Source organism: Equus quagga, chromosome 12, assembly GCF_021613505.1.
Source record: "Equus quagga isolate Etosha38 chromosome 12, UCLA_HA_Equagga_1.0, whole genome shotgun sequence".
NCBI lineage: Eukaryota > Metazoa > Chordata > Mammalia > Perissodactyla > Equidae > Equus > Equus quagga.
In genome coordinates this window covers 85,050,682-85,112,059 of record NC_060278.1, presented here as the reverse complement: position 1 = coordinate 85,112,059, position 61,378 = coordinate 85,050,682, and the positions used below count along the sequence as shown (strand labels likewise).

Here is a 61,378-nt window from a genome sequence, read left to right as displayed (position 1 = left end):
CGTGGCTGACAAAGCCCAGCATTTTCTACTCCATGCAGCCATCTCCCATCGCTCCCCCTCACTCCCCCACACTCGCCTCTCTGCTGCTCCTTAAACAAACTTTGCACTTTCTAACTTCAGGGTTTTGGCACTTGCTTTTCTCTCTCTGGAGTTTGCTTCTTGCAGATATTCTCATCGCTGGCTCCCTGAGTTTCCAGGCCTCAGTCAAATGCTTCTTGAGAGGCCTTCCCTGCCTGGCCTGTCTGTAGAGTCACCACGGACCCCTTCCCGTCTCTTCTTCCCTCCTCTCGTGATTTTCTCCATGTCACTTGTAACTCTGAGGTGATCTTGTTTTCTTACCTTCCTTCCCCTCCAACATGTGTCAGGAGAATAGGGACATATCTGTCTGCTGCTTTGTCCCACGTGCACCTCAAAAGTGACTTGTGTGAGCGAATGACTACCAGCTATGTCAGAGTGTTGTGCTGGGCCCTGACAGTGTGGATCCTGCCCAGAGGATTTCAGTTGGGCAGAGAAGGGTGGGGGCAACGAAGGGTGACCATATAACTTGTCATCCAGCTGGAACACATCTGGGCGTGAAAGGGACACTACTAATAATTAAACCAGGACAAGAGGCCTAACTGAGATATAACAGTCACCCCAAAGAGACAGCACCCACCGAAGTCCAGCTTGGCATACAGCTCATCCACACTGGGTGACGTGGGATCAGAGGATGGAGACTTCTCTGAAATGGACCCTGGACCTGGGCTTTGAAGCCTGGGCCGTGGTCTAGAAAGGGGCTGGAGAAGGGAATTCCTGACAGAGCAAACAGCACGATCAAAGGCGCTGGGATAGAAAATGCATGATGTGTTCAGGGCACAGCATGTGCCCTAGGTGTGATTGCTGGGCAGAAGGAAGGCTGTTGGGGGCTCAGGCCGTTTTCTGGAGATAGGAACTCTGAATGCAAAGTTGAAGCATTATCTCGTGGATAATGGGGAGGGGTATCAGATGTGCTTCAGAGGTGGGAGAGCTCACAGGGCAGCTGGAGGCAAGGGGTGGGGAGTGTCTGCAACTCTGGCTCTCTAATATTTTCAGTTTGAATCTTATCCATCTGTCCAGGCTGCAGCTCTTCCAGGAAGCCCTCCATGATTGCCCCAGCCCACAACAATCTTTGCCATCTCCCAAGTACAGCTGAGAACCCGAATTTTGGACACCAGTGCCTAGCTGGACTGCACCCTCTGAGTTGCTCTTTCATGCTAAACACTTGTCCCTGACGCTCCCAGGGGGGTTCCTGGCGATCCAGGAAGCTGGCACCCCATGTGGTTTGCCTGCCCTGCACCTGGTGATTGGCAGGTGCACTTTGGCTCCTGCAGCCCAAATGTGGGTCCAGCTGCATCCTACACGTCCTTAGGCCCTAGACAATGGTGCTTACAACCCAGCGCTTACCTGATCTTTCTGCTGCATGATCAGTGGCGTGCTTCCTTCATACTGTGACTGACTTCACAACTGTGTGTCCCAGCCGCCCTTCTGGGACGTGAGTCTCGTCCTCAGAACCCAGTCCTGCTGGCTCACTCGTTTGGTCCTGAGTCTCTCATTTGTTTATCCACACATCTTAGCACCTGCTCTGCACTGCGCACTGGGGGCACAAGGTGACTCCATTCAGATCTCTGCCCTCAGTGGGCTTAAGAGTCCAGTGATGTGGCTGAAAACAGTGATAACCACCGACATTTAGTGAGCACCTACTGTGTGCCAGGGGCTTGTACAGATACAGCAGCCAGAGTGGCTCTCTAGACTTGAGTTGGGCCGGGTCTTTCCTGCGCTCCAGACCCTCCAACGGCTCTGAGTGCATGCCGGAGGAAGAGCCAGGGGCTCCTCACAGCCTGCAAGACCCTCAGGACCTGATCTCGCCACCTCTCCAACCTCATCTCCCACGCCTCTCCTCCTCCAGATCACTTTGCAGCAACACCAGCTCCTGCTAGCCTTCAAACCTGGCTCACGACCCGGCCTGGGACCTGCTCCATACCTGCATGGCTGGCTCCTCGGCTCATTAAAGTTTCTCAGCTCACCTGTCACGATTTCACCTCTTCTGGGAGGCCTTCCCTGACCACCCTTTCTAAAAACACCGGGTCGCTCTCCCTCCCCCTTCTCTGATTTGGATTTTGTTATACTACTTACAACCACCTGACGTTATCTTGTATATTCACTTATCCATCTGCCCTTTTCTCTACGCTCGTGGGGACTTTGTTTTAGTCACTCCTGAATACCGCTCACCTGGAATAGCACCCGCACAGCTGGGGGCTCAGAAACTTGGTGAAATGACTGATTGCTTCACACCTTCGAGGTTAAGAAGGGTCTTCCAGGTGGCGAGAGGAAGACTCTCTCTAGGGATAGGAACTCTGTATGGCCCCAAACAGCCCTTTCCAGCAGCTTCTGGAATGGAGGCGATGTCTCTGGGCCCATTCTGTCTCTCCCACAGAAAGACGGCCGCCTGGCTTACACGTGCTCGGAGGGTGGAGGGAGGAGGGCAGGGTGAGGAGGGGCTTCCTGCTCTCGTGGGAGAGCAAACGAGAGCCTCTGAGCCCAGGGTTTTGCTCACCTCTGCTCTCAGGGGTCTGCCCTGTTCACTTGGCCTGGGAAGGAACTTTGAGCAAGTTCTTTTCAATCAGAAAAATCTGTCCAGAAACTATAGCAAATAGCTGTTACCTGTAACCACCCTGATTACGGCTTGGGGGACTTGGATATTTTCTTTCAAGGACATGATTTCAGCACAAAAAGTCAAGGAAGTCTCTGGTATCTGCTTGTCTTTGCTCAGCAGCAGAACTAAAGGTTGACTTGGGTTGGCGGACTTTGAAGCCCCCACCCCCTAGGCCCCACCATCAGAGCTGACTCAGGACCTCAAGGGGACAGCACAGATGTGGAGCAGGCGTCAGCTGGAAGGCTCCTGATTCCTCACTGTGTGGCCTGGGGCAGTCTTTTCACAGCTCTTAGCCCCAGTTTCTCATCTAAAGGAGAACTGGGAATCCCTTAGCAGAAGGAAAAAGTCCCTTCAAGGTGCCTGTCCCTCCACATAACACCTCCAGCCCTCCCGGTGGCTAGCTTGGCGATAATGCTTTTGGCTGCATCTAACAGAAACTCTAACTTTAATTGACTTAGAGATGTTTTTCCTTCTGTGAATATCCAGAAGTGAGATGGGCTTTGGGGCTGTTTGATTCAGCGGCTCAATGATGTCTTCAAGGACTTGGGCCTTCTTCTGTGATCTGTCACTCTTCCTGTTGGTTCCATCTTCAGATTGGTGCCAAGATGGTGGCAGTAGCTCCAGGAGTCACTTTGGCAACTCCAGAGAAGGTGAGTTGTGTCTTCCCAGGCCTCCCTTAAAATGGAGGAAAGCTTTCCTAGGAGGCACTCTAGACTTTCCAGGGCCTGCCTCTCATTGGCTAGAACTGGGTAACATGTCCACTCTTGAATCAGTCATTAGCGAGGAGGATCACAGTACCATGACTTGCTTGGACCAAGCATTAGTAGTGAAATGGATGTCTGCCCACAATGTCCAAGGAGATAGCTAAGACCATCATCCCTAGGAGCTCAGTCCTAATTCGGCCCTTCTGTGTGACCTCCCAGATGGCACTTCCACCCCACGATGGCCCTCAGGGTTAGAGGGTGCTGACTTCTGGGCTAGCACAAGTCCAACTGCAAGGTTTCTGGACCTAGAGAGTTCCTTAAGTCCAGCCAAGTCACTGCCAACTAAGCTTCCCAGGAGTCAGGCCCTTTAGACTCACCTTGGAGGGTGAGGGAATGATTGAGCGCCTACTGTGTGAGTGACCCTTTCACGTGCAGAACTCACACAGTCTTTCATAGAGACCCTGCGATCTTACAGGTAGAAAAGGTGGCAGTAGAGACTTCTGCTTTTAGCCAAGATGGAATAACAGAATCAGATTATCCTCCCACCTGAAACAAGCAGAAAAACCAGACAAAATACATGAAACGGTGGTTTTCAAGGCTCTGGACATTGACCAGTAAAGGACAGGGATCTCAGACGGGAAACAAGCCAGGTAAGCGCTGTGATAGCCCAGCTCACTACCTCGAGAGTTTTCAGGCTGCAGCACAGGGAGGGGGACTGAAGTCCCTGAGTTGAGGAGATGGTGCTGAGAGTCTGGGGAGAACAAGGTGATACGAGTTCATAGAAGAGAAGACCAGAGTGAGCTGCGCAAAGAAAGCCCTGGAGATCTGCAGAGGGTGCCCTTGGGTATTCGTCAGAATATGAATCAGCACAATGTGTGAGGAAACAGCAGAGGCCAGGTCAGAGCACAGGGAGGGTTGAAGGGGACAGTGCCTGGCGCTCACCTGAGTGGGGAACAGTGTCTATTCCCACCAGCCACGGCACTGGGGAGATGATCATAGGGAATTGGGGAGAATATGCAGAAAGGTCTTGCCTCAATTGTGGCCAATAATTAGGCCTAGAATGAGCACTGCTCTAGAATTGCCTAAAAAATCTTATGAGCAAGACCTGAAATGATTAAGCTATTTCCAAGTAATTTAACTGTCCCAGAACAAAGCTCAAAAAGATTTACAGGATTACAAAAATATCCAGCACATGGGGCCAGCCGGGTGGCGCAGTGGTTAAGTGCGCAAGTTCTGCGTCAGCGGCCCCGGGTTCGCCGGTTTGGATCCCGGGTGTGGACATGGCATTGCTTAGCAAGCCATGCTGTGGGTAGGCGTCCCACATATAAAGTAGAGGAAGATGGGCACGGATGTTAGCTCAGGGCCAGTCTTCCTCAGCAAAAAGAGGAGGATTGGCAGCAGTTAGCTCAGGGCTAATCTCCCTCAAAAAAATAAAATAATAATAATAAAAAAATGTGAACCTATATACTGAGGACTACAAAATATGGCTGAGAGAAACTAAAGAACTAAGTAAATGGAGAAATAGCACTTGTACATGAGTCAGAAGACTCAACATTGTTATGATGTCAATTCTTCCCAAATGATCTACATAGATTTAACAGAATCCCAAATGACAGTCCAGCAAGTGTTTTTGTAGAAATTGACAAGATGATTTTAAAATTCATATGGAAATCAAATGGCCTAGAAACTCTGAAAAAGAACAAAATTGGAGAGCTAACAACACCTGATTCTAAGAATTATTATAAAGGTACAGCGATGAAAAGTGTAATATTAGCATAAAAGTAGATCAATGGAACAGAGTGGGAATTCCAGAAATAAATCCACAAATATATGTACAACTGGATTTTGTCAAAGGCACAAAGGCAAAGGAGAAAAGATAACCTTTTCAACAAAGAGTGAAAAAATGAACTTGGGGGGCCGGCTCCGTGGCCGAGTGGTTAAGTTTGCGCGCTCTGCTGCAGCAGCCCAGGGTTTCGTTGGTTCGGATCCTGGGGGCGGACATGGCACCGCTCATCAGGCCACATTGAGGCAGCGTCCCACACCCCACAACTAGAAGGACCTGCAACTAAGATATACAGCTGTGCACAGGGGGGGTTTGGGGAAATAAAGCAGGAAAAAAAAAAAGAACTTGGATCCATACTTTGCACCATATACTAAAATTAGCTCAAAATGGATCATAGACCTAAAGGTAACCCTAAAACTGTGACACTTCTAAAAGAAAACAGAGGAGGACACCACCGTGAACTTAAGTCAGGGAAAGACGCCTCAGATATGACACCCAAACCAAAATCCATAAAAGAACAAACTGATAAATTGGACTTCTTCAAAATTAAAAATTTCTGCTCACTTAAGAGAATGGAAACACAAGCCACAGACTCGGAGAAAATCTGTGCAAAGCAGAATATGTAAAGAACTCTCAAAACTTAATAAAAAACCTCCAAGGAACTCAATAAAAAAAGGGCAAAAGATTTGAACAGACATTTCAGCAAAGAAGATATATGGATGACAAATAAGCACATGAAAAGTTGCTCAACAATAATTTGTCACTAGAAATATGTAAATTAAAATCACAATGAGAGGCCGGCCCGGTGGCACAGCACTTAAGTTCACACTTTCCACTGCAGCAGCCCAGGGTTCGCCGGTTCAGATCTCAGCTGCAGACATGGCACCACTTGGCAAGCCATGTTGTGGCAGGCGTCCCACATACAAAGTAGAGGAAGAGGGGCACAGATGTTAGCTCAGGGCCTGTCTTCCTCAGCAAAAAAAAGGAGGATTGGTAGCAGAGATGTTAGCTCAGGTCTAATGTTCCTCAAAAAAAGAAATCACGAGATGCTATTATGCACCTGTTAGAATGGCTAAAATTAAAAAGATTAAGCATAGCAAGTGTTAGGATGTGGAGTGACTGGGAACTCTCATATAATGCTGATGGGAATATAAAATGATAACAACCACCTTGGAGAAGAGCTTGGCAGTTTAGCTTATACACCTACCACACGACCCAGCCATTTCACTGCTTCACTTATTCACAGCAATTTTATTTGTAATAGCCAAAACCAGAAACAACCCAAATGTCCATCAGTAGATGAGTAGATAAACCAATTTTGGTATAGCCATATAATGTAATGCTACTCAGAACTAAAAGGGAATGAACTGATATACAGAACAATATGGATGAATCTTAAAATTACAATGAATGAAAAAGACAAAAAACAGACTGACTCTATTTATATATAAAGCCCGAGGAAATGCAAACTCATCTATAGTGACAGAAAGTAGATCAGTGGTTTCCTAGGGATGTGAGAGGCTAGAGGCGGGATTACAAAGGACATGAGGACACTTGGGTTGATGGACATGTTCACTATCTGGATTGTGGTTATGGTTTCATGGTGTACATATATGTCAAAATCTCAAATTGTGTTTGTCAATTATAGATTTTATACACACACACACACTATACGTAAATACATGTACATAACATTCTTTAAAAAAAGGCAGCTATAGCAGTGGTTGGAAGAACAGGTTTTGGAGTCTGGCTGCCTCAGTTGACTACTACCCCAGCACCACTGGCATGGGACCCCCAGCAGGCTACTTCAACCACCTGGGGCCTCAGTTCCCTCCTCTGCGAAAGGGGACTAATATCAGGACATGCCTCAGAGGATGATATTGAAGATTAAATGGACTACAACACAGAAGTGTCTGGAACATGGCATGCATTCCATGGATGGTGATCAGCACCCTGCTCAGCAGAGGAAACAGGCTTGGAATTGGAGGGGGTGGGGTATATAGGCAACTGTTGTTTTTGTTTGCTTTGCATCCCTTACCGTGGGAAATTGCTCTTTCCTCATCACTCATTCCGAATGATCCTTGTGGGGCTGGAATTCACAGTATCCAATACCCTTGGAGTATGCAGCCCGTATTAGTACTCTGTCCCCCTGGATCTAGTGACTGGTCCAAGATGTGCAAACAGCAACCAAGCTGGGCACATCAGAGACTTTTCCTGGGATTCATCTACGCGGAATATACTGAACTAGGGAGGGAGGTGTCTTTTTCCTCTGGGTTTCCAAAATGGCTAATGTAAGCCTGGAACGATCTGTGCCGTGCCCTCCCCACTGCCCCCATAGGGAAGGAGACTGTTGATAATGGGACAGAGTGGGCAAGAGAAGCACAGTGGAGAACGGGAGAATCCTAAGGCTGTCCTTTGAGTCCCTGCAACCATCTAGACCTGAAGCCAAACCACTCCTTTTCTTGACGACTTACGCAACAATCAATTCCCCTTGGGGCTTAAGCCAATTTGACCTTTGTTTCTACTGCTCACAATTGAAGGAGTTCCATGACAGACAGGTCAAGTGAGTTGGCAGTAAAATATAAGAGCTGGGAATCTAAAACCAGGCCTCACCGCTCCCAAAGCTCACACTTGATCGCCGTTTCCTACTTGTGGGACCGGGGGCAAATGCCCATGATTCAGCATGGAGGGGCCGAGCAGACGGCAGAGGCTGCGACCTGCAGCAGGCAGGGGAACAGCAGTGGCCTGAGCCCTAGAAAGCCTGACGTGAGACTGAGCTTGGAGGGAAACCACTCAGCTCAACCATTTAGGGAAGCTGTCTCACCTCAGACCCCTAACATTTGCAAGAGCTTCAAGAGACATGACAACAGGACAACGGCATATTTATTTACAACTGGACCAAAAAAAGGCATACAGGCATTTTTTAATTAAAAATAATAATGATGATGATTAAAAAAGTCAGAAAAATCGATGATGTTTGAACCTTTTATGAGGAGTCCATTTCCCTACTCCCCCCAAAAAAGAGAATCTCTTAGGGAAAAAATCCAAGATTTGAATGAACGAAAGACTCCATCATCGTACTCTACTGCTTGGGTTCCCTTTTCTCCAACCTGATTCTTGGTGGACCCCGCCTGGTGCTGCAGAGTCACTGTGAGGCAAGGTTGAGAAGTTCACTGGTTTAACTGGCAGAGCTGGTAGGGGCTGCTGGGAGAGTCTGGGGGGTGAAGGGGGTGGGGTGTGTTCCTAGCTTAACCAGCATCCTGAGCTTTGTCTTGTGGTGGGAGTTCCAAAGGCGCTGCAGCAAGGGTGAGTGGCTGTTACTTAAACCCTGACCCCAGGGTGGGTTTGGTCTCTTGCAACTTAAGAGCAAACGTTTGTGACATGCACCAGTAGGCAAGGGGTTGGGAAGAGCGGGCGTTGATGGCGGAGCCAGGCCTGCCACATTAGCTCCCTCTTTCTAACTTGGGCTCCTTACCTACTCCTGGGAATTGGGGAAAGAATTGCGGAACTTACCTTCCATCCTCCTTCTCAGAAGCAGTTTTCTGGGTGTCCCCAAAAGGAGGTAAGAACTCAGATGGGAGGTGGAGATGGAGGGGATGGGTCTGGCTAAAAGAGCTGTGTATGGGCACTGAGGCTGGCGGATGTCAGGGAAAGAATGACTCTTGCCAGCCACCTAAAGGAGGGGATCTGAGGTCTCCAGGCCTTGCTCTGCCCTGGAAGTGGGGGAGGAGAGGGCCCGCCACGAGCAGCAACCCACCGAGGAAAGGGTTGGGGAGCAATCCTGAGGGGTGAGGACCCTCAGCGCACAGACACTTGGCTTGGCGCTGGAAATACTTGGCCCAGATCCAGGGTTTCTTGGCACGAAAACAGTTCACTGCTAGTCTCTTCTCTGGTCCAGCAAACTCCTACTGCTCTGAGCAGGCGTGATTCCTGCTGTCCTGGGGCACTTGGCCCCCAGTACTTCCAGGGGCTTTCCTTGTAGCAACCAAGACTTGGGCTCGCTCCCAGTGACAGGATGACTTGGAGGCAGCCCTGGGAGGAGGCTGGGGAGGAAAGAGGGGAGGCAAGGGGCTGGTAGAGGCTGGTTGGCACTGAGGATGCATGTCCGGGCTGGAGCTGTGCTTTGTTGTGGCATCAATGGCGAGGATGGGCGGTGAGAGGCTTGGAAACCTCACTGAAGCCCCAGAAGGCCCGGTGTTTCCTCTTCCAGTTAGTCGTGGGGTGGCCAACAGCCCTGAGGAACTGAGGTGGAGACAGTGACCAAAACCCAGTGTCTTGGTGGATTTATCCATCCTGGATCCATTTCTTAAAAAAACTAAGGAAAAAACCCCAAACCAAAATAAACCTGAATAAACAGGTCCGAGAGTTCCTGCTGGAGGGAACTTTTTTAGCACTGAAGAAAAAGCAACCCACAAAAAATCTCATCCCCCACAGAACTGGAATAAGATGATGAAGAAAAATGCAAGATGTATCTACAGGCCCTCCCACCCCTCACACAGCCCCAGGATCCAGGAACACTGTGCCAGGAGTTACATTCCAAATGAGCAGGAGTATTTTATTTTACGTGCCTGCAGTTCCCCACGCAGAGTGGCTTCCTGTCTGTGGACGGAGTGGGCCTGGCCATGGTCCACTCCCATCAGTCTATCTTTACAGCAGCGTAGATCTTGCGGACAAACATGTAGGCTGCATAGAAGCCGATGGTGCCCGTAAGGAGCCAGAAGGACAGGACCATGAGGGCCGTGTAGCCAAAGTAGAGGAGAGAGGGAATGAACTCGACGATGTCCAGCTGGGGCACGAGCAAGGGAGAGAAGAGAGGGGTAGATGCTTAGCGCCAGCCTGCCATGGCCAACTGAGTCCCCCCACCCCGCAAACTGATCTTGTGGTGAAGCTGAGCCTGGCAAGGGGAAGGGCTTGCTCCACGTGGGGCTCAGAGCCACGGTGAGTCTTCATTGGTACCAGGGCCTGCACATCATCTTGGATGCTCACAACCACCTATGGTAGGTTATTAACCCATTTTAGGGGAGTGAAACAACACCCAGCCAGGAAGTAAAAGGAGCTGGGATTTGAACCTGGGGCTAGGGGGCTGGGAGTCCAAGGCCCAACTCCACTGAGCCAGGCCACTTCTCGTGGGGGTAGGGGTCTTCCTGGGGAAGGGCCTGGAGGTTCACTGGGAGACAGGTGTGACATCAGGGGCCAGAGCCAGAATGCCACAGGGAGGAACAGTCACAACTATGTCACTTCTTCACCTTCCCCAGTCCCCAGAAGAGCAAAGGGATACTCCTGGATGGCTGGAGGAGCAGTCAGGGAGTCGGGGAGAGGAGAGAGGCATCTAGAGCTCCCAGCTTAAGAACCAGAGCGCCACCACAAGCCTGCCTCAGCCTACAGTCCTCTGCCCTCAAGAACACTTCTGCCACCTTTGTTAACATCTTTCGGGGAGTTCTATCTTGGAGCATTCTGGACTCCTTTGTAGAGTCAGAGGCCTGGGCAGGGATTCTAGGATCTGTGCCATGGTGCTATTTGCCAGGGCAAGTGGAGCTAATCTGGAAGCGTGGCATCAAGACCTGCCCAGCACACCAGGGCCCGAGTTGGGGCTGTTCTAGGGCTCATGGGCTGATGCGGTCACCAAATTCCAGAAGCCCAGAAGAACAATAAAGGTTAGTGTTTGAGACTCTCTCCCTAAGGCCAAATATCCTCAAACTGGGGATGAAGGCCACATTTTCACGCTTAAACCCCCATCTTGCCTTATAAGCTTTCTCATGGCTTATAGGTGAGATGGGGTGATGGTGACGGGGGGGGGGGGGGGAAGGGGACAGAGTAGGGGTAAATCCTCCTGTGGTAAAACCAGGAAAGGGACGAGGCAAAAAGGCAGCACTGGGAAGACCCATAGAGTTTAGACAGGCCGAGGCTGCCACTTTACAGACAAGGCTCTGCGGCCAGAAGAGATCTTTAGGGCAGAGAAGGAAGACTGGGGCAGAGGGAGGAAGGACAGGAGGCTGTGGCGTGCCCCCGGGGGCAGTGTTGGAGGCTACGATAGCTTGGCTTTGTTTGCCCAACACTGCTTTCTGTCTTCCTTCTTCCAGGTGTCTTGGGGCACCCACTCCCTACTCCGTGGTCCTGTTGGGGCTGTCAGTCCTAGTGCAAAACCTAAGCTAGTCAATCAGAATACACCATCCTACTGGTCCTGAGGAACGGTGAGCGACGGCATGTAACCCTGGCCATGGAGTGTCTTCCCTGGGAGTGATAATATGACGGCAGAGGAAAGACATTCTTTTAGCTCTAGGACCTTGAAGCTGAGAAAAGGAGGACACTAGGGCTGCCACTGGCCATCTTTCTACTTTGTGGAAAGATCCTGCCTGCAGACTGAAGCCAAGAAAACACACACAGAGCTGAGGCGTGGACAGAGATGCTGACGTCATTTGAGGTGCTGGCTCTGACGGTGCCTGAAGCTACAACTCCAACTTCTTAAACTTTTTAGTTATATTAGCCAATACATTCTCCTTTTGCTTTAGCCAGTTGGAACTGGGTTCTGGTCATTTTCCACTCACAAGAATTCTGATTAGGATGGGCTGTGGAGGAGGGAAATTAGATTTTTTCTTGATGATTCCAGGAATAAGACTACAGTCTGAAGATGAGAGCTGGGGGAGGCAGATCTCAGTCTGAATCAAGGAAGACCTTGATAGTAACAGAGCCATCCAAAGAGAATGGAAGTGTCTTCTGTCACTGCGCGTGCTAAAGCAGGCGTCAGCAAAGCTTTTCTCAAAGGGCCAGCTATAAACTGTTCAGGTTTTACAGGCTAATATGGCCTCCGTTCAAAACAATTAAACTCTGCCATTGTAGTGTGAAAGCAGCCATAGAAAATATGTACATGAACAGGCATGGCTATGTTCTAACAAAACCCTATTTACAGAAACAGGCTCGCTGGCCCTGGGCTACAGTTGGCTGACCCGTGAGCTAGATGATCACTTGTCACTGTTGGAGAAAGGGGGGCACAGTTAGCACACTGGAAGCAGGGGTGGAGCACCGCACCAAATGATCCTTACAGTCCTTTCCAACCTGACATATTTGGGAAAGGGCATTCCAAGCTTCAACCAACCGACACAGGACTCCAGTTTGGAGACCCAAAGTACAGCGAGTGAGACCCAGTCTTCAGTGCTAGCCTCAGAGGTGGGAGGTCCAGAGAGAGACCCCACACTCCTCTCAATGGCCCATCCGGTTTATGTGTCATGCATGAATCTACCAAAACTGCTATGAGGACCTGGCTGTATTCTTGGTAATGCCATTCTGTGGGGACAATGAGCTCTGTGAGTGTACTTGAGTTCCTCAATTTGGATGATAAAGTCTATTGCAGCATTTTCTGCTTTTATCTTTATCAACTCTCCTCATCTACTTTCTTTATTCTTTCATTTTATTGTTTGTTTTTTCCAGCTTTTTGAGGTGAATACTGTATTATCAGTCTCTCTTACTTCCTATTAAAAGCACTGTCAGGTGACATATTTCCTTTAAGTTCTGCTTTGACTGTGTCTCTCAGGTTTTGCATACAATATTCTCAGTGTCATTTATCCTGAAGCTTTTCGCTTCCAAACATATAGAGCAGAGATTCTCTCTTTCCTAAAAAGATGCATGTTCTAGAGCAGAAACAGTTCTAGAATTGCTTTGGTCTTCCCCATTCCTGTTGGGAAAGCAAGATTCAGACACATGGGCTTCCCCCCAGCACCCTCCTCTCCACCGTCCTGCCCCAAAAGGGCTAGGGGGCCCCTGCATGCAGGGTGGTACCTTGTTAACAAAGTAAAAGATGGCATAAACCAGGACGTAGAATGCAGATCCCCCCGAGACCAGGAAGTTCCTCCACCACCAGCGGTAATCCTGAGGAGGAGACAAAGAAGAGTCATTGCCATCTCCAGGCAGAACCTCTTCCTGCCAAGCTTTGCCGTTGCCTGAGGAACTGAAGATTCTGGGTGAACACAGTAACATTTGGGGTGGTGGGAATGTTTTATATCTTGACTGTGATGGTGGTTACACAACTGTATGCATTTCTAAAAACTCAAAGAACTGTAAACTAAAAAGGGTGAACTTCACTGTTTAAAATTATACCCCAATCTAAAAACATCAACAATAAAAGAACAGTACTAACAACTACTAACGTTTCTTGAGCAAATGCATACCATGTGCCAGCCAGCATTCTAAGTGCTACAAATGAATCAGCTCAATCTCATCCTCGTAGCAGCCCTCTGAGTTAGGTCCCAGTGCTATCCCTGTCACACGAGGAAGAGAGGAAGGCAGCGAGGTAAGCAACTGCCCAAGATCCAGAGCTACTGAGGGAGGAGCCAGGGTTTTAGCCCAGGCCATTTGTCCCAGAGCACTTGTTCTGCTCACTCTCCTAAGAGTTAGTCCCCAGAGGGAGGGCAGGTCACTCAATCTGCATCAGCTGTTGGGGAAACCACTACTCGAGTAGACTTAGTATTGACAAATCTACTGTCCCTTTCATCAAATCGAGGTGACTTCTCCACACAATTATGCTGTAAGGTAGGGATCATTAACTCCAGTCTAAAGTTGAATAAATGGAGGCTAGGAGAGGCGAAGTGACATACTTGCCCAAGACCTCACGGCCAGAAGAGGGGGGACCACATCGGAAATGCAGACAGCCTCACTGACCCGTTCAATGCTCCCCCCACCCACAACTCCTGGGCCCATTTCCCTCACCTCTGCACACAGCTGGAAGTACACCATGACGATGCTGATTTGTGAACAGGATACCACCAGGATGATGAAGACGAGGAACAGGAAGCCAAAGAGGTAATAGAACTGATTTTCCCAGATGGCCTGTGGACACACCACAGCTGGCCTTCAGCTAGCCTGCCTCCACTCAGTGGCCCCTTCCCCTGCCACACCCTGCCACCAGGGCAGGAATGGAGATAGCATCATGACACCATTGGGGTCTGTGGGCCTGGCATGTGGCTCTGACTGGTCCCTTATCCCTGGAGCAGAGGGTGAGCCAGGCTGTTCTTAGGGAGGGGCTGAGGTATGGCTGACCCTGTGATGGGGGGGCCCCAGCCTGAACTCAGCAGCTTGTGGAAAATAATGAACGGCTCTGAAGAGCCCTCCTGCCAATTTTACCCTGGCACCCCTGGGACAGGAGTAACCATCACAAAAACAGTTACAATTTAACAAACAGTTTCTGAACCTCAAGCACTGCACCTTTTATAGACATGAGTGCAATCCAGCCTCACAATAACCCTGAGAATTATGGATCATTCCCCCTGCTTTCCTGAGACTTCTGAGTAACTAGACAGGTAAAGATGTGCCCGAAATCAAAGCAGATGCCACAATGATAATGGTGGTGACTGACCGCAGTAATACCGAAGTGGCTTCTATTTACTGGACCCTTGCCACACACCAGACCCCGGACACATGGCATATCTCATGTAACCATCCAAGATGTCCTGAGGGGCGAGACTGGTATCTCATTTCAAGGTGAAGCATGGGAGCTCCAAGAGGTTACACGGCCCACCTGAAACTTCACAGGCTTAGGAGGCAGAGCACCTAAGAGGAGGGGGAGGGGTCAGACTAACGTGGGAGAAGGCTGGCTGTGTGAGGGGCGGGGGAGCAGGCGGCGGCACTCACACTGAAGATGAAGAACAGCTCGATGAACATGGCGCCGAAGGGCAGGATCCCAGCCATGAGAATGCTGCGGCAGGAGGGAGGGGAACGATGTGAGGAGACCTAGGTCATTGGAAGCCCCAGGCTCCGCCCCAAGCCAGAGCGAACGCGAGTGCTTACACAGCTGTGCTGGCTCCTTCTTTGGGTATGCTTTTGTACCATTACGGCCTCTAGAGAGGCAGGCAGGGTGGGCACCCTTCTCCCCATTTTATAGATGGGGAAACTCAGGTAGAGAGGTGGGGTGACTTGCATGAGGTCTGAGTGGTGGTCTTAACTTGTCTTACCGCATCTTTCCACTCTTCCCCTCCCCTGTCCTGGTTCCTAGGTCAACACCTAGTCTGGCTACAACTTGGTCCTCTGCATCTTACAGCATAGCTAAGCTCTCATGAAGTCTACTGGAGTCAGCCGGAGCTGGAGAACACCAGTCACAGCACCCCCGGTGGGAGGGCATCTCTTCCACATCCTCCTAAGGAGATGGCTCAGGGCACTGTTGGCCTCGCCCACTCCAGAACTCCCCGGCCTTGCCCGTGCTGGAGACTCACCCCACAAATCGGTTCATGTACCACCGCTGTTCAGGGATCTGCCGGGGAATCTGGTTGGTGCGCACAGGGTTGTCATATGGCTGCTTGCGGAAGCCGAAGTAGTAGCCCAGGTAGACGAGGGGCAGGGAGATCCCAAACCACATGCACAGCAGGGCCACCATGGTGGGGAAGGGCACCTGTGGACACAGCGCCATGAGGCTCCTCAAGGCCTGGTGCCCAGGCTGGGGGCTGGGTAGGAAAGAGGGGGGCCTTCTGGGATCCAGGGAAGGAGGGGCACAGCAGGGCCACCACGGTGGGGAAGGTCCTGCACACACATCCTCCACAGGGCTCCTGGCCAGAACACCTTGGGGCTGACCCAGTCCTGGGGAAGAACCGAGGGCAGATGGAGGGCCATTTGAGCTATGAAGTGAAGAAGGAACCACAGCACCCCAGACGAGCCTGTCATCCCGGGAGGAAGAGGGAAAGAAGGCGGAGGAGGAGACTGAGAACAGGAAGGGCAGATGAAAAGGCCAGAACCAAGGAAAATGATGCATGGTATGTTAAGTGAAGAAAGAAGAGAAAAGACAAAACTGCACAGATAGTGTGTCCCCAATTTTGTTAAAATAAAACATCACCATATACTACTAAGTGAAACATGCAGGTTATAAAACCATATGTATAGGATTCCATTTTAATAACACCACCCCAATATTTATATGTATACGTGCCTAGAGAGGCCCATGCCAACAAGTGAACAGCACTCCCTCGGATGGGGTATGGAGGAGGAGAACTGACTTTTCGGTTTCTTCTTTATCCTTTTCTGTACAGCATTAGGTTTTACAAGAATCATGCAAAATGGAAGAAATGATTTAATATATGTAAAGCTTAGAATAGTACTTATTCCAAAGTAAGCACCATATAAATGTTTGCTACTATAATTTTATAACTTTTAAATTATACATCATTCCATTTTAAACCTATCTTAAAAAAGTAAAAAAGACTGTAAAAACATAGAGTAAAGATCTACATAGTATTTATGTCTGGGTGACTGGATTATGGGTTATTTCTGATTTCTTTCTTAACTTCTCTGGACTTTCCACAAGTTCTACAATGAGTGTTTACAATGAGCAGTTGGCGATGGAAGGAAAAATGTTGAAAGAGAGAAGGAACACAGGTATAAAAAAGAGGAAGTCAGAGGAAGAGCACGGCTGTCTGTCCTGACGGCGGCTTCCTGGACTGCCGCAAAGAACCCAGGCCTCCAGCCACACTTGAAGCCTCGCCCAAGGACCTTTAGTGGGCACCTGCAGGTGGAGGGGAGGCAGCTCCAGGCAGGCCCTGCCTCTGCTGTAGCGCTGCTAACTGATCAAGACCCCATCTCCCAACCCCAACTGAGGTCACAAGCCTACTCGATGAGTCCTGGGCAGCTGCTAGCAATGACTGAGGCTGGCAGGATCCCTGCTCTGAGGATAGGGCAACCCGCAGGGGCTGGTGCTGGCGGGCTGGGACACTAGCAGGGGAGCCTTGTTTGGGGATATTGACCTAACAAATCCACACCAGGCAGCCTTCCCTTGGTGGAGACAAAGGGAAATTCCCCAGCTGGCCCCTGGACTATGGAAACCTCCCTATGGGGAAGTGAGCTTTGGCCAGCTGTCTGAAGGAGCTCATGGGAAGGCCAGGGTCAGGGCAGACGGATGGGCAGGGCTGAGGAAACCCCAGCTGGCCCTCAGCCCCCAGGGCTGGAAACAGAACTCTGGGGACTCAGAAAAGGGAAGGGAACAGCAGGAAGTGACCTGCAGGAGTGAGACTGAGCACAGCTGGCCCTCCCTTGCTGGGGAGGGGCTGGAAGCGTGGGGGAGGGCACTTACCGCTCCTGATGAGTGCTTTCCCCAGATGAAGCAATTCAATATGAAGCAGATGCCAAACACCACGCCAGGGTACAGCGTCGCCGTCTGGAAGCGAGAGACCAGGTTGGGAAGCTGTATCTAGGCAGCTCCCATCTGTCCCAGGGGGGCTCCCAGATCAGAGGTCTTCAACCCCTCCTTGTCCTTCAGGACTCAGCTCAAGGACCATCTCTTCCAGAGCTTTCCCAGCCCCCAGACTGGGCAAGCCTCCTGCTGTTCTCTGTCCTTTTATACCCCTGAACTGCCCCTTCCTTGCCCTCGGCTCAGTTTGTTAATTACGTATTGTTGTTACCTGGTCAATGTCTGCCCACCCCCCCAGACTGTAAGCTCCTAGGGAGGAGTGCGCCTTCTGTTCACTGATGTACTTCAAACACTTAGAACACAGTAGCTGCTCAATAAACATTTGCTGACTAGGAATGAATGAATAAAACTTGTATAAAACATAGATGTCTGGGCCTCGACCCAAACTGCTCAGAGTGGTGGTTAAGCTTTAATTGGCTCTCAGAAGTGCCTTCTTAGCGCAGTAGGCAGCACGTCAGTCTCATAATTGGCTCTCAGGGGCAGCAGGTACTGGCCTCTATATGCATCATCTCACATAGTCCTCTCTACAGGCCTAGAGGAGAAGGACTACCATTATCCCCTTTTAAAGAAGAGGACACTGAGGCCCAGCAATGTTAAACACACCCCCAACTCACAGAGTCAGTGAAGGGTGGAGCGGAGGTTAAACCCAGGCAGACTGAGTCCAGAGCTCAGGCTCCTGACTCCCTGCGGTGTATTCTATCCAATCAGAATCTTTTGGGCTGGGGCCCAGACGCGTGGAACCAAAGCCACAGACCTACAGTGGAGTCTCCTTCACCACGTGGCTGCCTGAGACCCCCTGCAATCTGGCACTCAACCTCTGCTGTCAGTTTCACCTTTGGCCCGTAGCCTCCCACATCCAATAACTGGCCACCATTCTGCACATCCCCGTCCCTGGGCCTTTACATGGGTACAGTAATCCCATCTCAGGTGTCCGCCTCCTGAGTGCTAACACTGTACCAAGGCCTTCCATGCAGGCTCTTGCTTGCTCTGTGAGGGGGCTCAGGGCTCCGGGCTCCCTGGGAGGCAGGGTTCACTCCTAGGAGTCCTCTGGTTTCTACAGTCTTTTCTGTTGCCAAGAACTATCCTCAACACCAGGAGGAGAGAGAAGGGCAGGAGCTGTCCTCAGTGAAGAGAAACAGGGGCACCAAAGTCTGAAAAACAGGCCAACGGTGATGTGGGCCCTGGCCCCTCCTGCCCTGACAGGCAGTTCCGCCTTTCTTCTGTTGGGCAGGGCCTGCGGATCAGGTTTTGACCTCAAACTTTGATACCTGGGCCTGGTGCCTAAATCCTGTTATTCTGAATCCCCTATTTCTTCTCTTGCTTGAGCCATCGGCCAACAGAGGCTAAAATCACCTAAATTCAATGCTCTCATTTTACGGACGCGGCATTCAGGCCCTCAGAGGTCCCACTGCCGTGTGGGTAAGAGCCCAATGCTCCTGGCCCTCGGGCGGGTGCTCTTCCTGCTCCATCGTGCTGCCACTCAGCCTCCGGGCTAAAATTCCCCCCAGGGCCTGCTCATGGTGCTCCTGAGGAGCCCAAGAAACAGCTTCTCAGCTCCCTGCCAACAGAGGGAGGAGGTATGAAGAGACTTACACAGAAGGCTCCTTTCTTCCACCGATGGCCTTTCAGAGTGCGGTATAGACGGCCGGCAGAAAATCCACCAAACACCCTGTGGGGAAACGGCAGGGATCCACAGTAAGGAGACCTGTTAGGTGGAGTGTGGGCAGCTTGTGCCAACCCCCGGGAGCCCACTCAGACACACCTACCCCATGAACATGAAGAGGAAGCAGGCCGTGGTCATGAGGGCTCCCCGGCTGGAGGGTGACAGCATCCCAAGCATGGCCACAACTGTGGAGGGAGGGAGAGAGGGAAGGAAAGAAAGAGTCAGGGGGGCTGATGGCCAGGCTGCCAGCCCATGTCGGCTGACAGGGCCCAAGGCAGAAGAGGCTCCCTTCTCCCTTGGCCCTCTAAACAGCATGCTCCCTCCCTCTCTACAGGACACCAGGTCTTAGCTGGGGTTCCGAGGGGTGTAGCAGCCACTGGACCTTGGCTGGCTGCATCCTAACTGCAGCTTCCAGCCCACAGAGTGCTTGCAACCAGCCAGGCACCAAGCTGAGAGCATTATGAATGCCAGCTCACTGAATCTGCCTTATCAACCCTGTGAGGAGGAGGTTAGTTTTCCCATTTCTCAGATGAGGAAACTGAGGCTCACAGAGCTTAAGTGACTTGTCCAAGGTCACAAAGCTTGGAGGCATGAAGCAAAGATACAAATTTAGGCAGATGAGTTTCTAGGAGATTAGGTCCTCAAAGTTCACATCATAAGAAAAAAAAATTGTAACTAAACTTACTGTGGTACGCATTTTGCAATATATACATATACCAAATCATCAAATTGTATACAAACTAAGACAAAGTGTTAAATGTCAGTAAAAAAAAATGGTTAAAATGGTAAAAAAAAATTTTATTTTGGCAGATTGACTTCAGAACTGTCTGTAACTACTACATATGAGATTTGGGGGGTTGTTTTCTTAGAAAAAGACCCGATTCCACTCTTAACCCTGGTACTGACTTGGGTGGATCATTTAAGGCCTAACTGTGAAAGGAGGCCGATCTCAGAGCACTGATGAGCGGCTTCACTGTGGACGTGGTGGGTGACCAACAGTGCTGGCAAGTTCCAAGGAGGACCGAATCACTAGGGCCTGGGGCTGAGAGGACTCAGCCCTCCCGCTGGGATGGACAGCTGTTTCGCCCAGAGATGCTGACACGCTCCCCCTTCTCTGGGGGAGGGAAGCCCACCCTTTTCTCAGATTCAGGCCTGTGCTGCTCTGGCGACAGGCCCCCACACCCAGCCCCACGAGGCCCACTCACAGATGACGATGAGGATCATACAGAAGAGCTGAATGCCTGAGCCCAGCAGGGAGCTGAGGATCATGGGGTACTGGGGGGGTCTGAAGACATCACCGTGCACAAGCTTCCACCCAGACTCTTCCATGGTGTCTTCCTGCAGCAAAGAGCCAGAGAGTGAGGCTGCTTCTTAGGCTCTGGAGGAGGCAGCTTCTGCAAGGACCACCCCCAAGGACCCATGCCCCCTAATTAGGGCTGAGGGTTCCTCAGGTATCACCCAGCCCACTCTGACATGGGAGTGTAAGTGACAGGAGAAAGTGCTTCCCAGAGAACTGTCACACGGGGAAAGGAGGAGGGTACAAACATGAGACTTAAAAGGGAAATCTCCTCCCTGAATTCCACAGACATCATGCCTAGAATAACATAACCATCAACACATTGAAAAGTTACCTTGACAGTTGTTGGGTGGTCAGATTTAGAAGTTTTTTTTTTTTTTTTTTTTTTTACTGATTATGAAAGTAATATGTGCTCTTGTGTCACAAAAAGAAAGCCAAAAAACTTTCTGGTACATGGCATGATACTCAAATGAACAAAAAGTAATAAATGTTTATCATGGAAAATGTTTTAAAAATCCTAAAAGACTGAACAACAAAAGACATCAAACTCATAAACACTCAAAGATTAAAACAAAACCCAGAAAGATACAGAAAATAAAAAAGTGACTTATACTCCCCTCACTTAACAATGCCACTATTTTGATATATTTCCTTTAATCTTTTTGTATGTATATGCACATATGTACATATAATTTTTAAACAATGGAATCGGGATCAGACTGTACTTACTGCGTACTTTCTTATTTTCAGTTGATGTTTGATTGTGAGCATTTCCTCATGCCAATAAATACTCTTTGCAATTACTATTTTAATGTCTGTCCAATTTTTTATTGTACAGCTATACCATAAAATAACTAATCCATTATTATCAGATATCACATTATCTTCAGTTTATCTAAATAATAAATAAAACTGCAATAAATGTTTCTAGACCAAGTCTTTTGTTTTTGATGCTTCCTCAGGAAAATTCTAGAAGAATTACCTGGTCAAAGCAAGTTAACTATTTTACAGTTCATGATATATACAGCCAATTAATCACTTTTCAGAAAACTATCAATTTTCGCTTGCATGCATGGCATGGAAAGGCACTTATCTCACATTAACCTCGCCAATAATTAGTACTATATGAAAAAATAAAAATCTGTGCTAATTTGAAGGTCCAAAATTGTCTTCTCATGATTGTTTGAATCTGCATTTGGGGGGTTATCCTTGAGGTAAAAACAGTCTTTCACATGTTTACTAGCCATATATAGTTCTCTGTCTATACATTTTTTGTTCATTATCACATTAGAGATTTTAGTTTGTTTTTTTAAAGAGATTTTATACCAATTCTTATGACTGTATCATATTTTTTCAAGTTTGTTGCAAATATTGTTTTGTCATTTCACTTTCCTGTTTTGTTTATGTATTTGGACAGGCAGAACAGTTTCTAAATTTTTAATGTCAAATTCATCAAATTTTCTGTGATTTTTCCCATCACTTTTATGCTTAGAAATTAGAAAGCCTGTCCCCATCATTTTGGGTCGGTAAATATTCTTTTCCATTTCAGTATTGAGGTTTACTCTATGAAAGATCACCCCCTGGGCCCCCCCACACACCCGGGTCTGGCAGGCCTGGAGCCTGCTGCTAGACTGCTCTCGCTCTCCAAGTCCATCCCTCCCCAGCCAAGACCTCGTACAATGTCATCCTCCTTGTTATAGTTGGCAATGTCCTTCCGGAGAGTCCGAATGATAATCATACTCAGGATGCCTGAAACAGACAGGGGTGCAGAGGAGGAAGAGTCATCAGCACTGCCAACCAAGTCTTCCGTGTTGCATGCCTGCCTGGGCTTGGGGTTTCACTGTGTGATGGCTGGCATGCATGGCTTTCTCCAGTGGGAAGTGGCTATGCAGCCACGTCAGGTCCTCTCAAGGGCATAGCTCCACCCTATCTACTCAGGGAGGGGCGCATGGAGGGTCACTCCCCTGGTTGGGGGAGAGCTGCTGGGATGGGTGCTTTTTATTCCAGGGAGAACAGCATCCCAGCTGCTCCATGGCCTGGTCCTACCAGCATCTCGAGCCTCACCTCCTCCCAGGCTCACCTCTCACTCCAGCTCTGGTTATTTCCTGCTTTTGTTATCAGTTCACAGTCTCATCTCTCTCTCGTCTCCAGGCCTATACCCAGACTATTCCCTTTGCTGGAATGCCCCAATCTGCCCTGACTCCTACACACGTTTCAAGACTCACCCCAGGCATCTTCGCCTCTCAACATCCCAAAGAGTTCAGAGGACCCCCACTTGTATTTCCACAGCACCCTTTCCCTCTCCAGGCAGCAAAGTGTAGAGCTTAAGACAATGAGTTGTATGACTTGAGCTAACTTAACATTTTCAGGCTTGGCTCATGGGACTTCAAGGATCAAGATGTTTATAAAGTGCTTACTAGCACAGCAGCTGGCCCCTTGGTAAATGTTTAATAAACAGTAGCTAGCATTATCTTTATTTCTCACATGGTATTGAAGCGATCGCTGTCATGCCACCTCTGCCCACTACCCTCCCACCTGCTCACCACCCTGTCACCATCCGGCTTCCTCACCAAGCGTGTCCTGCTGCAGGGCCATGGCCCTTGCTGGGTCAGTCTTCCCTTGGGTCTCTCTCCTCATTTAGAGAGGTCTTTTCTAAAGCAGGCCTCGCTCTTCCCTCAACAGCTGTGTATTTGGTCACCCCGTGTATGTGCTTCATAGCGCTTATCACTACCTGGAACTCAACTACTTCTCTGCTTTTCTGTTTCTCTCCCACCACCAGAATAGACTCTGTGAGGGCAGAGACTGGGTTGGATTTATGCAACACTGTATCCCCAGCATCTGGCATAGTGCCAGCACAGAATGAACAAGAACAAAATCTGGTTGAATGAATGTGTGCATGAAGAGATGTATCCATCTGCCCTTAGGGAGCTGTCCAGAGCAGAGGCTGAGTCTTGTTCACCTTTGTATACCTGATACCTAGCACTGAGCCCTGATGTCTGTTTTTGACCCACGCTTGGCCCCAAGAACACCCTAGAAGTCCCCCTCAGGTGACGTGATGCCTCAGCCTCTCATCCCTCACTGCCTTGTCCTCTCCACCCTCCAACCCACAGATCTCTCACCTGACAGGAAGAAGACAACGACGACAGAGTTAATGATAGAAAACCAGTGGATCTGCACATCACTCATAGTCAGGTAAGTGTCCCAGCGAGAGGCCCATTTGATGTCACTTTCCTGGCGGAGGGGCAGGAAGTACTTAGAGTCAGGCCTCCTGCTAGACAACTCCTGCCCAGACCAGACCCCTCCTCCCCTGCTGTGGGCCCCCGGCCCTTCTCACCTCCCAGTGTACAGAGTAGGTGAAGTACAGCTGATTCTCCTTGGTGGGGTCAATTTCCTGGGGCGAGGAGTTGGTACCCTCAGGTAGGGTGCATGAACTCTTCTCATCGGCTTTGAGGTCTGTGAGAGACAGAGACTCAGTCTGTTCCTGTGGGAGCCAGTGCTATTACCCAAGGGCTGTTCTTGGGGGTGCCTTCAGAGACTGCCTGAGGGGGCAGCAAGCTGCTTGGACCCAGAGTCTGAGTGGAGGCTGGGACAACAGCTGGCAACAATAGTTTTAAAATTATGCTGCCCAGAGCCCTGACCGCCCAAAGGGTCTTAGGGGTTGCAGAGAGGCAGATGTGGAGTGGGGGGCTGTCTGAATCCTTCACTTAGTCAATCAATCTTCCTTCACTCAATCCAAACATTCATGTACTGATTCAATCAGTCTCATTTAACACGAAAAACAACACTGACTCATTCTATGATATGTTTACTCATTCACCGAGTCCCCAGAGTCCTGGCACTTTACTAATTCAATCATTCACTTACTCATTTGTTCATCCTGTTATCTGTCTGTTCATTCAACCAACAAGTATCTTATAAACACCTGCTATGTGCCAGGTACTGAGCCAGAGAGAAAATGGTGAGAAAAGGAGACAGAGTCTCTAACTTCAAAGAGCCAGTGCAGGAGCAGATGATGTCAAAATAGTCACACATAATAAACCTACAGCTGTGCTCATGACACTCACAGGAGAGGCAGTATGCTGCTCTGAAAGTACAGGATCTATGAGACTTCTGCGGGTGATTTTGTTTGAAAACTATGTTCCACAGCTTAAAAAAAAACCCCAGAAACCCACCACCACTGTGGACAAAAGGCCAGGTTTGTTAAGTGGAAGCACATCCTGTGGTGAGCAGGGGCTGAGAGGTGAGGCAAAGCTGGACCAGGTCCTAGCAGGCCCCAAGGACTGGTGCTGGGCTCTCAAATTCCCACACCACTGCCGGACCCTGGGCCAATCTTAGCCTATGTCAATCCTTCACACAGAGAAAGAGACACATGAAGCTGGCTACCCGACAGCTCTTCTCTGTACCCCTGCCCCTTGTTCTCAACCCAGGGTGAGCTGGCAGGTTCTTATGAGAGGCCTAACCAAGCCCCAAGTTGCTGTTTGGTCTTGGCCAAGTCACCAACCGCTCTGAGCCTCTGGTGCCTCATCTATAATTACCACATACCTCTGGGGGTTGCCAGGAGGTGGTAAACTGGTAAGGTGCCAGGCCAGGACACAAGGGATGTCAGCACTCCCCTCACCTCCCACCTTCTTTGATGGGAATGCAGTGACCCCGCCTTAGCTGGGCCTATACGCCACACCAGGGCCTATCAGCTATTTCAGGAACCAATTGAGAGAAGACCCTGGGCGTGGTAGCCCAGGCCCATCCAGCCCTGCCCCTCTGGTCATACCTCCCCACTCACCCTCCAGCCTGATGCTCTGGGGAATCACCTCGAAGCGGACGACGCGGTATGTGTGCTCCTGGTCCTCTTCCAGGTCCTCTCGGTGGTAGTAAAGGATGAACGAGAGGTGGTTGTGCAGGTAGATCTAAAACAGAGCAAAAGAGAGAACAAAACAGCTAGTAGCCAAGAAACAACCAGAAAATCACTCAGGGAGACCACCCCAGGTATTGGGTCCCTCTCCTCACCCAGCAGGCCCAGCTGTACCAACCTTCCAAAAACACTGCTCTTGGAGCACTTGCCTGCTCAGAAACCCTGCAGGGCCCCCTGGGCCTTACTAGATAAAAGCCCAGATCCCTTAGCCTGGTATTCAAGGCCTCTATCCTCCGGCTGTCATCATCGTCTCAGACATATTAGTCTACCTGGTCTCCCCAAGCCTCTCCCTGCCCCATGAACAGTCCCCACACCACAACTCTGTTTACAGCACTCATTCCAACTAGAATGCCACCTCCGACTCCACTCAGCTCAGGCCTACCTATGCTCAAGGCCCCCTCCTCCACGACAACCCGAATGCACGAGCTCCCCTGGATGCCTCTGGCAGTGACAGCACAGCACTGCCACGGGCAGTGAAAGGCACTGGGACTGCAGATCCAGGGTCTCACACTGTCAGTTTTCTTTCCAATTAGGATAGAAGCCCTTTGAGGACAAAGCTCAAAGGCTCTTTTGAGGGCTATGCCTTAAAAGAAATGTTTTTGTCCTTTATTCCCTAAGTAACACACATTCAGTTTAGAAAATTAGAAAGCTAAGTACTGTTACAATCATCGCCATGCGTTAGGCTATTTCTCAGAGGCTGTGCTAGGAAGTGCTTGCACAGATTATCTGATTTTCTCTGCCTAACAACCCCAAAGGGTGGGTATGGCTATTTCACACATTCTACAGATAAGGAAACAAAGGCTTAGAGAGGTGAAATAGGTAGGCTCAAGGTCTCTCAACAACTAGTAAGTGGTGGAGACAGGACTTGCAACCCAGGGAGGCTGCAGGCTCTTGACCACTGCCCTCTCCTACATACTGATGAAATTCCAGATTCTTTGTTTTTTGGGGTTTTTTTTGTGGAAGATTAGCCCTGAGCTAACATCTGCCGCCAATCCTCCTCTTTTTGCTGAGGAAGGCTGGCCCTGAGCTAACATCCGTGCCCATCTTCCTCTACTTTATATGTGGGACACCTACCACAGCATGGCTTGACAAGTGCTGCCATGTCTGGCCCTAGGATCCGAACCGGGGAACCCCGGGCCGCCGAAGCGGAACGTGTGAACTTAACCACTGCGCTACTGGGCCAGCCTCTGTTTTTTGGTTTTAATCTTATCAGTGTGGACTCTGAGTTTTCAGGGACTGTGCCCTCCACCTCCTGTGTAATATCTACCAGAGCACGCAGACTTCTGACAGACCATGCCCAGCGGCACTGGGAGGAACCCGCCTCGGCCACCCTCAGCTTTTCTGTTACAATCCTAGAGCTAAATACTTCTCCCTCCTCTGTGGCCCCAAGTGCTAGTGACTTTGGGGTGTGGCTCCTCAGCCCTTGGAGCACACTGTGACACTCTACCTTGTTGACGTCTGTGAAGCCGAGCCGGTAGCCGTGTTCAAACTGCACATCTTTTTCTTTCTTCTTGTCATCGCCGTCGCGGTTGGAGTAGAGCTCCAGCCGGGTGGCCACAGGCAGGTTGTCAGCAATGCTGGAAACCCAAGGCCCCGCTCAGTCCCTCTGGACTGCCTCTCCCATAGTGCCCTCCCCTACAGGAACTTGAGGCCGGCAGGCAGCAGAGGTCAACTTACAGGTGGACATAGTAGTCCTCTGAGATCCGCTCAGCCACAAGCCGGCTCTCTTCCACGCTCAGGGTCATTGGCTTGTTAGACTTGCCGCACAGAACCTCACACTTCTTTTCGCTGTTCATGAGAACCTGGAAAGGGGTGTTGACAATCCGGTCCCCTCTCAGCACCTCTCCTGCCATAAGAGAGACAGATGGAGCTCAGAGCTTCAGCTCTGAGGTTGCTGAGGTCAGCAGAGCCAGGGAGACACACGGCTGACTGGCAGGGCCTTCAGCAGCTCCGCAGCCTGGCACTCAATGCTCTACCCCATCTGCTCATGCCCAGCTTGCCCGTCTGACTCCCACATGTCCCCTCTCCTCCCGCTTTGTGCTCTAGCACTACCAGACTCTTCAGAGCAAACATGCAATGGCACTCCATGCCTCTGGGCCTCATGTTGTTTCCTCTGCCTGGAGTGCCATTCCCTGCCCCATGTTCCTGGGAACCCCTTCTCACCCTTCAAACTCAGCTTCTATTTCACTCTCTGGGAACTCCTTCCTGACACCCTCGGGACTGAGCTCGTCACTCCCTCCTCTGATTTCCTTCCGTACAGAGGCAGCATCATACAGTGGTGAAGAGACAGGGCCACCTACTACTAAACTTGGGCTCTGCCACTCACTAGCTTAGCAGTCTTGCTAAGTCACTTAACCTCAATGAGCCTCAATTTCCTCATCTGTAAAGTGGGGATAATCGTAGTCCCATCTCACAGGGTTACAGTGAGAAATAAAATACCAGGCACAGAGTAGACAGGCAACAAATTGTATTTTTATCATTAGCATCACTTCAGCACCTTTCCATATGTCAATGATATGACTTTGCACAATGTGACCATTTATTACGTTTCTGCCTCCCCGACCAGACTGTGAGCTCGTTATGGGCAGACAATGTTCCCTATTTATCTGTCTTCAGATCCCGGTTCAGGCAGGGAGGGAGTGGGGTAAAACCCAACACCTGAGATTTTTAGTCAAAACATGTTTTTACTTAAAGAACTGGCACACCCCTTGCATGCCTATCGCCTCAGAGTAACCTTCAGTCAGACGTCACGCTAGCAGGCACTAAACAGTTAGGGACTGCCGACTAAAACCAACAGTGCTTTCATTCTGAGCTGTTCTAACAATTCTACCGGGATGATGTGAAACTGGGGCAAGCTGAAGGAAACGGACCAAAGTCAACAGGCAAGACTAACGCCTGCACATGCACTTGGTCTCACACCTGCCTGCCTGCCAGGGTGGACCCGCTTGATGTGACGCTCTCTGCCTGGCTGGTTGTTCGTTGGTTCATTCATTCATTCCTGAACATGTACTGGGTATTGGTTATATGCTGGGCCCTGAAGACAGAATGTTGAACAGACATACTCATGGAGCTTATGGTCTAGTGGGAAGATGGACTTAGATCAAATAATCAGGATAATGAGAATACACCATATAATGAGAGGAACCTGCTCTAGACATGGGGGAGTAGGTCTAGGAAAGTTTCTCTGAGGAAATGATTTTCAAAGTGAGCTGTAAAGGAAGAGAGGTATTAAGTAGGTAGAGAGAGAGGAAGGATATTCTAGACAGAAGGAACAGTATACGCAAAGGCCCCATGAAGTGGGAAAAGCAAGGCAAACTTGAGAGGTCTGTGTGGTTGCAATGCGGAGAGCAGCGGGGAGAGTGACTGGAGGTGAGCTGGAGAGATGGGCTGGAGCTGCACCTCAGGGGGCCTGTGGGCCACACTGGAAGTTTGATCTTTATCCAGACAGCAACAAGAGCAACGAAGGGTTTCTAACAGGGATGGAGGAAGACAGCATCTGATTCTGATTACAGAAAGATCACTCCGGCTGTTTTGCAAAGACAGAAGATGCAAGGACTGGTTGCGGGTGATGGCAGTCAGTCACGTAAGTGACCGATGACGGAGGCTGGATTAGAGGGTGTGGTGGGGGGAACAAGTACACAGATTCAGGAACGACTGAGGACTGGCATCTAGGGGACCTGGTGCTGACTGACATGAGCGACGAGTGAGGAGTAGTGCATGTATCAGGAAAACTGAGGTTTCTACACCCAGGTTCCAGGTGAAAACAGGAAGAAAAGCAAATTTAGACTGAAGACAGTTTTTCAGTTTGGATATGTCAAGCAGGCAGTTAGAGATCCAAGTTTCAGGCTGAGAGGAGAGGTCAGGGTTGTAGGAGGAAGCCGAGTTGTTGGTACACAGATGGTTAAGTGGCAGGGCCACAAGCTACACCAGTGTAGGGAGTACCAGTCAACTGTGCAAGGTAGCAATCCTGCCAAGTGTGGATGAGGCCACCTGGGAGGGGAGGGGGAACAGGGGCTTGGATGAAGGCCTCAACCCTCTTCCCCCTGTTTTAGAAGCCTAGTAATGCAGGTGAGTCTGCAAAATCCAGGGATGGACTGGCTGGTGGAGAGCAAGGACACCAAGGGGATACCTGCATGGTCCACTGGTGAAATGATTCGGGTCATCCTCTGCCATTTCACAGACAACTCTGAGAGCCAGACAGGGATAGTGACTTGCCCATGATCATACGAGAGGACTGTGGCAGTGCTAAACTCCAGGCTCTTCCCTCTACACCATGCCCTACTGCCCACTTCCTTTCAGATCACTGAGGAGCTCACCTGAGGAAAGGAAGAACTTACAGAGAAGAACAGGGCTGCAGACCAAGTAAGGCAAACATCACCTCTTGATATTTAGAAATTAAATTTAAACCAAGAAAGAGGACATACTGGTCTGGAACGGCTCATTTCTAATATGGAAGTATTCCTCTTAACTTTTTTTTTTTTTCCTGAGGAATATTAGCCCTGAGCTAACATCTGCCACCAATCCTCCTCTTTTTGCTGAGGAAGACTGGCCCTGAGCTAACATCGGTGCCCATCTTCCTCTACTTTGCATGTGGGATGCCTGCCACAGTATGGCTTGCCAAGCAGTGCCATGTCCACACCCGAGATCCGAACTGGCAAACCCTGGGCCGCTGAGAAGCGGAATGTGTGAACTTAACCACTGCGCCACCGGGCTGGCCACTCCTCTTAACTTCTTAAAGCTGGGAGCAGATAGGCAGCCAGACTAAATGAGCAACAAACTCTGAATGTGGACCCTCTAAGGGAGTCTGATGTGCTCCAGTACATCTGCCACAGATGCTCCAACATATACAACACGATATGAATCTCCGTATGATTTTCATGAGCACAGCCCCCAGACAGCCCGAATGAATCTTTCTAGAGAAGGCAGCCTGTACAACAGAAAGAATTCTATCTTTAGAGTTAAAAAATCTGGGTTAACATCTCAATCTCTCCACCTATTGGCCATGTGACCTTGAGCAAGTCTTTGAAACCCCTGAAGCTGCTGTTCTCTCTCTATGAATTGGGGGCAATCATACTTGGCTCTGCAGAGTTACTATAAGAATCAAATAAAGTAGAGTGCAGAGCGTGGTGCTTAAGGGTCTGGACTCTGAAGCAAGGGTGCCTGAGTGCTGCCACTTACTAGGGGAGGGGCCTGGAGCAAGTGACTTTACCTCCTTGTGCCTCACTTCCCTTATCTATGACAAGGGATAGTAAGTAGCTACCTTATAGGGCTAGTGTGAGAATTAACTGAGTTAGAGCACAGAAGTGCTTAGAACAGTGCCCGGCTCATGGGGAGAGCGCTCTAAGTATTAACAGTGATGATGATGATAATGTAGAGTTCAAGGCTTGCAATCCAACAGGCATTCAATCAAGGATGTTTCTGCTCCACTCAATAAGACACTAACATTTACTGAATGCCTACTGTGTATCAAGTACGGGGTCAGAAGCGGCGGACAGAGAGGAACGTTAAGACATGATCCCTCCGCTCAAAGACTCCCTAGGCCAGGAAGGGAGGTACTACACAAAGGCAAAATGAGATACAATATGGCTAGCTAACTTCTGTACACAGACGTTTCCATTTCTATGAGGCAGGAACATTCCCCAGTTTCATGAAAGATGTGGCAGAGACTCAGAGAGGTTAAGGTCACCCAGTATCAGACTGAGGCGTGCCCAAATGCTGGGCCTTGGGCTGCCAGTGAATCCACACCAGCTCAGAGGGGAAAGGAGGAGCTGCTGCAAGGGGCCCGGTATCAGGAGGCCTGGAGGACCAAGCTGGTCAGGCTTCCCAGGCAGAGGCAAGGTGATTGGAGCACAGTGTGGTGTGGAGAGAGAAAAGGGTAGGTGGCAGGCAGGAGGAGCAGCCCAGACAGTCAGTGGAAGTCAATCCAGGCCCTGAGACGAATCTCTGTGCAACACTACAAGGCAAGACCTAGGGAGAGATGGTGCTGTCCACTTTTGGTTAAGCTGGCTCCAAGGCCTGCCTCCAGCTGGTCTGGGACACTCGATACCTGGCAGTAGATATACTTGTCTGCTAGAGGTTCTGGAAAAAATCTGAACCCTGGGTAGCCCTGACAGAAGGCAACCCTTTCAGGAGCCTGCTCAAGAACCAGTTCTCTCCCTTCTCCTTCCTAAGCTATAAGAGAAGAGGAAAGTCTTGCATCTTTCTACGTTTTTACCTCCAGGACTAACACTGAGATAGGCAAGAATAAGTACTAATAATTGCAACCTAAATAAAGGCCTCCTAATGTCTTTTACTTTAAGCCTGAAATTCTACCAAATGGAAAATTATTGAATTGGAATAAAAAGGCTGCTATTTACAGGACACACATGCCAGACATCATGCTCAGTGCTTCACACATTATTTGAGGCGAGTCTTGCACAGCTTAGCAAGAACCATGGTAATGTCTCTGATTCCTTTAGGGCCAGAGGTAATCACTCACTCTTAATTAAAAGCAGAGCAGGGTACAGAAACCATGAGAGACAAAAAGGGATATCCAGAAATCAAGGGAGAGCCGACTGAGCAGTGGCCAAGGGCTCCACCTCTCAGGCCTGACTATGCAGATTCCAAGCCCAGCTTAGCCATTAACAGTATAACCAGAGGCAAGTCACTTAACCTGTAAAAATGGGAATAAAAACAGCAACTAGGTCCTTAGGGCTATTATGAGAAGTGAGCTGTATGTATGTATGTAAACTCTGTAGAGTGGGGTCCAGCACAGTGCCATGTGAGGGTTAACTGCTATGATCATTATGAAAAGACCTGGGTTTCCCTTCGGAACAGGCTGACAGTAGTGTGAGACAAGAACTTACCCAGGTTCTCTGCCTTGTAGGTTATTGTGCTGGGCTGGCAGAAGGGCAGTGAGTAGTATTCATAAGGTAGCTGGGTTCGAGAGCTGGTGAGCTTCACAGCCTAGTGGGAGAAGAGAGGCTGTTATTCCTCAATCCAGGAACCAAGATGAGTGTTTCAAAAATCCTCCTTGGTACCCACACATCTTTGGTACACTCGGTAATATTATCTGACAGGCAAACCAAGGGCAGCAGATCCGACTGTACTATACCACACACTACACTGCCTACAATTCTGAATTTCATATTTCATTTTTAGATCACATTATGGATTTTGTTTAAAATGACAACCAAATTCAATATATATTGAGAGTCTTCAACATGCCAATATCCTATAATTTCACTTCTGGGCATCTTTCTTAAGGAAATAACTCCAAATGAGGAAAAAACAATAGGAACAGAGCTTCACTCCTTATTCACACCCACACTGGTCTGCCTCCAATTCCACTTCCAGCTCCTCTGTTGCACTCCCTCCCGCTCAGGCTTTGAACCTGCGGTTCTCTACTCAACTATGCATATCTGGCTCCTTCTCACATTTAGGTCTCAGCTTACATCCTTTCACCTGGAATTCCTCCTCTAATCACCTTCCTTCATTGTTCTCTATTTCCACACTCATAGTTTCCTTTATAGCATATCTGATAAATGGTAATTATTTTGTTTACCTGTTGCTTTTTTTAACCAGTGCCCCCCATGAGAATTTAAGATTTAAGTACCATGAGGGCAAGGACCATGTGTGTCTCTCACCTCTCTAACCCCAGTGCCTACAGAGTTAGGCACACAGTTGGTGCTCATTAAATATTTGCTGAATGACAGGAGAGAGGAAAAGTGGAAAAACAACTAAAAGCCCCCAAAATGGGAAACTAGTCAAGAAACCATAATATTTTCAATCAATTAAATATTATGCAAACGCTAAAAATGAAGTTTAAGAAGAACATGAGGGAGAATGTTTAGGAAATGATGTGAGTGCACAGAATATAGCTCTGGAATTGGTGACAGAGACAACACCCCCAGCACGGATAAAATAGAACCAATCCAAATGTTGTAAAAAATAAATCTTAATCTAAATGCAACCAAAATTATCGCTGCTATTTAGGAACTATTGACCATTCCTTATACACCATCTAAAAGTCTAAAGAGTTTTTAGAACCCAGGTCCACAATCCTTATTTAAAACTCTTGCTTTGGAATTAGGAGTTTTTTGGATTTTCAAAGGGCAATGTGGTATATAATAAATCATAGGCTTCATAACACCTCCCAGCTGGGTCTGGAGCAGTACCCCATATTCAATAACTATTTGTGCAAAGAAATGCAAAAATACTCATAGTAAGTAGGAGAAATAAAGTCAATAAACAGTTCACGTCCAGTCTTGCCTACGATCAGTTTAGAAACACTGGATTTCAGAGCTTTTTAGTTGTCTGATTGAGGGACTGAGGATCACTATTAAGCATTTCATGAGTCGCTTGAGGCAAGATGGCCAAAAAGTTACTGTCTGTTGTAACAGTCTGCTATTTTGTGTTTCTTGGCATTCTCTCTTTCTGGACAATCAGAAAGAATCCACAGTACACAGACTGAGTCCCACCTGTATGTTCCCTCCTACCCTCTTTCTTCCTACCCATTGTGAGAGGTGTCCACTCTCACATCCCCAAGCGTGACAGGACAGAAGCCACAGTCACCCTGTTCTTCCTATGCCACAATCTTTGCTCTGGAGGGGGCTTTAGGCAGAGACATCGGGAAGAAGGGTTTTGAAGTGATAAGAGATGGGGCTCTGAACTAACCCTCTATCTTCCTCACCACGTGACCTTGGGCAAGTTAGTTCCTTTATCTGTAAAATGCACAGTAAATCTGTAAAACATACAGTTTTACGGATTTGCCTCAAGAGGTTGGCATCCTGAACTCGGCCATGCATAATGCCTGACATGTAAATAACCCTCAATAAATGTTACTTTAATTATTGTTCCTGAAAGTTACAAGTCTGACTTCCAAGGAAGAGAGATGCTCACAATAATGCAACACATGTAACGTTGCATTTACTTGTTATTACATAGTTCTAAATGCACTCTCTAATAGTCATTCATCAGACATATTTATCCGCCCTGCCAGGCTATGTACTAGAAGCTGGTGACACAGCAGTGATGGAGACAAATAAGATTCCAGCTCTTTTAGAACTTGATTCATGGCAGTTCTCAGTTTTCCATAAATGTATTATTTATATTTTTAACCTCTAAACTGGTTAACTCCCCCTGGGTAATCAGAAGTTGCTTGTATCTGATGCCCCAAATAAATATGACATGTAGCAATTTGTAATCTTGCTAATACAGTTATGCACCACATAATGACATTTTGGTCAATGACAGACCACATATATGACTGTGGTCCCATAAGATTAGTACCATATAACCTAGGTGTGTAATAGGCTCTACCATCTAGATTTGTTGTGTAAGTACACTTTATGATGTTTGCACAACGACAAAACTGCCTAACGACACGTTTCTCAGAATGTATTCCCGTTGTTAAGTGATGCGTGGCTGTACCTAAAACGTGGTGGCAAACAAAAGGGCACGTACATGACAGCACGTCCTGTGGACAGCCTTTTATGACTTTCTTGTATTCTGCTTCTCCTTTTGAAAACTGTGATGCCCAGGACAGGATAAAAACTTTATTTTCATGCAATCTCTCGGCTTTGCTTTTGCACAGACCAGTAAAGACATGGCTCACATCAACATGGCAATGAAGCAAGAAATGCACGTTTATTTTAGGAGAATTTATTTTTCTAACTTTCTAAGTTTTGCTAGCCCTTTACACAGAATCACCAAGGATCTGAAGGACTTCTTAAAAATTTCAACAATACATTATTTTGCCTATGGGGGACCAAGATGGTAGTCAAGAAGTTGGGGATTTATGGAGTTGTAAGAATGCCAAGTACCCTATACTGTAAGCACAGAACAGAAAAAAAGTAGACTAAGAAAAATATACCCAAGTATTAAGAGTGGTTATATTTGGGTGATGGTAAAGGAGAGTCCCTTAGCCAGGAGCCCTTGTACAAGGTCATGTCCCTTCCTTGGAGGCAGTCCGTATCCTGCGACTGGTTCATGGAGGATGTAGAGAGCCGGTCCCCTTGCCTCAATCTGGAACAACTCTCAAGGGCCAGCCAGTCCAGTTCCAGAGCTTCCCACGGGCCTCTGAGGTACCACAGCTCGACGTCTCCCTCTGCCCAGTCCTGCTTCCCTCCCTCGCTCCCACGTGCTGACCCTGAGATCCACCCCAATAAACCTCCTGCACCAAATCTCCACCCATGAGTTTGTTTCCTGGAAAACAAGATCCAAGAAGATCCACCACCAAGCCCCAGCCCTGCGTAGGGCTCTGAGAATGGCACCAAGAGCCCATCATTGTGGAGATATTAATCAAGGCACCACCCTGCTCACTGCCCCTCATCAACCATATTTTACGTGACTCCTCCCCCACCCCTGCCATGGTTCACTCACCCACAGGTGGGCATCTAGCTCGAAAAGGTGAGGTGGCCCAGATGGACAGCTTCTCTCTGGACTCTGATTTAGGGCAATGCTTCCCAAACCCTAATCATTCACTTGCCCTATCTACTTACCACTTATTTTGCTATTAATTTACATGTGACTCATTTTTAGCTAAATACATTTCAGAAGCAGACATTATAGCACTATTAAAAAGGGAAAATCAATAATGACAGCCATGAAATCATGAGTTGAAGTACTAGCTATATTTCCCAATATACGTTAAAAAGAGAATAGCTATTAAAATGTATTTGTCAACCACTTAAAATCTTCTCATATATCACCACTCAGATACGCAGTAAACAGTTTGGAAATACTGAACTGGAGAATCCAGCCAGGGGCAGAAGCTAAAATTGAAAAAACAGAGACCATAATAGGCTGTATACACAGATGATATGAGTTATGCAGAAAAAGCTGGCAACAGAGAAGAGCATGGAACAGATGGAAGAGGGAGGCAGAGATGTCATAGAGGAGGAGACAGAAAGGGATGGAGAAAGACAGAGACAGACAGACAGACAGGCACAAACAGAGACAGAGACAGACACACACACACACACATATGAGACGGAGACAAGTGAGAGAAAAACACAGACAGAAAAAAACAGAAACAGAGGGGCCAGCCCCATGGCTGAGTGGTTAACGCCATGCGCTCTGCTTTGGCAGCTTGAGGTTCACCAGTTTGGATACTGGGCGTGGACTTATACACCGCTCATCAAGCCATGCTGTGGCGGCATCCCACATAGAAGAACTAGAATGACTTGCAACTAGGATATACAACTATGTACTGGGGCTTTGGGAAGAAAAAAAACAAAAGAGGAAGATTGGCAACAGATGTTAGATTGGGGCCAATCATCCTCACACACACACACACACACACACACAAAAGCCTACCTTAAAAACAAACAAAAAGACAGAGAACCAGAGACAAAGAGAAAGAGAGAGAGGGACACAGAGAGAGAACACATTCACACAGGCAGAGCTGCAGAAAGCCAGAGGCGGACAGAGACAGACGACAAGGCAGAGTTGCTGGAACTGTGGGCTCCTGAGGGCACTCTGCTTGCAGCCCATGCAACCACAGGAGGGATGTGACCACTCACCATGGTCCTCCATCCAGTCTGCCCAGTACAGAGGCTGCAACAGGCCAGGAGTGCACTTACCTTGATTTCTACAGGGTCGTTCTGATGGAAGTTGATTGGCGCGACCCCAGGGACATAGAAGGCGCTTGTATCCCACGTGAGAAAGAGAAGCAGTAGGGACCACGGCAACCAATCCTGCTTGGAAGAAGAGAGGCTGCCATGGGAACGGGAAAGAAGCGAGCATCCCTCAGGGGCAGATCAAGTCATAGTGCCTCCTCCATGTCTGCTTTAACTGGCCCAGTCTCACCCAACTCTGAGAGGCCCGAGGCCCTTGTAAGTGCATTCTTCCAAACGTCCCCAAGAGTGCTACAAGACACGGACTCTGCACTTCCAGAAATGAGTCACAAAGAGAATGAAGTAACTAACATTGGGACAAAAGGAAGACTGTAGTACAGGAGCCACATCTCCCCACTTCTGGATCAATGTTCTTTTACACTCTCCTGTGTAGCTAACAGAAAACAACGCTCCATGTGTTCCACTGATTCCCATTTCTCTATATGGCAACAGGCTTGCTTTGTCAGGAAGCTCCCGTGTTCCCAAGATATTTTTCCTATATGCCTTCTCCAAAACTGTACTGACCTCATCAGCTCCCACTCTCCTCCTCACTCAGCTCTAGCTACACTGGCCTTCTTGTTGTCTCCTGATAGCAAAGCCCTTCTCCACCCCTCACTGTCACCTTTACTGTTCCCTCTGCCCCTCCCACAGATACCTGCAGGGCTCATCTCATTCCTTATTTCATTCAGGTCTCTCTCAAATGTCACTTCCTCAGAGAAGCCTTCACTGACTATCCTATCTAAAACAGCCTCCTCAGGGTTCCCATTACCCATTCGCCATCTGCTTACTTCATTTCTCCTCATGGACTTATCTAATTGACATGTAAAAGACGTATTTGTTTATTTGTGTATTATCTGTCCCCCTCCACTCGAATGTTATCCCTGTGGGTGCAGGGACTGTGTCCCCCGTGCCAGGTGCAGAGTAGGCACTCAGTAAATAACCTGCATGCAGGACAGTTACTTGGGAATCAAAGGCAAGAAGGATCAATTATTGCCCTCAAGAAATGCAGCCCATCACAACACGGCTCTCCCTTCATTAATAACATGCTTGCCCCCTCAAAGAACGAGACTCCTGATATTCTCTCTCTGCCTGTGCTGAACAAGGAACTTCTGTGGTCCACACACCTGAATCTCCAACTCAATCGCGCCTCAGCATCTGTCTTCTCTCTCCACCCTCTTTCCTGCTGGGGCATTTCAGGCCCTCATTTCCTCCCCCCAGACAGTGGCCACAGCCTCCTGATTACCTTGCCTCTGCAGCATCTCAATCCTTCAAGTTACCCCGCCTCCACACACACACTTGGATCATTCTTTCTAGAACTCAGCTTTATAGAGAATCAGAATCACGCAGGGGGCTTGCCAAAAACGTAGACTCATCTGCATTTTACCAGGGGCACAAGTTGAGAAAAAAATCGCTTTAAAAGTCTGAGGTTCTGAGCTTAGTGCACTTTTTGTAGATACATAGCTTGGTCAAAGTCTTAAAAGCAATATATTCGGAGTGTTTTTCCTTTGATTTCTTGTGAACATTTATAAGTAACCGCCAGCCGATGTTCATTATGAAGTATGAAATAAGAGTCTGACCCCAATAAAAACAGTCAAAAATGGCTCAGACAGCTGGACTGTACTTGGTAATCAGGAGGTCAGTGGAATTAGGGATGAGAGCAGGATCTTTAAAAAGAAATGACAAGACTAGAAGGTAGAAAATTGCCTTAGGGGGTAGGATTCTGTATAGGAAGACAGTATTTTTCCCTCTGTCCTTTTTTCTTTTAAAGATTTTATTTTTTCCTTTTTCTCCCCAAAGCCCCCTGGTACATAGTTGTATATTCTTCGTTGTGGGTCCTTCTAGTTGTGGCATGTGGGACGCCGCCTCAGCGTGGTTTGATGAGCAGTGCCATGTCCGTGCCCAGGATTCGAACCAACGAAACACTGGGCCGCCTGCAGCGGAGCGCGGGAACTTAACCACTTGGCCACGGGGCCGGCCCCCTCCCTCTGTCCTTTTCCATTTTTTAAAAATTTAGATTTACAAAAGAGTGCAAAGATACTATGAGAGTTCCCACGTACTCTTCACCCAGTTTCCCCTAGTGTTAACATCTTACATAACCACGCGCAAGGAAGGCTTTTAAAAAATAACTAGCTTTAAAAAGTTTTGAAAAAGTAAAACATACACAGTAAATAATTCAAACAGTACAAATGGGTATACCATGAAAAATAAATCTCCCTCCCACTTCAGCTCCCCATAGCCAAGCACTAATACCAGTCCCCTGAAAATCCCTCTAGAGCCATTCCACACACGCCCAAAGCAAAGGGCTCAGTAGTGTGGGAGGACTTCCTCCACGTGACCAACCATCAGAAGATTCTGGTCCTCCCTCTTTGGAACCCTTTGCTAGGCTTCACTGGTCAGTCCTCAGATAGTGAGTCCTTTGTGTGAGGGAAATAAACTCTGTCCTCTTTCTTCCTCTAATTCCTCCTTCTACCTGAATTCCAGTTAACTAAAATGCAAGGAAGACAAATCCTGTATTACTGGCATAAACTGCCATCCAAAAGTTGTTTGGAAAAAAAAATGAACTTTGAATTTTTGAAAATGATGCAGAAAACAATCCTCACACAAAGATACTGTCAACAAACTGCAAATCGACTTATCTTAGAGGAAGGATCAACAGATGAAAAATGGCAAAGGATATATCCATAAATGCTAGAATCTTTGAATAACATAAGTTGGCAACCAAAAGCAAATCAGAACTTTAGCTTAGAATTAATGACTGTACCAAGATGACAGTGTCAGTTTTAGATATTAAAATGTCACTGTTTTGATATTCTCATACAGCCGGAGGGATTATAAACTGAACACTCCTGGGGGGCAATTTGGCACTTTGTATCAAAAGCCTCCCAGAAGCGCATACTCTTTCACTCTGCAATTCTACCTCTAGATGTTAAGAAAAATATGACAAATATGACAAAATGTACAAAAAAGGATGTTCGCCATAGACTTATTGAAAACAGGTTCACTACTTATAATAGTAAAATGTCCAATATTAGCGGAATGGGTTAAATTATGGTGTATCCTCTTATCCATTTATGTAGTCATTAAAATTGATGACATATTTCTTGAGTGGGAATGTTCAAGCTTTAGATTTAAGTAGAAAAAGCAGGGGAGAGAACACTGCATAGCAGAATTACTTTTTTTAAGAAAGTTATCTTTGGAGGCTGGCGTACTGGTGTAGCAGTTAAGGTTGCGCGCTCCGCTTCAGTGGCTCGGGGTTCACAGGTTCAGATCCTGGGCATGGACCTAGCACCACTCATCAAGCCACACTGTGGCGGCATCTCACATACAAAATAGAGGAAGATTGGCACAGATGTTAGCTCAGGGACAATCTTCCTCCCCCCGCCCCGCAAAAAAGTTATCTTTGAGAAAATGTTTAGGAGGGGAAATGGGTTATTTGAGTGATGGATTTTTTTTCCTTTTCTGTATATCTGTATTTTCTAATTTTTCTTAGGGGATTACATAGTATTTATACTACTTAAGAAAAATAATAAAATAAATCAGGCCCAAGAGAACATCACTGTTCTGAACACCTAGGTTAGAGTAATCCTAGCTTGGTCTCCACCTGCTGGCCCCAAGATGCGTTTCCAGCAGAACCTTCCACCTTCTCTTTCTAAGTCCCTGCCGTTGGTGATCAGACTGCTCAGGGGAGGCTGCCTTCAAGCCTTTCTCAGGCTGTTTCTGATACCTGACCTCACCTTATTCAAGTCCTTCTTACCCTTAGAGGTTCAGTTGAAATGTTTCTTCCTTCAAGAACCCTGGATCCCCCACAGGGGGAATTATTCTCTTCCTTCCTTCTTTTTCAAAGCATTCTGTAACTATTTCTATGATGACACTAGAGGCAAAAGAATGGAAACTACCCAATGCCCAAATGAACTTTCACATCTATACATGTTCAAAGAATGCTGCTGAGCTGACAAATATTTAAATCTATACTTGTTATAGTAATATCACTTTTCATGTTGAATTATGGTCATTTAAGTATCTGCCATCTCTCCAGCTGTACTAGTCACTTGTCTAGCTTTGCTGTTGGGCATACTCAATAAATCCTTATCAAACAAATTAATAAGCACCAATCAACCTCTGATCTATACAAATATGAAACCATCTACTCACATATAGATTGAATATTATGGTTCTTAATCTTTGCTGTATCCCCTTGAGAATCTGATTTTTTAAAAATTCTCAAATTTAAAGAGTTTTTGACATCTCTCACCTTTCTACCTGTCCAAGGACCTAGTTTGAGAATCTCTGAGAACATTTATTATGCTTATACCCTACCTGTATGTCTAGGATAGTGGTTCTCAATGCTGATGCGTATTAGAATAACCTGGGGAGTAAATGGATTAAATTCCTAATCAGAAAGCATGGAGTGGTTGAATAGATTAAAAAACCCCCAAGATCCAGTGATACGCTGTCTACAAGAGACTCACTTTAGATCTAAAGACACACATAGGCTGAAAGGGATAGAAAAAGAGATTCCATGTAAATGGTAACCAAAAGAAAGCAGGCATGGCTACAGTTCTATCTGACAAAATAGACATTGAGTCAAAACTATCTAGAGACAAAAGTCATTACATAATGACAAAAGGGTCAATTCAACAGGAAGCTATAACAATTATAGATATATATGCACCTAACGTCAGAACACCTAAGTATATAAAGCAAATATTGACAGATCTGAAGGGAGAAATTGACAGCAATACAGTAATAACAGGGGACTTTAACACCCCACTTACAATAATGGATAGAGCATCCAGGCAGAAAATAAACAAACAGCTGACTTGAAAAGCTCTATAGACCAAATGGACCCAGCAGACATAAGAGAACCTCCCACCCAACTCCAGAAGAATATACGTTCTTCTCAAGTGTACATGGAACATTCTCCAGAACAGATCACATGTTAGGTCACAAAACAAGTCTTAAATTTAAGATTGAAATCATTCCATGTATCTTTTCTGACCACAATGGAATGAAAGTAGAAATCAGTAACAGCAAAAAACAGGAAAATCCACAAAAATGTGAAAACTAAGCAACACACTCTTGAACAACCATTGGGTCCAAGAGGAAATAAATGAGAATTTAAAAAGTACCTCAGACAAAAGAAAATGAAAACGCAACATACCAAAACTTATGGAATGCAACAAAAGCAGTACTCAGAGGAAAGTTTACACTGATAAATGCCTGCATTAAAAAAAAAGATTTCAAGCAAACAACCTAATTTTTTACACTGCAAGGAACTAGAAAAAGAACTAAGCCCAAAGTTAGCAGAAGGAAGCAAACAATAAAGATTAGAGCAGAAAGAAATAAAAAAGAGAATTTTAAAAATAGAAAAAAAATCAACAGAATTAAGAGTTGGTGTTTTGAAAAGATAAACAAAATTAACAAAGCCTTAGCAACACTAAGGAAAAAGAGAGAAGACTGAAATAAATAAAATCAGAAATGAAAGAGGAGACATTACAACAGATGTCTCAAAAGTAAAAATGATCATAAAGGACTATAATGAATAATTACATATCAACAAATTGGATAACCTTGAGGAAATGGATAAATTCCTAGAAACATACAACCTAACAAAACCAAATCAAGAAATAGAAAGCCTAAAGAGACCAATAAAAAAAGAGATTAAATCAGTAATCAAAAACCTCCCAACAAAGAAAAGTCTAGGACCAGATAGCTTCACAGGCGCATTCTTCCAAACATTCAAAGAAGAATTAATACCAATCCTTAAACTTTTCCAAAAAACAGAAGAGGGAACACTTCCAAACTCATTTTATGAGGCCAGCATCATCCTGATACGAAAACCAGAAAAAGATACCACAAGAAAAGAAAACTACAGGCCAGTATCCTTGATGAACACAGATGCAAAACTCCTCAAAATACTAGCAAACTGAATTTAACAGCACATTAAAAGGATCATACACCAAGATCAAGTGGGATTGATCCCTGGATACAAGGATGGTTCAACACATGCAAATCAATTCGTTTTGTCAATGTGTGCTACATCACATTAACAAAATGAAAGAAAGAAAACCACATAACCATCTCAATAGACACAGAAAAAGCATTTGAGAAAGTTCATATCCATTCATGATTAAAATTCTCGATAAAGTAAGTATAAAAAGAACTTACCTCAACACAATAAAGGCCATATATGAAAAACCCACAGTTAACATTATTATTTCTTGCTAATCAAAAATATGTGTTCAGGGGCTGGCCCCGTGGCCAAGTGGTTAAGTTCACATGCTCTGCTTCAGCGGCCCAGGGTTCCACCGGTTCAGATCCTGGGTGTGGACATGGCACTGCTTATCAAGCCACGCTGAGGAGGTGTCCCACACAGCACAACTAGAAGGACTTACAACTAGAATTTACAACTATGTACTGGGGGGCTTTGGGGAGAAGAAGAAGAAGAAAAAGAAGATTGGCAACAGATGTTAGCTCAGGGCCAATTTTTAAAAAGAAGAAATATTTATATATATGTGTTCTAAATTTCTCTTCCTAGGAAGCCAGACACCAAACCTTTTTGCCTCATCTGATATGTGACTCAAAGCCAGGGCAGAGGATTACAATCTTCTGTGGTTATCAAGCCAATTAAATCTAAGAAGCTACTCCAGTTCTACTTTCTTTTGCAACAGAATCCTCCAATCTTAACAGACACTGCCTTGGGGAACTCAAGGTCTTGCTGAGAACTCAGGTGGCAGAGGAAGGAAAAGCAAATCCTGAAAGACTTCAACACACTTTTGTTCCAAAGTCTCAAAGCAAGTAATCAAGTACATACACAAAAAAACAACACAAACAAAAAGACACAACAACGAGGGTAATACTCCCCGTGATGGAAAACAACACTAAAAAGCAACAAGAAGCCACAGAATTGCTGAGCACCTATACCGTAGGCAGAAGGCACTGGGGCAGTTGGTCCCTTCCTTCCATTGACTGAGCTCCCACTTTATGCTGAGCACTTTACAAATGCTGATTTGCGCCATCCTCACAACTACAATTACCTTGGGACTTATGTCATCATTTCGCAGATGACTGCGAGTTAACCTGAGATCCACAGATTAAATAACTTGCCTGAGGTCAGAATGTACAGGAACAGGGATGCTCTTTTCAAGCAAGTGACTTGCATTAAGAGATGATGAGCATGTAACCCTATCGGTAACACCGGCAGCTAACATTTACTGAATACTCATTATGTGCGAGGGGCAGTTCTAGGTTCTTTCCAGCAATAAACCAATTAATCTTCACAACAATCCAGCGAGGTAGAGACTCTTATTATTCTCATTTCACCCATGAAACTGAGGCTCAGAGAGGTGACATAACACTGGCTGAGCTAGGATTTGTACCCAGGCAGTCTGATCCCAAAGCCCATGCTCTAACCAGTACAGAAATCAGTTCACGATTTCTTGAGCACCTACCGTGTCAGGTACTGTGCCAGTCTCACAGAATGCATGCCCACTAGGAGCTTTCAGCCAGTTAAGGGACAGAGACAAATCATCAGCCAATCACAATACTAGGTCCCAGATGCTATCGAGGGCCTAGTATCTTATCCTATCAGTTAAGAGGCTAAGAAGTATACAGGAGCAGCTACATGCCCAGTCTTGGTGGGGAGGGGTGCACACCTAAGAACTCAAGTGGTCTACTCAAAGACCTGAAGGGAAAGGAGAAGTGTTCCAGAAAGAGCAAAACACAGGCATAAAGGCCTGGGGACAACCATAGGGAGTTTTTGGCAGGTGAAGTGTAGGCTGGTGCTTCTCAAACTTTAATGTGCATGTAGATCACCTGGAGGCCTTGGTAAAATGCAGATTCAGATTCAGCAGGTCTAGGGTGAGGCCTGGGATTCTGCATTTCTAACCAGCTCCCAGGTGATGATGACATTTCTAGTTCACAGACCATTCCTTGAGTAGCAAACATGCACAGGTCTGTGTAGTCAAGAGGCTGGAGAATAGGTGACGGACACACACAAGCCACATTGAGGAGTGTAGGCTTCATCCTCAGCACAGTGGGGAAGACGCTAAAGAACCTTAAGCAGGGCAAAGATAAATCAGACCTGCAGTTTTAAAGACTACTTTGGCGTGTGTGTGTGTGTGTGTGTGTGGCAGGGGGAGTGTGTGCAGCACATTTCTGCTCCAGAGACATAGTAATGTCCAGTCCTAGACTTGACACCTAACAAAGACAAATGAAATCGCCCACAAATTCCTGATCAGATGTGAAGACAAGCAGCCGTCAGGTGGAAGCAGAACGCAGCCAGTGGTTCGGAAACTCGAGCATGTAAGGAAATCACCAGGAGGGCTTATCAAAACAGATTCCTGGGTCAACCCTAGACTGCTTTCATCAGTAGGTCTGGAGCAGGGCCCAAGAATTTGCATTTCTAGCAAGTTCCCAGGAGATGCTCATACTGCTGGTCAGGTTTTGGGATCACACTTTGAGAACCACTGGTATAGAAGAAAAATTCACAGGCTTTAGGGGCCATACAGACAGGAATTCAAAGCCCAGACCCACCACTTCCTAGCTGTGTGACTTTGGGCAAGTCTTTTAAACTCTTTGAGTCTTGGGTTTAACTGTAAAATAGGAATATAACACCAAACTCTTGGCAGGGTGGTGGAGTGGTGATGGTGGGAAGGATTAAATAAAGTACATAAAGCACTTTGCACATAGTAGGTGCTTGATAAGGCAGAGTGGCCTTGTTTGGGGTTGCAGTGGAAGGCAGGACCAATGAGTACACTGCAAGGAGGGAGACAGAGGCTGAGTCTAAGGAATCTTCCAACAAGGGAGCTATCCAGCCAAGGAAAAGGCCTTCAGCAGGAGTGAATCAGACAGAAGCAGGTGACCGTGGAAGGAGGTGGAAGTCCATATCCCTACCCCAGTGGGAGAGTGAACCGGAAGCCTTATGACTTCCCTTAAAACTCAAGAAATTCATGATTCCCTTGACAATACGGAACACTTTAGCAACCCAAAGGTAGAAAAAAACAAGGCAAAGTTCCACCCAGAGCTGAGTTCCATAAAGACATTTTTTGAAGAAGCTTAGGAGTCAGGTAACCCAGGAGTCCAGAGAGGGGAAGTGATATACCCATGGTCACAGAGCAAGTCATCTGCAGAATGAAGGAAGTCCAGCAGCACCAAACCTGGCACAACCGAGTGATCACAAGTTTGTCACCATGGTGGCAGTCATGCTCAGAAACAGTCTGAGGTCGTGATTAGAGGTGTCCAGAGAACTGTGCCACCACAGATGAAGTGCTTTTTGTCTCCCTTTACCCTCCCTAATTCTCGTTCTCTGTTTCTTTGTTTCCCTTGTCCCTCCTCCAATTCAATGCTTTTCGAATAATAAACCAACTACTGTAGTCAGTCTGGTATTTACCCTTCAGGATTATTTTGAAAAGAAGAAGAACAAAGGCAGATTAATTCTACCAAATATTAAAATACAGAGCTATCTAACTGTTTGGTGCTGGAGGAGACAGAAAAGACTTAAACATACAAATTGAAATAGAAGTACTAGAAGAAAATATAGATATACTTTTAAACAATCTTGACACAGAAAGTTTTCTAAGAATGAAACAAAATCCAGAAACTATAAAGAAAAAGGATATATAATAAGAAGGAAGAAAATGAAAAAAAAAAAAAAAAAGACACCAAAGAGAAAGAAAAAGACAATTTGGGTAAAAACATTTACCACATACCTGACAAGGACTAATTTCTTTAATGTACCAAGAGCTCTTACAAACCAATGAAGGACAAATAACCCAAAAGAATACGAATGAGTGGTTAAAAAAAAAAGTTCAAATGGTCAAACATAAAAGATGCTCAACATCATTCATAATTTAAAAATGTAAATCAAAATAATGATATCTCATTTTTCACCTATCAGAGTCACAGAGCTTTAAAAAATCTGAATACACTAGATATAGGTAAATTGGTACAGTCTTTGGGGAGGGCAATTTAGCAATATATACTTAAATGGGAGCTAGAACTATTATTGAAGGACTGCCAACGTAAGTTATTAAGTAGGAAGAAAAAGTAAGATGCACAGCAGTGTATGTACTGTATAATCTCATTTGTCTAAGTAGTTTTTTTAAGAGCATGTACCAAAGCCAAAGACAACACAAGAAAAGAAAACAACAGACGAATATACCTGATGAACACAGAAAAAATCCTTAACAAAATATTAGCAAATCGAATCTAGCAACATATAAAAAGGTTTATACATCATGACCCACTGGGGTTTATCCTCGAAGTGCAAGGTTGGCTTATTATCTGAAAATCAATTAATGTAACACATCATATAAATAGAATAAAGGACAAAAGCCACACAATCATCACAACAGAGGCAGAAAAAGCACGTGACAAAATTCAACACACATTCATGATAAAAAGTCTCAACAAACTAGGAACAGAAAGGAACTTCCTCAACCAGATAAAGGGCAGCTCTGAAAAACCCACAGCCAACATCATACTTAATGGTGAAAGACTGAATGCCTCCCCCCTAAGATGAGGAACAAGGCAAGGATGTCCACATATGCCATTTCTATTCAACACTGAGCTATAAATGCAAATAATGTGCACTAGATAAAATAATTAATTAAAGGCATCTAGATTGGAAAGAAAGAAGTAAAAGTGCTTTTATTTCCAAATCATATACCTTGTATCTAGAAAATTCTAAGGAATCCACAAAACAACTGCTAGAACTAATAAACAAGTTGAGCATGGTCATAGACTACAAGATCAATATATAAAAATTAATTGTATTTCCACATACTAGCAACAAACAATCCAAAATTTAAAAAATAGTCCCATTTACCATAGTTTCAAAAAAAAATATTTAGGAATAAATTTTTTGGTTTTGGTTTTGTTTGAGGAAGATTAGCCCTGAGCTAACATCTGCTGCTAATCCTCCTCTTTTTGCTGAGGAGGACTGGCCCTGAGCTAACATTTGTGCCATCTTCCTCTACTTTATATGTGGGACACCTGCCACGGCATGGCTGACAAGTGGTGCATGGGTCCTCACCCAGGATCCGAACTGGCAAACCCTGGGCCGCTGAAGTGGAATGTGTGAACTTAACCACTGGCCAATGGGCCAGCCCCAGGAATAAATTTTTTAAAAGGACTTGTATACTAAAAATTATAAAACACTGCTAAGAGAAATGAAAGAAGATCTAAATAATTGGAGAGATATTCCATGTTCATGGATTGAAGACACAATATTGTTAGGATGGCAATTTTCCCATCAGAATCCCAGCGAGCTTTTTGTAGAAACTGACAAGTTGACCCTAAAATTTATATGGAAACAAAAAGGGCCTGGAAGATCCAAAACAACTTTTAGAAAGAACAAAATTGGAGGATTTATACTACGCAATTTCTAAGCTTATTTATTTATTTATTTATTTTTCTGCTTTTTCTCCCCAAATCCCCCAAGTAGATAGTTGTATACTTTAGTTGTGGGTCTTTCTAGTTGTGGCATGTGGGATGCCGCCTCAACACGGCCTACTGAGTGGTGCCATGTCAGTGCCCAGGATCCGAACCAGCAAAACCCCGGGCCGCTGAAGCGGAACGTGCGAATTTAACCACTCGGCAACAGGGCCAGCCCCTCTAAGCTTATTTTTAAAAAGCTATAGTAATCAAGACAGTGTATAAGAATAATGATCAATGAAACAGAATTAAAAGTCTAGAAATAAATCTTTATATTTACAGTAAATTGATTTCCAACAAAGTTAACACAGCAATTCAATAAGGAAAAGCTAATCTTTTCAACAAATGGTGCTTGGACAGTTGGGTAGCCATATGCAAAAGAAACTTCACATTATACACAAAAATTAACTCAAAATGGATCATAAACCTAAACAGAAAAGCTAAAACTATAAAACTTCTAGAAGAAAAGCTAGGAGAAAATCTTTCTGACCTTGGGTTAGGCAAAGATGTCTTAGATACAAGACTAAAAGTGCAATGCATATTTTAAAAATTGATGTTGGACTTCATCAAAATTTAAAGCTTTCATACTTCAAAGGATATCATTAAGAAAATGAAAAAGAGGCCACAGACTAGGAGAAAAATCTTTGCAACTTACATATCTGATAGGGGATTTGCATACAGAATATGTAAAATAGTGTTACACCTTAGTAATAAGACAATCCAATTTAAAAATGGGAAAAAGATTTTTATAGACATTTCACCAAAGATGACATAAGTATGGCCAATAAGCATATAAGATGTTTGATATCATTTGTCATTAGGGAAATGCAAACCAAAACCACAATGAAGTATCACTACACACCCACTAGAATGGCTAGCCTCAAAAACACAGACAACAACAAGTGTGGACAAAGATGTGGAGAAACTGGAACCCTCATATATTGGTGGGAATGTAAAACAGTACAGCCACTTTGGAAAGTCTGGCAGTATCTTTAAAAAGTTAAACATAAACGTACGATACTATCCAGCAATTCCAATCCTAGGCATTTATCCAAGAGAAAAGGAAATACATGTTCATACAAAGACTCGTACATGAATGTTCCCAATAGCTTTGATCCCAAAAGCTCAAAATTGGAAACAATCCAAACACCTATCAATTGGAGAACGGATAAACAAAATGTAGTATAGCCATACAGCAAAATACCACTCAGCAACAAAAAGGAGAGAACTACCAATTCATGTTAGAACATGCATGAACCTCAAAAATATTATGCTAAGTAAAAGAAGCCAGGTGCAAAAGTCTATATATTATATAATTCCACTTATACGAAATGCCCAGAAAAGGCAAATCTATAGACAGAAAGCAGATCAGTGGTTGGATAGCTGTAGGAGCTGGGACTGACTCCAAGTGTCAATCCCTTGACTGTTAGGGAACTTGCTGGAGAGGCAGAAATGTTCTAAAACTTTGTGTCCGTGTGATTATTGCACAAGTCTTCACAGGCATACCTCAGAGATAGCGTGGGTTCAGTTCTAGACCACTGCAATAAAGTGAACATCACAATAAAGCAAGTCACACAAATTTTCTCATTTCCCAGTGCATATAAAAGTTATATTTACGCCATACTTTAGTCTAATAAGTGTGTGATAGCATTATGTCTAAAAAAATAATGTACACATCTTAATTAAAAATACTTTATTGCTAAAAAATGTTAACCATCATCTGAGCCTTCAGTGAGTCATAATCTTTTTGTTGGTGGAGGGTCTTGCCTCGATGTTGATGGCTGCTGACTGATCAGGGGGGTGGCTGCTGAAGGATGGGATGGCTGTAGCAATTTCTTAAAATAAGACATCAATGACGTTTGTTGCATTGATTGACTCTTCCTTTTGCAGAAGATTTCTTTGTAGCATGCGATGCTGTTTGTTTGATAATGCATTTTACCCACAGCCCGACTTCTTTCAAAATTGGAGTCAATCCTCTTAAACCCTGCTGTTGCTTTAACAACTAAGTTTATCTTTTGTTGTCATTTCCACAGTCTTCACAGAATCTTCACCAGGAGCAGATTCCACCTCAAGAAACCACTTTCTTTGCTTATCCTTAAGAAGCAACTCCTCATCTGTAAAAGTTTTATCATGAGACTGCAACAATTCATTCACATCTTCAGGCTCCACTTCCAATTCTAGTTCTCTTGCTAGTTCCACCACATCTGCAGTTACTTCCTCCAATGAAGTGTGGAACCCCTCAAAGTCATCCCTGGGGTTTGGAATCATCTTCTGCCAAATTCCCATTAATGTTGATATTTTGACCTCCTCCCATGAATCATGAATGTTCTTAATGCATCTAGAATGGTGAATCCCTTCCAAGAAGGTTTTCAATTGACTTTGCCCAGATCCATCAGGGGAATCACTATCTATGGCAGCTATGGCTTTACAAAGTGCATTTCTTAAATAATAAGACTTGAAAGCCAAAATTACTCTTTGATCCCTGAGCTGCAGAATGGATGTTGTGTCGGCAGGCATGAGAACAATATTCATCTCACTGCACATCTCCATCAGAGCTCTTGGGTGACCAGAAGCATTGTCAACGCGTGGTAATATTTTGAAAGGAATCTTTTCTTCTGAGCAGTAGGTCACAACAGAGGGCTTAAAATATTCAGTAAACCATGTTGTAAAAAGATGTGCTGTCATCGAAGCTTTACTGTTCCATTTATAGAGCACAGGCAGAACAGATTTAGCATAATTCTTCAGGGCCCTAGGATTTTCAGAATGGTAAATGAGCTTGGCTTCAACTTAAAGTCACTAGCTGCCATTAGCCCCTAACAAGAGAATCAGGCTGTCCTTTGAAGCTTTGACTTTCACTTCTCCTCTCTAGCTACGAAAGTCCTAAGTGACATCTCCTTCCAATAGAAGGCTGTTTTGTCTACATTGAAAATCTGGTGTTCAGTGTAGCCCCCTTCATTAATTACCTTAGCTGGATCTTCTGGGTGACTTGCTGCAGCTTCTCCATCAGCACTGGCTGCTTCGCCTTGCATTTTCATGTTATGGAGATGGTTTCTTTCCTTAAACCTCATGCTAGCTTCAAACTTTTCTTCTGCAGCTGCCTCACCTCTCTCAGCCTTCACAGCATTGGAGAGAGTTGGGGCCTTGCTCTGGATTAGGCTTTGGCTTAAGGGGATGTTGTGGCTGGTTTGATCTTCTATCCAGACCGCTAAAACTTTCTCCATATCAGTAATAAGGCTGTTTCGCTTTCTTAGCATCAGTGTGTTCACTGGACTAGCACTCTAATTTCCTTCAAGAACTTTTCCTTTGCATTCACAGCTTGACTGTTTGGCGCAAGAGGCCTAGCTTTCAGCCTATCTCAGCTTTCAACATGCCTTCCTCACTAAGCTTAATCATTTCTAGCTTTTGATTTAAAATGAGACATGTGACTCTTCCTTTCACTTGAACACTTAGAGGCCATTGTAAGGTTAGTAACTGGCCTAATTTCAACATTGTTATGTCTCAGGGAATAGGGAGGAGAGGGAGACGGATGGGAGAACAGCTGGTCGGTGGAGCAGTCAGAACACACACAACATTTACACATTAACTTCACCAGCTTATATGGGCGTGGTTCGTGGCACCCCAAAACAGTTACAATGGTAACATCAAAGATTCCTGATTACAGATCACCATAACATATAATAACAATAAAAAAGTTTGAAATATTGCGAGAACTACCAAAATGTGACACAGACACATGACGTGAGCAAATGCTGTTGGAAAAATGGTGCCGACAGACTTGCTCAACACAGGGTTGCCACATTCCATCAATTTATAAAAAACACAATATCTGCAAAGCACAAAACACACTGAAATGCAATAAAATGAGTTAGGCCTGTACATTTACCAAAAATCATTGAACTGTACACTTAAAATGGGTCATTTTCTGGCATTAAATGATACTTTCATATACCAGAAGAAAAAAAATAACCAGCTAGAGGGAGATATAGATGAAACAAGTTTGACAATATAATGGTAATTGTTGAAGCTGGGTGATGGGTTATGGGGGTTCATTATACTATTTCTTCTACTTTTGTGTATGTTGGAAATTTTTTATAATAAAAAGTTTTTAAAAATAGACATTTTTATGTGTATAAAAATGTTCTGGAGAAATCTATGTTAAAAAAATCAAAGACTATTTAACTCTGATGAATGGATCTGGGGTAGCCAAGTGACTTTCTTTTCATTTATAGCTTTTTTCCACTATCTTTTTTCTATGTACGTGGATCACTCATATTCAAATAAATATTTAGATTTTAAGAAGGGGAAGGAAATGGGCTGCCTCTGAAAGTCCCCCTGAAGACATACAGGAAATGGGAAACATAAGGTAAGGAGAATGCAGAGGAGATTCTGGCATGAGCGTGTGGGGAACCAGACTAGATCGGCAATTCTTAACCTCAGGGAGGGTGTTGCGAACCCCTCTGAGGATCTTATAAAAGCTACAGACCCTGCTCCCAGAAAAAACGCTCCAAAATGCAGAATGTGACATATGATTCCAGGAGGATCTAGGACTTAGAAGTTCATGGGCCCCTGAGAAGACCCCCTGTACTAGACACCATGACAACTTTCTGTGAGTCTTTGACTTTACTACCTCTGCAGCCCTCACAGCCTGAGAGAGGATGTTTGACCCATGGTTCATTTCTGTAAGGAAGTTAAGGAGGAGCAAAGTACTTGCTTCTTGGCAAATTCCTTTGTATCTTTCTTTAATTTTTAATTGGTCACCACAGGCACTCCCATGTGAGGTTCAGTCTGAAAAGTCAATTAGGTATCTGGCAAACATCTTTTGCATTTTCAGAGCCATGAAAGGAGAGAGAGTTCTAAGAGATGTGAACCAGCCCATTTAACATTATTTTGCTTTACTCGGTTTCCAAGCCCCGAGACTGCAAAGGTAGCATGTCAAGGAACAAGGTGATGGCAATCTAGAAGCCCTTTGTGCTGTAATCTAACACCCCATCACTGGCAAAGATAGGGGTGACCTGGAAAGTTATAAAGCTGAAGAGACTCAAGAATCAAGGTCTTGCCTTTCCTATCCATTTTATTCTTGGGGACCACGCATGGGAAAAATCTTTCCCAACAGCCCAGTGAAGGACTACGAGGACTAAAAAGTACCCTTCACCCCCTAACATTTGCCCCACCCAGTTTGAAAGGAGTGAGCAATTAATTTCCCAAGAAAATAGGAAGTTTCCCCTGAGAACTGAAAATTATTTTATTCACTCACATTCTCTGTGGCCTGAAGTTAACCTTTCCTTTTCTGGAGCCCTTTGCCTGGCAGTCTCCCTCCCTATAAATAGCATCATCTAGTGATACAGGCTGGCCAATCTGAACAGCCTTGCCGGTTCCTATTTCATGCTTTTCCTGCTACAAAAGCAGCAGCTTTCTTAACAGTAAGCTAGATTCTTCTTTTTCCTTCTCAAAGATACAGTCACTATTTTAAGATCACTCAGTAACTGCTCCCCAGATTAAGCCAAAAAGAAAAAGAGAAAGGCTTTGGGGCACAGTTTGCCGGCAGTTAACTGAAATCAACTACCCACTCAGTTAAAGCTCCCTAAGAATTCAACCACACGTGCAGGATGGCTAATGATGCTGAAGACCACTTACCAAGCTGCCCCCATGAAGCTAAAGAACTCACAGAGGAAAAAAACAGAACCAAATTAGCCACAGGAGACTCCAAATATGTAGCCTTTATTTCAGAGCTCACAGCTACATAGTAGCTGTTGAGCAGAGAGACATAAAAAGACTCAACGGTCTTTTGCTGGTAGGGAAAAACCCACAGCAGGCTGTCGAAGGCCAGGTGAAACTAATAACCACCCTCACCGAGCAACAGACAACTAGACCTAAACATTGAGGCCAGAAAGTGCAAAGATAAAACCTATGAAATGCACTGACCCTCCCTCTCCCCCTGGGGTATTTATAAAGAACCCTCAGTCCAAGAGATGGGCTTAGATGCTTCACCTCCGGAAGACTTCAAACCTTGGAGTAGAAAAGAGCACTCTCTGTGCTGGACACTTTCATGTCTTACTTCATTTAATCACCACAACAATCCTCTGAGGTCAGTATCATCCTCATTTTAAAATAAGGAAACTGATTCAGTTTGGGATGACGAAAAAGTTCTGAAGATGGATGATGGTGACGGTTACACAACAATGTGAATGTACTTAATGCCACTGAACTGTATTCTTAAAATAGTTAAAATGGCAAATGTTATGTGTATTTTCCCACATACACAAGAAAACATTTTAAAAGAGGTAACTGAGGTTTAAAGAAGCAAATAGTTTGCCCAAAGTCATAAAACCCATCAGCGTCAAATTCTAGCCCAGGTCCTTAGACCAAGCCTTAGTTTCTTCATCTGTAAAATGGGCTTTTATAAGGATTAGATGGGGGCCAGCCCAGTGGCACAGCGGTTAAGGTCGCACGTTCTGCTTCAGTGGCCCAGGGTTCACCGGTTCAGATCCTGGGTGTGGACATGGCACTGTTTGCCAAGCCATGCTGTGGTAGGTGTCCCACATATAAGGTAGAGGAATATGGGAACGGATGTTAGCTCAGGGCCAGTCTTCCTCAGCAAGAAAAAAAAAAAAAAAGAGGAGGATTGGTAGCAGATATTAGCTCACAGCTAATCTTGCTCAAAAAAGAAAAAAGAATTAGATGGAACAATGGATGGGCATATGGTTCATCAGTTGAAATGCATCATGTGAGTAGAAATTTTTCCCTTGAAGTCAGGTAACATTGGGGATTACCACAAATCTTTAATAGCTTTTTAATCAGAATGTCATAGTAGTTTTAAACTTTATAAAGAGACCATCTCATTCAGGGGTTGCAAATTCAACCACCTAGACTGGCCATGCAGTTGATCTAAATCGTGAAGCTGCTCAGAATCAAGAAAAAAGGGAGTGGAGGAGAAAGTGACAAACCGGGCCCTGCATGGGGAATGCTCCTCATGGGGAATTGGGGCCTGAATTTTCAAGAGAAAATGAAAATCTAGAATTTTTAAAATGTGAAATCGCCCAATTATTAAATGTTGGTGACTAACTCAAAAAATTTTAAAGTTCTGTGCCAGCAAAAAAAAAAAAAAAAAAACCCCAAATCAAGCCCATGTCAAGATGTGGTCCAAGGATTGCTGATTTATAGCGTCTGATCTACTTCAAGAAGAAACCGAAGCCCAAAGATGTTAAGTGACTTGCCAGGGCACCCAGACTCCTTTCTAAACTGGCTTAAGAATTCAGTTCCAGCTGGTGATTTTTGTTTTTCAAGAATTGCTAGTAGCATTTAGCATACCTTCTGAATACAAAACCTCAAGATTGCAAGCCCTGGGAGGTATGTCAGTTTAATGCTCAGGCATAGGTGAGAAATCATGTTATGAAGACAGAGAAGGAGGCAATGAAGAGGAATGAGACAGAATTGAGAAGTCCCGTGCGTCCCCAACCATGCCCCATTTGGGAAACACTAGTGTCAGCAAATGGTTCACGGATCAAAGCAGGTTTGGGGGCGGTAGGTGGTTCCTATCATTTGCCTGCGGCCAGATGGCCCTGCTCATCCTGGGTCCTTCCCACCTTCCTGCCAGTGCCCAGAGATCAAAACCCAACCTTCTCCAACATTCTGCAACCTGCTTCTTTACTGCAAGATCAAAGGGGAACTTTTGTCCAAGCTGTAAAAGAGAAAGCAAGAGGCAACTTAGCGCTGTCTCTGCCTCCTCTCTACTTCCTGAGAGGACTAAGGGCGCTCCTTTAAAGGGATTCCTCAGAGAAACACATCTGAACCAAGGCCTGGTATTGGCATCTCAGATCCAAGGACACAGCAGCTCCTGCAGAATATGTGCCAGGTAGGGCAACTCGAGAGAGAAGACAGACAATACAACTGACAGCACTTGGAAAGACCACAGGGACTACGACCATGGAAAAAAATCAAAATCAATCTGATTTTATAGGCATATTAGCAAAAATCACCTTAAATTCAAGTATTCTAAATCACAGTATTTTCAACCTGGAATTTAGAAATCATCAAATCCAAACCTTCACTTCACATGTGACATATGTGGAAACACATCAATAAAGACAAAGTAATGTGCCCCAGGCCACATGGTGGATCAGTGGGAGTGGTGGGACTAAGCCCAGGCTGCTGGCTCCTGCTCCAGTGCTCAATGGGCTGATGCCCACCCACGAGAGAGGCCCCGAGGAGACAGCAGCTTCCCACACACAGCTCTGGTGGCAGAGTCCAGGTCTCTCACCTCCTGTTCCTGGACTCTACCATCCCTATTCCACCACAGAAACAGTTTCTGTACTTCCGACTGGGGCCGGGGCGACTGGCTAGCACTCACTCCATCTGCTCAAAGGAAACGTGAGCTCATTCAGTCCATTCCCTTGCCTCTGGACTGGATCAAACTCAAGCAACCTCAAAACAGTGTGAACCAACCCAGATTCCACTCCTAGGTACATACCCAAGAAAACTGAAAACACACACTCACACAAAAACTTGCACACAAATGTTAATAGCAACATTATTCATAACAGCCAAAAAGTGGAAACAAACCCAATGTCCATCAACGGTTGAAAGAATAAATAAAATGTGGTCTATCCACACAATGGCATATTATTTGTCCATAAAAAGGGATGAAATACTGACACATGCTACAACATAGATGAACTTTAAAAACATTATGCTGTATAAAAAAAGCCGAATACAAAACACCACATATGATGTGATTCCATTTATATGAAATATCCAGAGACAAATCTACACAAAGTAAATTAGTGGTTGCAAGGGCCTGGGAAATAACTGCTAATGGGTTGCTTTTTGGGGTGATGAAAATGTTCTGGAAGTAAATAGTGGTGAAAGTTGCACAACTTTGTGACTGTACTTATAAAAACCACTCAACGGTATACTTTACCAGTGAACTTTATGGTATACGAATTATAGTCAATAAAAAAGGAAACGGGTAAAACCCAAACAGTATGAACGATAAGATATGTGAGAGAAGTACACAGAGTTCTAGTCTCCAAATGGACGTTTCTAGACTCCTGAGCTGACATGCCTACAAATGTACTTGATGGACATTTCTCAAGTTCCAGCAAAATAATATTCCCCAAAGCATACTCCATATGCTCAATATTTCCGTTAAGAGTGAGACACGAGCCTGCTTCTCACTTCAGACTGATCTAGGTAACTCAGTATTGTGTGACTTCACAGAGCCATCTAAGTGCAGGGCAGGAGGAGCAGGGAAACGAGCGCGCTCCAGTTTACACCGGCGTCTCCTCTGCGGCGGGAGAAGTCTTGCTCTGCAAGTTCGGGAAAACCCCCACTGCGCTGACACAGACCTGGGAGCTGGCAGCCTAACCCTTGGCGAAGAAGAGCCATTCACTAAGGAAAGCGAGGGAGGGAAAAGCTCCTAAGACAGGAGTTGAAACTTGCACCCACAGCCCTAACTTTCAAAACACAAGAACAAACCCCAAATCCAGCCTGTTCTAACGGTCACTGAATTCACTAGCTGAATTCACTAGCTCGGCTCCTCTTGGGTTGTATGACTTGCCTCAGAAACCCATACACCCCAAAGCGGATCCACACACTTCCATCCGCAGCAGCTGGGACACAGGGTGCGGAGGCTGTTCTAACTTCATGTAATAAAGTGCTTGACGCAGACCAAACTCAAGTCTACCTGTGACCCCACTGTGCCCGTTACATACATCCCCCTGTAATAAACCTGCTTCCACATCTTTTCACTATTGCATCAAACATGAAATTTCTCACATGCGCCCTTTAAACTAGCCTCTGTGGGTCACTGTATACATTGTACCCTCCGTTTCTTCAAATCAATTACTGTATTCACCATGAAAGGGCAGGACCCCACTCCCAGGTGACACGACAAACGCTAAATCACGGTGCTTTCCACTGTGCTTAGAATAAAATCCAAACTCCTTTCCACGGCTTCTCTGCAGGCTGAGAACAAGCCAGCTCCCCTAATGAAATGTTCTGGAGCGGGTGGGAAGGGGACGCACCCTAGCAGAGCAGTCTACGTCAAAGTGCAGCCCACAGACTGCACACTGCAGGCTGTAACCCACCGCAACTACAGGCGTGGCTGCTCCCGCCCCTCACCAACTTCCTTCTACCATCTCCCCCACCCCACCCCTCACCGTGCTTCAGCCCTCCAGCCTTCTGTGCTCCTCAAACATACCAAGCCCTTTCCCACCTTGGTCCTTTACACTTGTCATTTCCTTTGGAACATTCTTTGCATTGCTGGTTCCTTCTTGTCAATCAGGTCTCAACTCACATCACCTTCTCTGAGAAGCCTTCTCTGACCACTTCATGCAAAGTAGTTGCATCACCTCGTCACCCCCAATTACTACCACTTCACCTTGCTGTGACAGCGTCTTCACAGCACTTACTACTCTCTGACAGCATCTGGTTCATGCATTTACTTATTCACTGCCTGTCTCCTCAGACTAGAAAAGCTCCACAAGGGTAGGGACCCTGACCTCTAATTCACAACTAGGTCCCTTAGCACAGAGAAGGCAATCAAACATTTGTTGATTAAATAAATATGTACCAGAAACATGTATCGCTAACTTATTACCTCTTAAAAACCTCTGAACAGGGCAGGAATTTCCTAGTACAATGCTATAAATGCCACTTTATTGAACTTTTTCCCCATGGCAAGAGAGGGTGGAACTTTTCCTGTTAAGTTCTTACGCCATCCTCGTTCTGAATTTGGTTCAGAAAAAGATGGGTTTCGACATGCCACTTTTGGGACGTTCCCTACTCATGGTTCAGACTGAAGTCTGAGACCAGAGAAATCAGGCAAGGCTGGGCCTGGCTCTGTGGCCAAGTGGTTAAAGTTCAGCGCACTCTGCTTTGGGGGCCTGGGTTCAAGGGTTTGGATCCTGGGCACAGACCTACTCCACTCACTAGCCATGCTGTGACCATGTCCTGCATATAAAAAAATGGAGGAAGATTGGCACAGATGTTACCTCAGGGCTAATCTTCCTCAAGCAAAAAAAAGGAGCATCGACAACACATGTTACCTCAGGGCAAATCTTCCTCAGCAAAAAAAAGAAAGAAAGAAATTAGGCACACCTGTGAAATCTTTTACCTGACCTCTGAGGTTCTAAATAAGGAATCCCTCATTAAATAAAAAGGATTAAGTTATCAGTTGGTTAACAGGAGGGGAACTCATTATCAGCCAATAACCTACCCTTCTTTGGAGAAAACCAACACCAGGAATTTAAACAAGAATCTTCCTTCGCTAAAATCAAATGTCACTTCCTTTTCTCTGTGTCTTCCTTTGCATTCACTCCCAGGAGGAAATTACCTGCTGAGGAAGCAACATACAGGAAGACCTAGAAAATCACTCGGGACTAAGTGACTTCAATTTTGCTTCTGATCTCTTGACAAGCAGAATGTGAGCTGAGAGTCTGGAAGAAAGGCCAGTCCTTCACAGACCTCCTTCCAGGGTTCTGTACCAGGAGCGAGCAAGTTCGCACCCACTTTCCAGGCACAGGTCTTTTACCCGCACCCTTATCCACTTACAGCGTTCACCCTAACGAGTTCCATCCTAATGAGCCTTCAGCCCTAACGAGCTGAGTGGCCCTGTAGGGGCATGGGAAGGGGAAGCAGCCAAGTGGGGACAGTAGAGTGTTTTTCAAAACTTAGTCCACAGACCACCTCCATCATAATCATTGGCGTGCTTATAAAAGTGCAGGCTCCTGGTCATCACCTGGCCCTACGGACTGAGAATCTTTGGGAGTGGCTCAGGAAACAGCTTTTCTAACACGCCTCCTGACACACACCCCGAGAGTCTCAACCACAGCAAAGTTTGAGAACCAGTGGGATAAAAGCTCCCCAGGAGACAGGCAGGGAGTTGATTGAGAGAAGACAGGAGAAACGGTTAGGGAAGGGTCTAGGGATGGAAGATAGGGGGGTGGGGGGCAGTTAGGGCATGCTCCCGGGTAGCAGCAGTCAAGGTGGGTGCGCGGTGGGAAGACTTGAGGGTGGAGGTGAGGATAGGGCTCTGGAAAGGATCTGAGATGGGGCGGGGGCTGGCAGGCTGGTCAGAGATGAGGTCGCATCCGCGGACTGGTCAGGACAGTAGGGAGGCGGGAAGGCGGAGAGAGTAGAGTTTGGACATGAGGGGGAGGAGCAAGGGCGGGAATAAGAGGGGTTCTTCGGGGAGACCGGGGCTAGGACAGTGAATTTTGGAAAACGGGAGTCACAGGAGGCGGCGACCAAAGCAAGAATAGGAACCGGCAGAGGCGGTAGCTGAGACCTTTCCTCCGACCCAGCGCCTCCCCCCAAACTCGGGGCCTTGACAAGCCTGAGTAAGGGCTAGGCCAGGGAGGGGGAGTTTAGGGGAGACGAGCCCAGTCAGGGACGTCCCTCAAGCCTGAGCTAAGGGTCCCGGAGATGGCTCGGGCCAGGCACGGGACACCGGAAGGTCCTGGGTTCCTCCGGAGGGCCCCGCTCCAGCTCCGGCTCCCGGAGTCTCCTTCACTCACCATCGCCGCCGCCATCTTGGATCCACGTGTCGCCGTAATGACGTCAGCGGAAGTGGTGTTTCCCTGGTTACCGTTTAACACTGCCAGGTGCTGCCTGGCTTCAATCGCTCCTGTAGTCGCGGTCAGCAGAGGGGCAAGGGAGAATTAGCTCCTGATCAGTAGCCTGGTCTGAACAGTTAGGTCGCTGAGTGGGTGAAGAGAGAGGATGGTGTAACTATAGGAGCCATATTAGCTCCTGGCAGAGACTGCTGCTTCCCCTCCCCCACACTGCATTGTGGGTAATGGGTGTGTGCGTAAACGCGCATGTTCTCTGGACGCCATCTTTACTATTGGCAGAAAGCCCCGTTGCCAGGGTTACTTGAGGCCTTGATTCGAGTGAGTGGGGTCGGTACAATGACTCCAATAGCTGCCCAACTCCGAGAATAATTTGTAATTATATATTTAATTATTTGCTTGACTATCCTATATCCTCTCCAATAGACTGTAATCTCTATGAGGGTAGCATATTGTCTTTTATTTAATTTCACTCTGCCTTATTCTTACCTATAACATGGGGAAAGGATTATTAAAATACCTTGATTGTAGGTTTATGATGAAGATCCAATGACGTAATATTACATAGTATGTATTCAATAAATAATTG

The 61,378-nt window shown here is 46.1% G+C and overlaps 1 protein-coding gene across 2 annotated transcripts; it reads right to left on the bottom strand.

The window, feature by feature from the left end:
* Positions 1–8,023: 8,023 nt before the first annotated feature.
* On the bottom strand, positions 8,024–60,874 carry TM9SF4 (transmembrane 9 superfamily member 4). 2 transcript variants are annotated; one of them, XM_046678793.1, is made up of 18 exons: positions 60,736–60,874; positions 36,752–36,865; positions 32,033–32,132; positions 26,865–27,033; positions 26,635–26,764; positions 25,059–25,182; positions 23,613–23,731; positions 23,398–23,509; positions 21,957–22,027; positions 20,187–20,319; positions 19,085–19,166; positions 18,912–18,987; positions 17,202–17,285; positions 15,358–15,533; positions 14,780–14,843; positions 13,859–13,978; positions 12,932–13,021; positions 8,024–9,944 (listed from the first exon to the last, which is right to left on the bottom strand). In XM_046678793.1, the coding sequence occupies exons 1-18, from the start codon at positions 60,748–60,750 to the stop codon at positions 9,795–9,797; spliced, it is 1,929 nt and encodes a 642-aa protein (XP_046534749.1). In that variant the 5' UTR covers positions 60,751–60,874; the 3' UTR covers positions 8,024–9,794. The 2 variants fall into 2 exon arrangements, with proteins under 2 accessions (XP_046534749.1, XP_046534750.1); XM_046678794.1 differs by lacking the exons at positions 36,752–36,865; positions 60,736–60,874 and having other exon boundaries at positions 26,865–26,989.
* Between the last annotated feature and the right edge of the window lie 504 nt (positions 60,875–61,378).

Bases quoted from the DNA above. Each gene is read 5' to 3' on its own strand.
- TM9SF4 (XM_046678793.1), bottom strand. The intron at 25,183-26,634 runs GTAGAGTGTCAC...GCTCTGTTTTAG, and splicing joins GCTTCACAGACGTCAACAAG to ATCTACCTGCACAACCACCT. The intron at 19,167-20,186 runs GTGAGTGGGCCT...CTCCCTCCACAG, and splicing joins TATGATCCTCATCGTCATCT to TTGTGGCCATGCTTGGGATG.